A 66,451-nucleotide genomic window follows, 5' to 3' on the forward strand; every position below is an offset into this window, starting at 1 on the left:
TGGGAAGCTGAAAAGTCCTTGACTAGTGTAAGCACTACTTAGCAGCAACTAAAACATCAGTGTGTTATCAACATTATTCTCATCCTAAATCCAAAACACAGCACTATGCCAGCTACTAGGAAGGAAATTAGCTCTATCCCAGCTGAAACCAGGACGCTTGTGTTCATAGTGCTGGTGTACAGATGGACTGCTCTGCTTATGGAGTGCTGTGGCTAAGAACTTTCACCTCCCACTTCCTAGGGAGATGTGACTTGAACTTATTTATTTTCCTCCTCCTAGGTGCTTCTATTGTTGGAGTCAACTGCCATTTTGACCCAGATACCTCCCTGGAAACTGTGAGACTGATGAAAGAGGGCTTGCACGCTGCTAAACTGAAAGCTCACCTGATGTCCCAACCACTTGCTTTCCATACACCTGATTGTGGGAAGCAAGGATTTATTGACCTTCCAGAATTTCCCTTTGGTAAGACAAGGGTATCTTTTTTTTTTTTTTTTAATTTATTTACTGTCTGTTCCTTTTTTTCCCCTAGCTTTTAGCAAAGCTGAAACTGCAAGGCATCCTCCTGTACAATAGGATCAGTCTCAATTATCCTGTCTGGCATTCTGCATAGATGGATTGGGTTAAAGATCATCCAGATAATGAGAGTATTTCAGCAGTATCACAGCATGTGACTGAAAGTGAAATTATGATGAAAACAGTTAAAGTGCCACAACCTAAATCAATTAAAAAAAAATGTTGTTTTTTTTTTTCTTGTGCTATAGAACCTTGTTCAGGACAGCTGTAAAATAGTCCAAAGAAATTAACAAGAGCAAATACACTAAAAACAACCCAGACTTTAAATGCCTTTGGACTGGAGCTCCCCAGCATTCTCGGTTGTGACGTCTAGCCCATGAGCCCTATAATGTTTACCTGCATAGGGATTTAATGTATAATGCATATGCGGAGCTGGATCATTAGTATAGGTGCATGATTCTTGCACTCATAATGGTTCAGTCTTGCAAGTGTAACTGTCTAAGATAAGTGAGATTAGAGAGAAAGCAGAAGAGGGAATATGTTCTTTGATGTTGCTTACAAATGGATTAGCAGTTTGGAGATGGATTCATCACTCTTATGCTCAGCAGAAATTCTACCCAAAAGACCGAAAGATTCAGCCACTTTATGTGTATATAAGGCTTGTGTATTTAGGGCTTATTCCCACCTGGGATGTAGAAGGTCACATCCTCTTAAGATAAGAGGAAAAAAGCAGCCTAAACATTTTAAAATTGATTAGAAAAATGCCTTCATTTTCAGATATCATACATTCTTCTTTTTTTCAAGATCAGCCTATAAAATAAGGTATTAAAACAACTGAAACTTGAATTTTTAGGAAAAAAAAAAAAAGATATGGATGTGATTTTCAGGAAGATATTTTATTTTAAAAGTCCTCTCTACGTAAATGAAGGAAAAAGAATAAAGCATGAGCCTGAGGCATTCATTAGATAATAACAACATGTCTGGGTTCTGAAAATACTCTGGGATGTTTAAAAGTGTCAGGAACTCATTTATCCTATTCATTCCTTCGTATAACTCCTCTGATTGCAAGCAAAAATGATAGAACAGATGCAGTAAGTAATCAAGTTAATTGAAGGATTCACTCTTTGGTTTGTTATGGTTCTTGGTTTGTATGTTATAAGCAAACTGTATGAGATGTCAGTTTTCAGAAATTTCATGAGTCAATTGGAGAAGCCTGGTTCTGTGAATGTTTGCACTACCCAGAAGGAGCAACTGATCACTTGATGGCAGAGAAGTAGTTTGGTAAATCATTGTTAAACTGACCCAGTTGACTCTGCTTTTTGTGGAAGGCAATATGCACAAAGAGGCATTTAGGTATTTGAAGTGTACATAACCTCTGTACAGGCCAACAAGATCTCAGTTTCTAGAAAAGCATTGGCTATGTTGTATTGGCAAACTCCAGCATCTAGATACCAGCAGTATTTATTTATCTTTAGAACTTTTTCCAGTTTTCTGTGTTTTCCCTTCTGTGTTACTGCAATTGCTCTCAAATGTCACCAGTTAAGCAAGGACAATGTTTTAGACAGAAAAGTCCTGGTCAGTCAAAGCATACCCAGTTATCTCAAGAGTAGACGTACAGAGGGGCTAAATCTAGGCGCACATTACAATCTTCTCATCAGAAGTTGATGAAAATTTCAATATCTTTTTACTGTAAATGATAACATAAACTGTTAAGCTAGAGATATTTAATTCTGAATAAAGCCAAGAAAAATACTGTACATTGACAGGCACGGAAAATAGAATGTTAGTCATTTTTGGGAGGGGGGAAGAAAACCCCACAAAACGTGATCTATGTGGCAACTTCTTTTCGTAGCATACTGCTTGTTTTCAATCACCATGTTTCACCATGTGTGGCCAGTTCTTATGGCGGAGTCTATCCATGTTTCTTCAGAGCTGTTAGGTTGGTGCTGTCCTTATGCTCCTGAAACACAAGGACTGATTGTGACAGGGTGGGTGACGGAGAAGACAGGGAAACACCCTATACTGTTCTCCTGGAGTTTAGTTGCTTATACGGGTATAAATTGAGTGCAAGATGCTGCATTCTTACTGTTGATCGTTTTGTATCAATTTTGCATTAGCTTTTTAATGATATATGAGAGACAAGGAAATCATGAATTGATGCTTCTGATGCTTTCTCTCACATCTGCAGGACTGTACACAAACTTTTATTTAAACAGCTTTCTAAGATAGCTTAATCTGGTTTTCCTTCTGATATTAGACCATCTATTTTTCCGTTGTCCAGTCTTTCCCTCTGAGACCAATAATTTTCTGTTTAAGACCATTTCATTTTTTTCCCTTCTGTTTTTTATTTTCTGACTCTGTCTCTTTAACTACTCACTGGACTTTGAGCAGATCTGCTTTGCATCACCTTCTTGCATATTAGGCATTTCTGGGACAGGATGTAGGAAGAAGAATCCTACTTCTGCTGTGGTGCTGGAACCTTACTACCTCACCACGGCTTCTTTGCCTAGAGGAATGTTCAGTGCCCAGACATCATGCTGCACTCTCCTCATAACCAAGCTGATTCATCTCCTGCAGATGTGCATAAAGAAGTGGGAGGATTTTTATTCCTTTATTCCTGTATTTTTATTCCTTCAAGTTTCTTCTCCAGTCCCTGGTCTTTTCTTTCCAGTTCTGCAACTCCTGTGCCTCCTTCCCTTTCAGGTGTGCTTTTCCTTGTTCTTCTCACTTTCTGTTCCTTTCCTTCCACACGTCTTTCCTCTCAGCTCTGGCGTCCCTCCGCTCTGCTTACCACAACCTGCAACACGAAGAGGGGTTCAAAAGAAAGGTTGCATCTTAGCCATCCTAAGTCATCTACACACAGAACTTTCCACAAGGAAGTGGCTTGAGGCAGCAAACTGCTTATGGATGGGCTTATAACTAAGTAAGGGATGGGCTAAGAAATAGCTACAGATCCCAGCTGTCAGCGAAACAACTGCCTGCCATTAGCTGGTCATGGAAAAAAGTGTAGTAAGCATTCCTGAGGAATAACAAGCAGGCTTATTCCTGTTGCAGGTAGGCTGATGATACCTTCTCCTTTCACAGATTAGAGTACTGTAATCAGATTTCCCAGATATTGATTGTTCATTAAGAACTCTTTGGACTTGTGGGCATAACATTGAAAGTGCTCCAGTACTTCAGCTAAGAACTCTGGCAGAATGGCAAGCATGTGACTTAGGGCTTGATCAGTCTCAGAAGATATTAGGTGCTGTTTTTCAAAGCCAAAGCAGCTTACAACAAGCATAGCTCAGCAAAGCATAACAGAATCTAAAAGCTAGACTCCTGAAAGTTTGCATTATTAATTCTAGCTCAGACAGCTCAAACATCTACATCTACAACCAGTTTTGCAAATAGTGTGCAAGTGTCTCAATAATGTGATTTCTTACAAAAAAATGCGGTGAACTGGAGCATGGTGAAAATTTAAGATATGAATGTCTTTGCAGGTCTGGAGCCAAGAATTGTAACTAGATGGGATGTTCAAAAATATGCAAGAAAGGCCTATGATTTAGGAATTCATTTCATTGGAGGCTGCTGTGGATTTGAGCCATATCACATCCGAGCAATAGCTGAGGAGCTGGCTCCTGAAAGAGGATTTTTGCGAGAAGCTTCTGAGAAACATGGCAGCTGGGGCAATAACCTGAGCATGCATACCAAACCCTGGGTCAGAGCAAGGTATGTATATCTGAACTGGAAAGCACACCAGCACCCTCCTTATAAAGGCTTACATTGGTCCATGCAGCAGACTAGCTTAACCAATATGGAGGTCTAAATATAACCGTAAACATTCTGTGTTAATAATTTTGAAGAATTAAATTTGATCTGGGAGCAGTAAAAGGGGCAAAGGGGCAGTAGGAGAGCTACAAAAATTCTCATCCCTCTTCAAAATGAACATTTGGTCTGAATTAATGTGAAAGTAATGAAAGTTTTGTAATATTTCCTTTTCTTTCTTTAGGGCAAGAAGAGAATACTGGGAGAATCTGAGGCCTGCTTCAGGCAGGCCATATTGTCCTTCAGTCTCAAAGCCAGATGGCTGGGGGGGGGGGGGGTAACCAAAGGAACCAGAGAGCTGATGCAACAGAAAGAAGCAACAAGTGAACAACAGCTGAAAGAGCTCTTTCGGAAACAGTTGTTCCAATCCACTGCAGTTGTCTAAATGTTAGAATGATTTATCTACAGACCATCTCATGCTTCACAAGAAAAATCTGTGAAGATGAGTGCCCCGTTGATTTATCAGTTAACATCTAATGAAAGAGACAAAATGCAAAAATAATGTGATTACAGATTAATATGTCAAACTGATAATAAAATCTTTCTCTGGACGAATAGTTTAGAGAAGACACAGTCAGAAGGAGTTTTGGATTCTCATAACAACTGAGCTTCTTGTTAGCTAGGTGCCATCAACTGGGTAGACACAGAAATACGTGGAAAGTAATAATTGACTCAACTCACCTGTGAAAAGAGAAAAAGCCATCTATAAATACAGTATCCATGGACTTCCACTCCTGAGTCTGTTTTCAGTTTGGGATTATGTAGGAATTTCCTCAGGATTTGTTGAAGGCTACTTCAGGGACACACAAGCTGCCAATGCTTCAGACACACAGTTATCTGTAGCCACTTTCTTGACTTCAAGAGAATAAAAGTAAACTAGAAAAATGCATCTTATAAATGGAATCAAAAGATAAGGAAAATGAGAATGAGCTCTTGCAGGAATTTCTTACATGCAGGAACTTTTAGGAAAGAAAAATGACAGGTAAATAACTCACTGTTTTTGTCTCAGGGTACCATGTACACAAGATTTACTTCTCTGGAGACTAAAACGGTTAAGAGATTATTCTGAAATTTTGAAAAGTCAAATAAATTAAAAGTAATATGATGGAATAGTATTGTATTATCTTCACACCTTAAATCATGAGAGCTCAAACAGAATAACGTATCTCCAGTAAACCACTGTAATTTTCAAATGATCCAGCTGATTTCTGGATATCTCACTTGAAACACTTGGTTATCTCAAAATAGCATTTAAAACTGAAGCTTCCTAAAATATAACTCCTGTATATAAGCGTAGTAAAACATTCCATGATTCTGTTTAAGCTGATTGATTCAGTCTAGAGAAAATTAGCTATAAGAAGAGATGAAAAACCCTGTTAGGAAATAGATTAATCCACCTAAGTTAAGAAAACCCAAGGACATCTGTACGCTGAATTTGTTGAGAAGCGTTTTCTTACAAAGGATATCACTACACTTGGAAACCATAAAGGACACGTTTCCATAGTTAATTTTTGTGAATTACCACACAACTTTCAGATTTCTCTCTAGAATCCCATTCCCACCCATTCTACATTAAAGCCACTACTTTTATGAAAAATATGATTCTTGAAGTTAGAGTGTTGAAAGCTTTTGTTGGGCTACTTTTTATGTATAAGCTTATTTCATTATTTCTATCCGTGTTGATATGCTGCAGTTCAGGAAACTTATAAACATGCAACACTTTAGTGGGAAACTTCAAATATCCTTTTCAGACTGTTATTGGCAGACAGATTTTTAGAGAAAGCCATCTGCCTTCATCATGCTTATAACAAATTGAAATAGTTACTAGCTGGAATTTTTGCCTGAAAGCCAAAAGTAGACAAATCAAGAAAGTGGATATTTTAAAATGTAGATTATTTGGAAAGCATCCATGTAAGTATATATGCACTACATTAAACTTCTTCCTAAACCCTTCCGGAAGTTCTCCCTGCGTAAAGCAGAATAACGCAAAATCTGCAAAACAAAAGGGGCAGATCTTTGATCGCCACCAAAATGCATGCATGCAAAAGACATATGCATGATAAAGAGGCTTAAAATACAAGCTACAATTGCTACATAAGTGTTTTGAACGATCATTACCAGTTTAGAGACTTCCTGTGGCAAAGGATGCAGCTTGACCATCATACTATATGTAAGCAGCTGGACTGATTTTTTTTTTTTAAAACAGTCCAAGCATATAAAAATTCCTATTGAAGTGAATGAGTTCACAACAGACTATTTAAGAACTATGGTATTTAAGAAGATGATAAAATATGATTTTAAGCACTTAATTTTAGATACTCAGTTTAAAAAGGGCCAAATTTTAACAGACACTAATCATGATGAGAAACACTGAAAAGGAGTTTTGAAGTCATTCAAACTAAGAGCTGACACAAGGGGGGAGCTATACAAGCCCTATTTGATTCATATCACAGGCTGGGCTTAGAAAGAAATTGACAATGGGATGAAAATAAGTTGACAGGGTGCTTTATTGATCACTACAGAAGCCCCAAACTCTCTGGGGGAAAAAAAAAAAAACAAAAAACCACAAAGCAACCAAAAAAAGGCAAAGCACGCAAGACTGAGAAGCAAAGTCAACAAAGCTTTATTTCCCATTTCTTTCTGTGTAACATTTTGGAGAAGGGTAAAGGAACTGTTAGATTTGTTAAAGCTTTCTAATGGCTTATTACATGACTTGTGAAGGAAATAAGACACAGGCTGGCAGCGCAATCCTAGGAAATTTGTTTCCTTAACAAAGCTTGCCTGAAAACTTAGATAAGTGGAAGTGAAAGAAGTTCACCTCCTATATTTAGTACCCTAAGGCAGGATCAGCTACTCATAGGAGATATTTGTTTAACCTGTTTAACCTGTGTGGCTATGCACCTAATGATGGAGCTTCTGTGCCAACCTCAGGCACTGTGGTAACGTCACTCTTCTTAACAAATTTTTCCTAATTTGACTATTCCTTGATGGGATTTAAATCCATTATTTCTTTTCAGCTCATTACAGACACGAAGAATTTATTCCCTTTGTCTTTGCTGAAGTCTTTTATGTATTTGAAGATTTGCATACATTCCTTGTTTCTCTCTCTCAATTGAACAGACCCTGTTCATTCGTTCTTTCCCTGTGGCCTCCGAGTCTGTGAATCATCATAAACCCAGAGATCACCTCCATCAGATCTTTTCTCGGCGCTTCCTAGCTCTATGTTTGTGGGGTTTTTTTTTGTTGGTGGTGTTGGTTTTTTGGGTTTTTTTTGGTTGTTTTTTTTTTTTAACCTGGAAGCAAAAGTGAAGCGATCTGAACCTTGGAAGTTCAGATCCGGAAGAGAAAATCCGAAGTCTTTGATATCTAAAGAATAAACCTTTACTCACAAGGCTGAATGTAAGGACAAGAGAGTGAGGAGGAAGGAGCGGCAGAGACAATGTGTAATGAACTGACCACAACCTCCATTCCCAGTCCACCTGTGCTGCTTGGGGGTAGGAGGTAGAGAAATCGGGAGTAAAGTTAAGCCCGGGAAGAAGGGAGGGGTTGGGGGAAGGTGGTTTAAGATTTGGTTTTATTTCTCATTATCCTACTCTGAGTTGATTGGCAATAAATTAAATTAATTTCCCCAAGTCGAGTCTGGTTTGCCTGTGATGGTAATTAGTGAGTGTCCTTATCTCGACCCATGAGCCTTTCATCATATTTTTTTTTTTTTCTCCCCCATCCAGTTGAGGAGGGGGAGTGATAGAGCAGCTTGGTGGGCACCTGGTGTCCAGCCAAGGTCAACCCGTCACACTGTTCTTTTGAGAAGAGAGTTTTCTAGGAGTCCTGCCGAATCTGAAATCTCCATGTACCACAAATTTCTTCCTAAAGCAGTTGGTAGCGCAAGGCTTCTTTTTCAACTCTATACACGAATGCAGTGGTAGGTTCAGCGACAATTTTTAACATTACAAGAAGTGGATTCATATAGCTGTCTTGTTCTACGCCACTGACTTTATAAAATATCTAACAAACTAATCTCATTTCATCCTGCAATGTGTTAAATTATTTTAAGTATAGATACCATTGAAATAGGATGGGCAGAATATTATCATAAAGTATATTATTTCAGCATCTTGCTTTACTACAAAAATTCTTCTGTATTACTTTTTCTTTATGTTCCACTTTATTGACAGAGATGTTATCTGACAAGTTTTATATGAGCTATCAACCTCCACTACATACAATTACATGGAATTATGATACTAAATTTGGTCAACAGTGTATACATCTGTATACACACAGCTCCTGAGACACACAGTAATCAATTAAATCCCAAATTTAGGAATCTGAAGATGGAATTTCCATATATTTTAGTCAACTTCACCTCAGAGCTTCTGTGTCCGGTAAAGGTGTAAATCTGAAAAGAAAAGCAAATTTGGGTAACAGGACTTGATGCAATCAGAGTGAAGGACAGTTGCAAAGAAATGGATTTCAAAGCAGATTCAAGAAATGTATGTTTGGAATAGGGAGACGAAGCACGATTCTATCATCTCATGACTAACAAAGCAACAGCAAACACATCGATCAAAGGATGCTTTACAAGCATTACCAGTTATCGATGGGTGGTTCAAGAGCATGGGCGTTTTGTAGCATTCATTTGCAAACATTTGCATGTCATTATTTCAGTGCCGTTGAAGAAAGAGACCAACTGGCAACTAAAACACGGGAGGGAAATGGTCAAAAGCAAATAAGCCCTGCTTTGCGATTTACCTGCTTGCAAATCAAGAGAGTGCTATAAAGAGACCGAACCTGTTCAGCCCAGTAGGCTGGTCTTTGCCTTTTGGCAGAGAGAGTAGCAAGCTTTGTAGCAGGTGCTATGCAAAATCCCTTGATTTTTATTTCTAATCAAACAAAAAAGTAGGGCAGTTCCACCCAAGAAAAAAAAAGAATAAAAAGACCGTACTATTCTTTGGGTCAAGCAGCAGTGTTCTTCTGCCACATTGGGAAGGAAGGGAAGTCTTTTCCTGTAAAGGGAAAGGCTTGTATGCAAGTAAGCTTGCACGTTCTTTTCAATTATGTCAGTTGGCCTGCTGGAAGATCCTCCTGGCTCTTCCTACAAACCTTTCTGTAAAAAGGCATTTCTTAGTAGTATCACAGTACTACAGCGTCAAGAAAAAGCAAAGATGTGTCCTCTTAAGGCAAAAGCTCTACAAAATCTTTAATTTTTTAAAAAAAATCTTGTTTCTCACCATATAATTTCTGCTCAGACTTTCTATAGGAAGAAATGTCATCAAATTGTACTTTAAATACAGAGGCTTGTAGCAATCTGTGCAAATACTGCCTCCTGGCGACTCTTTGTATGGCTACACGATGGAGGAAGGTGGACTCTCAAATGGCTTCTCAAATTTGTATACACAGACAGAAATCAGAAGAGCAATTAATTTCTATTTAATTTCAGAACAGACTTAATTACACCTGTATTTGTTACTTAACAAGGAAGTTTTTTCTTTATAAGCACTGTCAAAGCTAATTACGTCTCCAGTTGTGCAACATTTCATTCTTATTTTACTGCCGGAATAAAAGGGCTGGACTGAAGTTTTTCTTTGAATATGGCTAGATCAGCTCTTTATTTTAAAAATACCTCTCTCCATGGTGGTCCACTTGCCTGGGTGACATAGAACATCTGCCTTGAAGGGATACCTTTCCTTCACTCCTGACAGGAGTCGCCTCCAGAGGCTGAGGGCTTGTGCCCCTTTTCCAATCGCTTTGTCAATGCCCCCTTCCCTAGAAAGGGATCCCAGCTGCTTGGCTTCCCTAGCCTCTAATTCCAGGCTACGGGATGGGGGAGAGAATTGAAAAAAAAAGGGGAAAAAAAAAAAAGGAAAATTCGTGGGTTGAGATAAAGACAGTTTAATAGGACATAATGGAAGGGAAAATAATAACATTAATGATAAAAGAATATACAAAACAAGTGATGCACAATGCAATTGCTCACCATCTGCTGACTGATGCCCAGCCAGTCCCCGAGCAGTGATTGCTGCCCCCCCAGCCAAATCCCCCCAGCTTATATACTGAGCATCACGTCATATGGTATGGAATAGCCCTTTGGCCAGTCTGGGTCAGCTGTCCTGGCTGTGCCCCTTCCCAGCTTCTTGTGCACCTGGCAGAGCATGGGAAGCTGAAAAGTCCTTGACTAGTATAAACACTACTTAGCAGCAACTAAAACATCAGTGTGTTATCATCAACATTATTCTCATCCTAAATCCAAAACACAGCACTATGCCAGCTCATAGGAAAAAAAAAATTAACTCTATCCTAGCCGAAACCAGGACACAGAGAAAAAGGTAAACCCAGCTGTGAGGATTGTTCTGTGCCAGGGAAGGAAAACGTCCTATATACATGTCAAATGTGTGTCACAAATAAAGGCTGGCAGACGTGGGATCCAGCAGAAAAGAACCTACAAGATGTCCCTTCTAAATTTAAAACTGCAGCAGAGAACAAAATAGAAAAAAAATTAACAAAGGTATTTTGGACTCTTGAAACTTTAAGCAAAGGGAAGAGTCTGCCAAAGCAGGACTCCCTGTAGCAAACCTCAAGATAATGCACTTCAGTCTCAACACACCATAACCATCCATATATGTCTGGAAACTAATAACACACTGGCAGTCTGGCCCCTAAATTCTATCTTTAGGCACTATCTGCCTGCCCTTCAACAAAAAACTTGAGACTAAAATAATGAAAATATTGATCAAATTCACTAGACACTCAATGGGAAAAGAAAAACTAGAAAAGTCGAGCTGAAATTTTGAAATTAATGACATTTTTTAGGAAAAATTTCAGCTCGACTTTTCTAGTGCATTAAAATATGTGGCGTTCAGACAATCCAGTGCTCACTGAAGAGCAATACCAGAAGTAGAACTAAAGCCTTGTGGTTTACTCAGTTTCCTACAATAAAGCCATAAAAATATCATGTAGTTCTCCATCAACTAAGTTCCCAGTGAATGAGTCTATGATCTGTGGGTAATTGCGGCACTTCGCTGAAGTTGCTGGCATGCTAATTATCTTCCACTCAGCCTATTTGAGGAACCAATTTAGAGGGACCCCTTTGTTTAGCGATGGCGAAAATTGCAGCAAATCAGTCCCACAGAGACTAAGCCACGCTGAGGGTGGGGCAACAGCTGAGCTGTAGGGTCCCATGGGAAGTAGCACAGATGTATGGGATTGATTTGAATGCAGAACATTATGTGTGTGTATAGGCATGCATAAGCATACATGTTTTTAACAAACAGTGCAGTGAAGAGAAACTGTGCAGATGCAGACAAACAAGTCAGCAAAAAAAAAGCAAGACGTGACCAGAGAAACAGCAGCAGGACCACTACCATGAACAAAACTAAAGCAGCTTTTGAGCTGTCTGTGCTGAAAAAGGCTTGGAACTGAGAACAGAGAAACTTGCTCCTGTTACTTGAGTTCAAATATACTAAAAGAAATACACAGCCTCTCTAAAAGCACTGGATTGCATTAAAAAATACCTAGCTACATCTTCCGTTTCTTCTTTTACTGGAAATAGCCCCTGAGATTCCTCCCAAACGGATTCATTATTCATGCTGAAACGGAGAAACAATATTAAGGTAGAAAATTTGGGAAGCCGTACAGGAATTGGAACTAAAATCTGAAATCAGAAGACTATCTGGAACGTCTCTGCAACCAGTTTAATTTCTGTGTTTTGGGTGTATGCTTTTGAAACTGAAATAAGGAACGCCTTCAACTACTTGATTTATGAAAGTTGCACAATGTCATGTCTGTACTTTATGTCTATATAAAACTGTTGACTAAAAAAAAAAAAAACCTGGGTTGGAATTTAGTTTTGATGGCAACAGACCTCCTTAGTGCTCTCTCTAGCAACCTAACTGCTACCTCCAGAATGCAGACTGACGTCTTAGTCTCACCTGCTCCTTCCTCGTCTTGCCTGTCTATCAGGAAGCAAACAGAATGCACATACCGACAGCGTTAGTGAGAACAGTACGAGTTGTTACTGAACGAAATCACTGTATTGGAAAAGAAAATATACCACATAACCACATATATATTACAAATTAATTACACAATTTGCTCTGTTTCCTTTAACAACAACAACAAAAAGTTAAAAAGAAGAAACAATGCAGTGATTCAACCAGACCCATATATTATATTGTATTTCAGGGTATCATCTGTGCTGCTCCAGACACTGCTTTGGTTGAGGTACAAAGCTATGTACTTGCTGAACACTGGAATATACTCAGAATATTATTTTTCTCCCTATTGTTATTGCAAGAGTTTACAAGAGGTTGTAAATGATGCCCCTTTCAGAGATGCCTCCACATCGGAATCAAAAGGTCTCACAGGAACTGGGAGTTGTAGCTAGAAATCACAAATAACCTTGCAATTGGAAGTGCCAACTGCAAAATGAAAGAGAATGGAAGTAAAAAGTATGCAGAGAAGAGCTGGTCAACGATAAATGCACAAAGATTATTGCTTTGACTTAAATTTTAATGATTTTTGAGGGAAGAAGATAAGAAAATAAAATATCTTTATAATGTATATACTCATGAGCAAGGGAGAAAACAATTTGGATATTTTAGAAAATATTTTAGGGTCAAAATTTCAGTTCATTTTTGTCACAAGCCAAAGACATTTTAAGTCAAATTACATTTTCTAAGGAAAATGTAGTAGAGAAAAATCCCTTTTTTTAATCCAAAAGTGTAGCTAGATTTTTAACTGGTGCACCCAAAGGTGGCCAAGCAACAAGAATACAAGTGATGGAATTAGCGAGGAAAGAGGAAAACAATAACCAAATTAGGAAGAAAACAAAAGCAGGGAAAGTCGAACAGGAGGAAAGAGTGAAACAAACTGCTTACCTCTTGCTGCAGTGCTCTGAAAGGTTTTCTGTTTCACTTGTCTTTCACGCTCACCGTGTCCTCCCCAAGGATCTCAGTGTTTCACAAGTGTAGAGATGCATCATCATAAAAATGCATTTGCATCACAGCACATCCTACATTTTTTTTAACCTTCCTTTTTCTTGACTTGCTTCACACCTCCATCATTGACTACAGTCCATTAAAATTATTTAGAATGTATTTCTGATCCATCAGTCTGTCTGCAACACACTCATCACTGCAGATTCCCACCCAGCAGTTTCCTGCCCCTCTACAGCTGCACCTTCCATTTCCTTCCAGGCTACAGCGCCTCTCATTGATAGAGTTCGTAGGTGGTAAAATGTATTCGTGTGGCTAAACTGGAGAAACTGCTTCTTTAAAGGCAGTGGGAGATCTAATTACAAAACAGTCCTTAGCCTTTACTCGGGCACCAATTAATTCTTCCTGGGCCCCAAAACCTTTTTGTCTCATAGGTCGAAGGCACAATAGCTCCCATTGCTTCTTTGCCCTTTACAAGCCACAGTATTCCAGCAAAATAAATTTGAAACTGGTCAGTATTTCACAAGGACAATGTTTATATTATTTTAAAGAGTCACAAAATTTCATTTTCGTAATGAAATAAAAATGCTTTCCTCTGACCTTTGAGAAGGAAATGCAAAACATAAAATAATTTTGTTTACATTTCCATCTAACGCCACTGAAACAGTTTTTATTTCCAGTCAAAGTGAAGAAGAAATTTGAATAAAACAAAAAAAAGTCTTTGGTTTTCTTCAAATATTTTCATACAAAATCGGCTGGTTTTTGCCTACAAGCCCAACGGAGTGAAGGGGCTTGGCCTCCCACCGAGGCCCTGGGCTGCGGGGCAGAAACTTATGTCCCGAGTTGTCCAAAGTACAAAAGTCCAGCTCAGTCGGTATGAACAAGTTATGCGGTTAATCCAAAATTGTACGGTAAAGATGGGAACTAAGTAGACTGTAGGATGGGATATGTAATTAAATGTAGGTTAAGAGAACATTTGCTGCTGGATGAAAAGAAACATGGGGGCTTGAGTTCCTGTGTAGAAGCCCAGCCAGACCAACTGCTTTGAACACCAGGGAACAAAGAAAGGTAGAGAGGTCATTTGGTCCTAACAGAGACACAGCAAAATAAACATGAAATAAACTTTCATTAAATGCTTTACTATGAAGGTGGTGAGGCACTGGAACAGGTTGCCCAGAGAAGCTGTGGATGCCCCATCCCTGGAAGTGTTCAAGGCCAGGTTGGATGGGGCTTTGAGCAAGCTGGTCTAGTGAAAGATGCCGCTGCCCATGGCAGGGGGTTGGAACTAGATGACCTTTAAAGGTCCCTTCCAACTCAAACCATTCCGTGATTCTCTGATTCTGTGATTTTCTTATGAAATGAGGTTTTCTTCCCAAGGCAAGGAAGAAAATGCTTAATGAGGGCTAGTTGATGTTTATCCTGTATCCATTCCAGCTCAAATAAAAGTGTAAAAGTTCTTTAAAGAAAACACAGTCAGTAGCACAGTCAATCATGGTAGTTGAAGTTATGCATGGCTCTCAAACTGTAATAGGAACAGCAGCTCAGATTGTCTGATTATCTGATATTCAAAGGCACGTGCCCTGAGAGAAGCTCAGACAGGGAAAAGACAGCCAGGAACTATCAGTGTTTGAGCAGAGGTAGCAGGCTGTAAAACAGTATTGTCTATAAAAGTCAGAAAAGATTAAAGCTAGAAAGGTCTCCAGGTACCCGTCCAAGGACCATGAAATGATTGTGTGGCAAATATAGATCCACTGTGACCCCTCTGGGTCTCCTTTCCTCAGTCCTAAGAAACACCCTGACAAGAGCAGTGCCGAGAGCTTCAGCAAAGGCAGCTGCTGGAAGACAACTTGCATTCCTGCTGTCACACCTTTTCACTTGTGCCCCTTTTCTTCCCCAATGTGTATCTTCTTCTATCTGCTCCTCTTCCTATGCATTTAGCTTATGTCTTAGCTGGCCAGCTCACTCTTTTTGGCAGCATCGATGCAAGTCTAAAACAGGGAGGCAGAGGAAAGCAATGCCTTAAAACAGCTCAATGCTCGCAAAAGCCAAACCTTGGCGTCACCATGCGCTATGCTCAGTCTCCTCTAGCAACAATGTTGTAAATTAAAGTCAGGAGCAAAAAACAGAAGGTGCATTTTCTAACTTGTGGGGTTTTTTCCTTTCCCGTTTTGTGTGCGCTTGTCTTAATTTATCATTGAGGAGGCAAATTCAGGCTTTTCCCACATCAGTAATAACAGCAGTTCTGGCTCATCATCTTAACTTGTTCTTCATCCAAAAAGAGCAGTTATTACCATCTTTAATAGCACCTAAAAGGCTGCAAAATACAACAGTTTCCCTTATGATAAGAAACAAAACAGACAACCGCTACTGCAGCTATGGGAAAGGAAATAAGAGAAGTGGTTAAAATCTCACTTAACCGCTTTCCCTGCTTTTTTCTTTTCTTTGTGGCTAATAAAGGTTTAAACTTCTGCTAATTTTTTTTAAGAGGTGGGTGTTTGTTGAAGTACGTTTGGCTGTCTCTGAATGGTCAGACTTTAACTATTCAGTATTGAACAGTGGGTCATATAAATAAATACCTTTGACCCTCCTGACTCATTTGTTCCAGTAAAACAGGCTTAAAGCTTCTAATACAGGATGTCACTATCCCCCACAGATGACTCTATAAACACTGTGCCATTTTTTCTTCATTATTTTCTTCTTCCCAGTGCTTTTCCTCTCACTGCTTAGCTGCCCCATCCCTACTAACTTAGGAGCCCCAGCCACCCCTGCTCTCCTCAGCAATGAGCTGTTCTTACCCTGATATCTTTTACTGAACTGAAAGGCAGTCCTTTATGCTGAAACCCAGAGTCTTTACTTACTCTTGGATACATAAAACCTGAGAAAACACAATATTTCTGATGATGACGAGGTGAGGCCTGAGTGCCTTTTTATAGTTAAGATCATTCATATAGTTGCCTTCAAGATTCTGGCCTACAATTGCAGTATAATTTGTTCCCCCATTGCAGCTCACCCCTCCCTTCTGGCCTCAGCAGCCACTGCAGCATCTCCGTTTCTTCCCATAGCATCACTCTGCACTGTCTTCTGTATAGCCACTTTCCTTGGAAAGACTCTAAGCATGCCAGGCTTCCAGGCATCCATCCTCTCCCAATTTATTATTCCCTGCTAATATCACGGATTCTAGCCAATATAAAGCCAAAGGACTTCACCCAGAATCGAAACTCCGGAAGGTAAAGAAGTTAGACACAAGGAAACACCTTCCCATCACAAACTAGGCGGTGTAATAGTGCACCTAACAAGACTGAGGCATCTCTGTTGTTGGCCATTTCAGAAAAGAGATGGCAGGGACATCTGGCAGGAACAGGTTACCTGCAGTGGATTACGTTCTGGGAGAATGGGATGTCCTGCCTGATCTGTTGAGGTCCTTCCCAGACATAGGTCCTGATTGTGTAATAAAAGTATGGGAAAAGGCAGGTATAAAAAGGGCAACCTGCAATGGGACAATAGGTGGTGGCAACATATTTCTTTTGTTAAACAATTACCAAGAGACTGGCTTCAGTGTAATTTGACCACAGTGTTTAAGGGGCCACTTGAACAGAACTCAGGGTAGGCTTATCTGGCTTAGGTGTAGTCAGATATTACTACTTTTTTTACACAATCAGGACCTATGTCTGGGAAGGACCTCAACAGATCAGGCATTCTCCCAGAATGATGAAGAACAAGTTAAGATGATGAGCCAGAACTGCTGTTATTACTGATGTGGGAAAAGCCTGAATTTGCCTCCTCAATGATAAATTAAGACAAGCGCACACAAAACGGGAAAGGAAAAAACCCCACAAGTTAGAAAATGCACCTTCTGTTTTTTGCTCCTGACTTTAATTTACAACATTGTTGCTAGAGGAGACTGAGCATAGCGCATGGTGACGCCAAGGTTTGGCTTTTGCGAGCATTGAGCTGTTTTAAGGCATTGCTTTCCTCTGCCTCCCTGTTTTAGACTTGCATCGATGCTGCCAAAAAGAGTGAGCTGGCCAGCTAAGACATAAGCTAAATGCATAGGAAGAGGAGCAGATAGAAGAAGATACACATTGGGGAAGAAAAGGGGCACAAGTGAAAAGGTGTGACAGCAGGAATGCAAGTTGTCTTCCAGCAGCTGCCTTTGCTGAAGCTCTCGGCACTGCTCTTGTCAGGGTGTTTCTTAGGACTGAGGAAAGGAGACCCAGAGGGGTCACAGTGGATCTATATTTGCCACACAATCATTTCATGGTCCTTGGACGGGTACCTGGAGACCTTTCTAGCTTTAATCTTTTCTGACTTTTATAGACAATACTGTTTTACAGCCTGCTACCTCTGCTCAAACACTGATAGTTCCTGGCTGTCTTTTCCCTGTCTGAGCTTCTCTCAGGGCACGTGCCTTTGAATATCAGATAATCAGACAATCTGAGCTGCTGTTCCTATTACAGTTTGAGAGCCAAGCATAACTTCAACTACCATGATTGACTGTGCTACTGACTGTGTTTTCTTTAAAGAACTTTTACACTTTTATTTGAGCTGGAATGGATACAGGATAAACATCAACTAGCCCTCATTAAGCATTTTCTTCCTTGCCTTGGGAAGAAAACCTCATTTCATAAGAAAATCACAGAATCAGAGAATCACGGAATGGTTTGAGTTGGAAGGGACCTTTAAAGGTCATCTAGTTCCAACCCCCTGCCATGGGCAGCGGCATCTTTCACTAGACCAGCTTGCTCAAAGCCCCATCCAACCTGGCCTTGAACACTTCCAGGGATGGGGCATCCACAGCTTCTCTGGGCAACCTGTTCCAGTGCCTCACCACCTTCATAGTAAAGCATTTAATGAAAGTTTATTTCATGTTTATTTTGCTGTGTCTCTGTTAGGACCAAATGACCTCTCTACCTTTCTTTGTTCCCTGGTGTTCAAAGCAGTTGGTCTGGCTGGGCTTCTACACAGGAACTCAAGCCCCCATGTTTCTTTTCATCCAGCAGCAAATGTTCTCTTAACCTACATTTAATTACATATCCCATCCTACAGTCTACTTAGTTCCCATCTTTACCGTACAATTTTGGATTAACCGCATAACTTGTTCATACCGACTGAGCTGGACTTTTGTACTTTGGACAACTCGGGACATAAGTTTCTGCCCCGCAGCCCAGGGCCTCGGTGGGAGGCCAAGCCCCTTCACTCCGTTGGGCTTGTAGGCAAAAACCAGCCGATTTTGTATGAAAATATTTGAAGAAAACCAAAGACTTTTTTTTGTTTTATTCAAATTTCTTCTTCACTTTGACTGGAAATAAAAACTGTTTCAGTGGCGTTAGATGGAAATGTAAACAAAATTATTTTATGTTTTGCATTTCCTTCTCAAAGGTCAGAGGAAAGCATTTTTATTTCATTACGAAAATGAAATTTTGTGACTCTTTAAAATAATATAAACATTGTCCTTGTGAAATACTGACCAGTTTCAAATTTATTTTGCTGGAATACTGTGGCTTGTAAAGGGCAAAGAAGCAATGGGAGCTATTGTGCCTTCGACCTATGAGACAAAAAGGTTTTGGGGCCCAGGAAGAATTAATTGGTGCCCGAGTAAAGGCTAAGGACTGTTTTGTAATTAGATCTCCCACTGCCTTTAAAGAAGCAGTTTCTCCAGTTTAGCCACACGAATACATTTTACCACCTACGAACTCTATCAATGAGAGGCGCTGTAGCCTGGAAGGAAATGGAAGGTGCAGCTGTAGAGGGGCAGGAAACTGCTGGGTGGGAATCTGCAGTGATGAGTGTGTTGCAGACAGACTGATGGATCAGAAATACATTCTAAATAATTTTAATGGACTGTAGTCAATGATGGAGGTGTGAAGCAAGTCAAGAAAAAGGAAGGTTAAAAAAAAATGTAGGATGTGCTGTGATGCAAATGCATTTTTATGATGATGCATCTCTACACTTGTGAAACACTGAGATCCTTGGGGAGGACACGGTGAGCGTGAAAGACAAGTGAAACAGAAAACCTTTCAGAGCACTGCAGCAAGAGGTAAGCAGTTTGTTTCACTCTTTCCTCCTGTTCGACTTTCCCTGCTTTTGTTTTCTTCCTAATTTGGTTATTGTTTTCCTCTTTCCTCGCTAATTCCATCACTTGTATTCTTGTTGCTTGGCCACCTTTGGGTGCACCAGTTAAAAATCTAGCTACACTTTTGGATTAAAAAAAGGGATTTTTCTCTACTACATTTTCCTTAGAAAATGTAATTTGACTTAAAATGTCTTTGGCTTGTGACAAAAATGAACTGAAATTTTGACCCTAAAATATTTTCTAAAATATCCAAATTGTTTTCTCCCTTGCTCATGAGTATATACATTATAAAGATATTTTATTTTCTTATCTTCTTCCCTCAAAAATCATTAAAATTTAAGTCAAAGCAATAATCTTTGTGCATTTATCGTTGACCAGCTCTTCTCTGCATACTTTTTACTTCCATTCTCTTTCATTTTGCAGTCCGCACTTCCAATTGCAAGGTTATTTGTGATTTCTAGCTACAACTCCCAGTTCCTGTGAGACCTTTTGATTCCGATGTGGAGGCATCTCTGAAAGGGGCATCATTTACAACCTCTTGTAAACTCTTGCAATAACAATAGGGAGAAAAATAATATTCTGAGTATATTCCAGTGTTCAGCAAGTACATAGCTTTGTACCTCAACCAAAGCAGTGTCTGGAGCAGCACAGATGATACCCTGAAATACAATATAATATATGGGTCTGGTTGAATCACTGCATTGTTTCTTCTTTTTAACTTTTTGTTGTTGTTGTTAAAGGAAACAGAGCAAATTGTGTAATTAATTTGTAATATATATGTGGTTATGTGGTATATTTTCTTTTCCAATACAGTGATTTCGTTCAGTAACAACTCGTACTGTTCTCACTAACGCTGTCGGTATGTGCATTCTGTTTGCTTCCTGATAGACAGGCAAGACGAGGAAGGCGCAGGTGAGACTAAGACGTCAGTCTGCATTCTGGAGGTAGCAGTTAGGTTGCTAGAGCGAGCACTAAAAAAAAAATATGATGAAAGGCTCATGGGTCGAGATAAGGACACTCACTAATTACCATCACAGGCAAACCAGACTCGACTTGGGGAAATTAATTTAATTTATTGCCAATCAACTCAGAGTAGGATAATGAGAAATAAAACCAAATCTTAAACCACCTTCCCCCAACCCCTCCCTTCTTCCCGGGCTTAACTTTACTCCCGATTTCTCTACCTCCTACCCCCAAGCAGCACAGGTGGACTGGGAATGGAGGTTGTGGTCAGTTCATTACACATTGTCTCTGCCGCTCCTTCTTCCTCACTCTCTTGTCCTTACATTCAGCCTTGTGAGTAAAGGTTTATTCTTTAGATATCAAAGACTTCGGATTTTCTCTTCCGGATCTGAACTTCCAAGGTTCAGATCACTTCACTTTTGCTTCCAGGTTAAAAAAAACAACCAACCAAAAAAAACCCAAAAAACCAACACCACCAACAAAAAAAACCCCACAAACATAGAGCTAGGAAGCGCCGAGAAAAGATCTGATGGAGGTGATCTCTGGGTTTATGATGATTCACAGACTCGGAGGCCACAGGGAAAGAACGAATGAACAGGGTCTGTTCAATTGAGAGAGAGAAACAAGGAATGTATGCAAATCTTCAAATACATAAAAGACTTCAGCAAAGACAAAGGGAATAAATTCTTCGTGTCTGTAATGAGCTGAAAAGAAATAATGGATTTAAATCCCATCAAGGAATAGTCAAATTAGGAAAAATTTGTTAAGAAGAGTGACGTTACCACAGTGCCTGAGGTTGGCACAGAAGCTCCATCATTAGGTGCATAGCCACACAGGTTAAACAACTATCTCCTATGAGTAGCTGATCCTGCCTTAGGGTACTAAATATAGGAGGTGAACTTCTAAAAACCCTTTCACTTCCACTTATCTAAGTTTTCAGGCAAGCTTTGTTAAGGAAACAAATTTCCTAGGATTGCGCTGCCAGCCTGTGTCTTATTTCCTTCACAAGTCATGTAATAAGCCATTAGAAAGCTTTAACAAATCTAACAGTTCCTTTACCCTTCTCCAAAATGTTACACAGAAAGAAATGGGAAATAAAGCTTTGTTGACTTTGCTTCTCAGTCTTGCGTGCTTTGCCTTTTTTTGGTTGCTTTGTGGTTTTTTGGTTTTTTTTTTCCCCCAGAGAGTTTGGGGCTTCTGTAGTGATCAATAAAGCACCCTGTCAACTTATTTTCATCCCATTGTCAATTTCTTTCTAAGCCCAGCCTGTGATATGAATCAAATAGGGCTTGTATAGCTCCCCCCTTGTGTCAGCTCTTAGTTTGAATGACTTCAAAACTCCTTTTCAGTGTTTCTCATCATGATTAGTGTCTGTTAAAATTTGGCCCTTTTTAAACTGAGTATCTAAAATTAAGTGCTTAAAATCATATTTTATCATCTTCTTAAATACCATAGTTCTTAAATAGTCTGTTGTGAACTCATTCACTTCAATAGGAATTTTTATATGCTTGGACTGTTTTAAAAAAAAAAAATCAGTCCAGCTGCTTACATATAGTATGATGGTCAAGCTGCATCCTTTGCCACAGGAAGTCTCTAAACTGGTAATGATCGTTCAAAACACTTATGTAGCAATTGTAGCTTGTATTTTAAGCCTCTTTATCATGCATATGTCTTTTGCATGCATGCATTTTGGTGGCGATCAAAGATCTGCCCCTTTTGTTTTGCAGATTTTGCGTTATTCTGCTTTACGCAGGGAGAACTTCCGGAAGGGTTTAGGAAGAAGTTTAATGTAGTGCATATATACTTACATGGATGCTTTCCAAATAATCTACATTTTAAAATATCCACTTTCTTGATTTGTCTACTTTTGGCTTTCAGGCAAAAATTCCAGCTAGTAACTATTTCAATTTGTTATAAGCATGATGAAGGCAGATGGCTTTCTCTAAAAATCTGTCTGCCAATAACAGTCTGAAAAGGATATTTGAAGTTTCCCACTAAAGTGTTGCATGTTTATAAGTTTCCTGAACTGCAGCATATCAACACGGATAGAAATAATGAAATAAGCTTATACATAAAAAGTAGCCCAACAAAAGCTTTCAACACTCTAACTTCAAGAATCATATTTTTCATAAAAGTAGTGGCTTTAATGTAGAATGGGTGGGAATGGGATTCTAGAGAGAAATCTGAAAGTTGTGTGGTAATTCACAAAAATTAACTATGGAAACGTGTCCTTTATGGTTTCCAAGTGTAGTGATATCCTTTGTAAGAAAACGCTTCTCAACAAATTCAGCGTACAGATGTCCTTGGGTTTTCTTAACTTAGGTGGATTAATCTATTTCCTAACAGGGTTTTTCATCTCTTCTTATAGCTAATTTTCTCTAGACTGAATCAATCAGCTTAAACAGAATCATGGAATGTTTTACTACGCTTATATACAGGAGTTATATTTTAGGAAGCTTCAGTTTTAAATGCTATTTTGAGATAACCAAGTGTTTCAAGTGAGATATCCAGAAATCAGCTGGATCATTTGAAAATTACAGTGGTTTACTGGAGATACGTTATTCTGTTTGAGCTCTCATGATTTAAGGTGTGAAGATAATACAATACTATTCCATCATATTACTTTTAATTTATTTGACTTTTCAAAATTTCAGAATAATCTCTTAACCGTTTTAGTCTCCAGAGAAGTAAATCTTGTGTACATGGTACCCTGAGACAAAAACAGTGAGTTATTTACCTGTCATTTTTCTTTCCTAAAAGTTCTCTGAACCTTTCTCCTGCATGTAAGAAATTCCTGCAAGAGCTCATTCTCATTTTCCTTATCTTTTGATTCCATTTATAAGATGCATTTTTCTAGTTTACTTTTATTCTCTTGAAGTCAAGAAAGTGGCTACAGATAACTGTGTGTCTGAAGCATTGGCAGCTTGTGTGTCCCTGAAGTAGCCTTCAACAAATCCTGAGGAAATTCCTACATAATCCCAAACTGAAAACAGACTCAGGAGTGGAAGTCCATGGATACTGTATTTATAGATGGCTTTTTCTCTTTTCACAGGTGAGTTGAGTCAATTATTACTTTCCACGTATTTCTGTGTCTACCCAGTTGATGGCACCTAGCTAACAAGAAGCTCAGTTGTTATGAGAATCCAAAACTCCTTCTGACTGTGTCTTCTCTAAACTATTCGTCCAGAGAAAGATTTTATTATCAGTTTGACATATTAATCTGTAATCACATTATTTTTGCATTTTGTCTCTTTCATTAGATGTTAACTGATAAATCAACGGGGCACTCATCTTCACAGATTTTTCTTGTGAAGCATGAGATGGTCTGTAGATAAATCATTCTAACATTTAGACAACTGCAGTGGATTGGAACAACTGTTTCCGAAAGAGCTCTTTCAGCTGTTGTTCACTTGTTGCTTCTTTCTGTTGCATCAGCTCTCTGGTTCCTTTGGTTACCCCCCCCCCCCCCAGCCATCTGGCTTTGAGACTGAAGGACAATATGGCCTGCCTGAAGCAGGCCTCAGATTCTCCCAGTATTCTCTTCTTGCCCTAAAGAAAGAAAAGGAAATATTACAAAACTTTCATTACTTTCACATTAATTCAGACCAAATGTTCATTTTGAAGAGGGATGAGAATTTTTGTAGCTCTCCTACTGCCCCTTTGCCCCTTTTACTGCTCCCAGATCAAATTTAATTCTTCAAAATTATTAACACAGAATGTTTACGGTTATATTTAGACCTCCATATTGGTTAAGCTAGTCTGCTGCATGGACCAATGTAAGCCTTTATAAGGAGGGTGCTGGTGTGCTTTCCAGTTCAGATATACATACCTTGCTCTGACCCAGGGTTTGGTATGCATGCTCAGGTTATTGCCCCAGCTGCCATGTTTCTCAGAAGCTTCTCGCAAAAATCCTCTTTCAGGAGCCAGCTCCTCAGCTATTGCTCGGATGTGATATGGCTCAAATCCACAGCAGCCTCCAATGAAATGAATTCCTAAATCATAGGCCTTTCTTGCATATTTTTGAACATCCCATCTAGTTACAATTCTTGGCTCCAGACCTGCAAAGACATTCATATCTTAAATTTTCACCATGCTCCAGTTCACCGCATTTTTTTGTAAGAAATCACATTATTGAGACACTTGCACACTATTTGCAAAACTGGTTGTAGATGTAGATGTTTGAGCTGTCTGAGCTAGAATTAATAATGCAAACTTTCAGGAGTCTAGCTTTTAGATTCTGTTATGCTTTGCTGAGCTATGCTTGTTGTAAGCTGCTTTGGCTTTGAAAAACAGCACCTAATATCTTCTGAGACTGATCAAGCCCTAAGTCACATGCTTGCCATTCTGCCAGAGTTCTTAGCTGAAGTACTGGAGCACTTTCAATGTTATGCCCACAAGTCCAAAGAGTTCTTAATGAACAATCAATATCTGGGAAATCTGATTACAGTACTCTAATCTGTGAAAGGAGAAGGTATCATCAGCCTACCTGCAACAGGAATAAGCCTGCTTGTTATTCCTCAGGAATGCTTACTACACTTTTTTCCATGACCAGCTAATGGCAGGCAGTTGTTTCGCTGACAGCTGGGATCTGTAGCTATTTCTTAGCCCATCCCTTACTTAGTTATAAGCCCATCCATAAGCAGTTTGCTGCCTCAAGCCACTTCCTTGTGGAAAGTTCTGTGTGTAGATGACTTAGGATGGCTAAGATGCAACCTTTCTTTTGAACCCCTCTTCGTGTTGCAGGTTGTGGTAAGCAGAGCGGAGGGACGCCAGAGCTGAGAGGAAAGACGTGTGGAAGGAAAGGAACAGAAAGTGAGAAGAACAAGGAAAAGCACACCTGAAAGGGAAGGAGGCACAGGAGTTGCAGAACTGGAAAGAAAAGACCAGGGACTGGAGAAGAAACTTGAAGGAATAAAAATACAGGAATAAAGGAATAAAAATCCTCCCACTTCTTTATGCACATCTGCAGGAGATGAATCAGCTTGGTTATGAGGAGAGTGCAGCATGATGTCTGGGCACTGAACATTCCTCTAGGCAAAGAAGCCGTGGTGAGGTAGTAAGGTTCCAGCACCACAGCAGAAGTAGGATTCTTCTTCCTACATCCTGTCCCAGAAATGCCTAATATGCAAGAAGGTGATGCAAAGCAGATCTGCTCAAAGTCCAGTGAGTAGTTAAAGAGACAGAGTCAGAAAATAAAAAACAGAAGGGAAAAAAATGAAATGGTCTTAAACAGAAAATTATTGGTCTCAGAGGGAAAGACTGGACAACGGAAAAATAGATGGTCTAATATCAGAAGGAAAACCAGATTAAGCTATCTTAGAAAGCTGTTTAAATAAAAGTTTGTGTACAGTCCTGCAGATGTGAGAGAAAGCATCAGAAGCATCAATTCATGATTTCCTTGTCTCTCATATATCATTAAAAAGCTAATGCAAAATTGATACAAAACGATCAACAGTAAGAATGCAGCATCTTGCACTCAATTTATACCCGTATAAGCAACTAAACTCCAGGAGAACAGTATAGGGTGTTTCCCTGTCTTCTCCGTCACCCACCCTGTCACAATCAGTCCTTGTGTTTCAGGAGCATAAGGACAGCACCAACCTAACAGCTCTGAAGAAACATGGATAGACTCCGCCATAAGAACTGGCCACACATGGTGAAACATGGTGATTGAAAACAAGCAGTATGCTACGAAAAGAAGTTGCCACATAGATCACGTTTTGTGGGGTTTTCTTCCCCCCTCCCAAAAATGACTAACATTCTATTTTCCGTGCCTGTCAATGTACAGTATTTTTCTTGGCTTTATTCAGAATTAAATATCTCTAGCTTAACAGTTTATGTTATCATTTACAGTAAAAAGATATTGAAATTTTCATCAACTTCTGATGAGAAGATTGTAATGTGCGCCTAGATTTAGCCCCTCTGTACGTCTACTCTTGAGATAACTGGGTATGCTTTGACTGACCAGGACTTTTCTGTCTAAAACATTGTCCTTGCTTAACTGGTGACATTTGAGAGCAATTGCAGTAACACAGAAGGGAAAACACAGAAAACTGGAAAAAGTTCTAAAGATAAATAAATACTGCTGGTATCTAGATGCTGGAGTTTGCCAATACAACATAGCCAATGCTTTTCTAGAAACTGAGATCTTGTTGGCCTGTACAGAGGTTATGTACACTTCAAATACCTAAATGCCTCTTTGTGCATATTGCCTTCCACAAAAAGCAGAGTCAACTGGGTCAGTTTAACAATGATTTACCAAACTACTTCTCTGCCATCAAGTGATCAGTTGCTCCTTCTGGGTAGTGCAAACATTCACAGAACCAGGCTTCTCCAATTGACTCATGAAATTTCTGAAAACTGACATCTCATACAGTTTGCTTATAACATACAAACCAAGAACCATAACAAACCAAAGAGTGAATCCTTCAATTAACTTGATTACTTACTGCATCTGTTCTATCATTTTTGCTTGCAATCAGAGGAGTTATACGAAGGAATGAATAGGATAAATGAGTTCCTGACACTTTTAAACATCCCAGAGTATTTTCAGAACCCAGACATGTTGTTATTATCTAATGAATGCCTCAGGCTCATGCTTTATTCTTTTTCCTTCATTTACGTAGAGAGGACTTTTAAAATAAAATATCTTCCTGAAAATCACATCCATATCTTTTTTTTTTTTTCCTAAAAATTCAAGTTTCAGTTGTTTTAATACCTTATTTTATAGGCTGATCTTGAAAAGAAGAATGTATGATATCTGAAAATGAAGGCATTTTTCTAATCAATTTTAAAATGTTTAGGCTGCTTTTTTCCTCTTATCTTAAGAGGATGTGACCTTCTACATCCCAGGTGGGAATAAGCCCTAAATACACAAGCCTTATATACACATAAAGTGGCTGAATCTTTCGGTCTTTTGGGTAGAATTTCTGCTGAGCATAAGAGTGATGAATCCATCTCCAAACTGCTAATCCATTTGTAAGCAACATCAAAGAACATATTCCCTCTTCTGCTTTCTCTCTAATCTCACTTATCTTAGACAGTTACACTTGCAAGACTGAACCATTATGAGTGCAAGAATCATGCACCTATACTAATGATCCAGCTCCGCATATGCATTATACATTAAATCCCTATGCAGGTAAACATTATAGGGCTCATGGGCTAGACGTCACAACCGAGAATGCTGGGGAGCTCCAGTCCAAAGGCATTTAAAGTCTGGGTTGTTTTTAGTGTATTTGCTCTTGTTAATTTCTTTGGACTATTTTACAGCTGTCCTGAACAAGGTTCTATAGCACAAGAAAAAAAAAAACAACATTTTTTTTTAATTGATTTAGGTTGTGGCACTTTAACTGTTTTCATCATAATTTCACTTTCAGTCACATGCTGTGATACTGCTGAAATACTCTCATTATCTGGATGATCTTTAACCCAATCCATCTATGCAGAATGCCAGACAGGATAATTGAGACTGATCCTATTGTACAGGAGGATGCCTTGCAGTTTCAGCTTTGCTAAAAGCTAGGGGAAAAAAAGGAACAGACAGTAAATAAATTAAAAAAAAAAAAAAAAGATACCCTTGTCTTACCAAAGGGAAATTCTGGAAGGTCAATAAATCCTTGCTTCCCACAATCAGGTGTATGGAAAGCAAGTGGTTGGGACATCAGGTGAGCTTTCAGTTTAGCAGCGTGCAAGCCCTCTTTCATCAGTCTCACAGTTTCCAGGGAGGTATCTGGGTCAAAATGGCAGTTGACTCCAACAATAGAAGCACCTAGGAGGAGGAAAATAAATAAGTTCAAGTCACATCTCCCTAGGAAGTGGGAGGTGAAAGTTCTTAGCCACAGCACTCCATAAGCAGAGCAGTCCATCTGTACACCAGCACTATGAACACAAGCGTCCTGGTTTCAGCTGGGATAGAGCTAATTTCCTTCCTAGTAGCTGGCATAGTGCTGTGTTTTGGATTTAGGATGAGAATAATGTTGATAACACACTGATGTTTTAGTTGCTGCTAAGTAGTGCTTACACTAGTCAAGGACTTTTCAGCTTCCCATGCTCTGCCAGGTGCACAAGAAGCTGGGAAGGGGCACAGCCAGGACAGCTGACCCACACTGGCCAAAGGGCTATTCCGTACCATATGACGTCATGCTCAGTATATAAGCTGGGGGAGTTGGCCGGGGGGCAGGGATCGCTGCTCGGGGACAGGCTGGGCATTGGTCAGCAGGTGGTGAGCAATTGCATTGTGCATCACTTGTTTTGTATATTCTTTTATGATGATGATGATGATGATGATGATGATGATGATGATGATTTTCTCTTCCTGCTGTCCTATTAAACTGTCTTTATCTCAACCCACAGGTTTTACTTTTTTTTTCAATTCTCTCCCCCATCCCACCAGGAAGGGGAGGAGGGTGAGCGAGTGACTGTGTGGTGCTTAGTTGCCGACTGAGGTTAAACCACGACAACAAGGTAGTTGGATTAGAGCCAGCCTCAACTCTCCTGAGGCTGATCATTCCATTTACATCTCAGTTGCACTCTTTACCTTCCTGATGAGGAATCACATCTCCCACCCTCATGCAGTTGCTTTTCTCATCAGTGCTCAATCAGTGAAGACTGATTATGTACAGCCACATATACAAATAGCTAACAGGTTCCTAACACAGGTTCTGCCTTTGGATTTCAACTCTTAACTCCAAAGGAAAAGAGTAGTTCAGAACAGATATAATAAAACCCCTGTATGGTCGGTCCATCATGCCCCTGATTAATTCCTTCTGCCCTTCCCTTTGTCCTGCAGAAAACACAGCATTTGATAGGCAATAAGATTAATTTTTTCATTCTCTTATTCTCTCATCCTGGATTTGAACTGTGCTCCACACATTTCTAAAAACATGAGCAGAGAATCAAAGGCGGCTTTGGATTCTGCTTATGTTTCATAATCCTGAGCCCAGAATTTGGGGCTGGGTCTGTAATCAACTTTGAATAGTTTTAGGATTTTGTTCTACTCAGTATCAGCTGCCTGTGGCTATTGCTCCCAATACCATCCTGGTTAATAAGGATTTTATAGCTGCATTTTCATACTTTTTTTTACAGGACTGCTCTAGTAAAGTACACATAGAAACTCTTCCACAGGCTCAAAACTTTCATCAAGTATAATTGGGAAGCTATCTACTTGAGATACACATCCATTTATCTCAATGATTAAGGACTTAACTTTGTTCCATACTTTTAAAGTGCAGATTAAAACAGATTCTTACCAGCCTTTACCAGTCGGACAGCACATTGTCCGGGGGGCACGCCATGCATGTCTCCTTCTGGACAATGCACATTGTAGCTGCAACTGGCTTCCTAGATTCTTTTAGGACTTCAACAGCCCAGACAGCTTCTTCAACATGTTCAAAATACTGAAAGAAATTAAAAGTGGACTACTTTCGTTTCTTGGAGATGAAACATAAACACATTAATCCAGACCCCAAATTCACCAGCAATACAATGACTTGATTCTTTTCTGATTTACACTAACAGAATTCAGTTGAGTTCACTGACCACACAGTTAAAAAAGGATTTTAAAAAGTCAGAAGGAAAACTAAATCCAAAATAAAAAGATACTCATGTTTCAGAATAAGAATGCCCATACAGGGGGTTAATCAGGGATTTATCCCTGAAGAACTATTTTCATCTAGAAAAGTCACCATGGGTTGGTTACTTACGGAGTACAGGAGGAAACAGGAACTAATCAAGATCACATTAATCTATCCTCTTTGTACTGGTACAGAATTTGACTTGACTGAGATGATAGAAATTTAGGGTTCAAGGTCCTATTCTAGGACGCTTGCAGATACTGCTGTGCATTTAGAAAACATCTGATTCTACTGGAATAAAAGTATAACAGAAAATTTTAAAGAAGGAAGCAATATATACTTGTATTCCCTAAAGTAGACTAGACATCTTAAAGTTAACACACTGTGCCAGCTGAAGGCATGTACTTTTTTACAGATTTACCTCTGCAATTAGGAAGTCAACATTCTTCTTCATAAAGCCATCTAGTTGCTTTCGAAAGGCTGCTTTAACCTCTGCTTTATCCTTGCAGCTTAAGTATGATGGTGTTTGACTGAGTCCTCCAGCCACTAAAGCATCACCTTCATTAGCCACTTCTCTTGCAATGTCACAAGCAGCTTCATTCACTTTCTGGCACTATATGAATATAGATTACATCATTTTTACCTGGTCAGAGATATGCATGTAATTTCAGAGCACAAAAAGGACAAAAGACTTCTTCATATTCATTTATAATTTAAATGTATTTTTCTATAATATTGATTAGGAAGATCAGCATTTTTCAAAAAAATAACAAACATTAAGAAACAGATTTCTTGCAACTTATAAGTTATCATATTATCAAACACTAATACAAAAACATATTACCTTTAATACATCTTACACAAATAGTCTATAAAAAAGCAAATATTTGGTGTGAAGCAGAATTTTTTTTTCCTCTTAGAAAATAAGTTAGTTAGTTACACTTAAGTGTCTGCTTCTATTCTGAGATTTTGTGGATGGAAAAAAAGAGTAGTAATTTCAATTGATTTTTCATTCTGTTTCTTAATGTATTATTTTAGTATTTTGATAATTTTCAAAATTTAAGCTATGATATGATATAGAGTCATTTAAGGCACTTTTAAAAGGATGTCATTAATTACCTGATGTTAAAGTTACCAATTTAAGAATAGCAAAGGGAAACTTATCACTATATATGATTAATTAATCACCTAGACTGAAAGACACATTCCCTGTATACCCAAACCAGGATGACTAGAACAGCTTGTGAAAGAGGTTAAGCTGGGAAAAAAAGATTTTTGGAAAAGAATCATTATTTGGGATAGATAACAAGGACTGATTAGAGCAGGTTTCTTTGTGGCCCATGGGCTACTTAGAATCTACATAGGTTTCTCTCAGCTGAAGTTTTCCATGGCTGCCTCAAAACATCCAGATGATTTTTAAGGCTATTGCTGACAGAGTGTCTTCCATTTGCACTTCTGCTCAGGTACGTGTTTGGGAACACCAGGAGCTGGAGCCATAAACCAGTTAGAGCCTGGAGGAAACTGCTTCTAGAACTGGCAGCAAATCAAGCTTGAAAGTTTTGCTGCAATGCATTCCAGTTTCCAGTTGCTTTCCCAACCCCTCTTATCATTTTTCGTTGCAGCATGGCTAGTTCCAGAGGCACTATGTTTCTGGGATATCACTTCAGACATTTCGATGTTGCATCTATTGAATGTAAAGGTACAGCATTTCAGATAAATTTGGTCATATGACATTTTAATGTCTTAACCTCTTAATTAAGCCTCAAGTGTTTCCCTAGTGTCCAGATTGCTCTAGTTTCTGACTTGGGATATCTTCACATAAATATATTCCTTCCTCTCTGCGCCCTGGAGAATCTTCTCTATTTTCCAGAGGCTGAAATAATAGACAATAGGACCAAAGGGGAAAAGATCAGAGAAAACACCCAACGACAAATCTTCTAGTCTCAAAGGAACTATCTAGAAATGTTTGTGCCAGAAGTCCCAGTGGAGATGGGGCCTGCATCTAGTGAAGGCACCCAACATCCTACAACTCCTCTGTGTAGGGGGTAAGAAAACACCAACACAGTACTTCTGTTACTGTACCAGATTACCCTTACACATGAGAAGGGGAATACTGACCACAGTGTATACCTTGGATTTTTTAGTTGATATTTTATTGAAGACATGGTCCTAAAAAAACATTCAGTTCTTATTAGCAAGTCATTATTCTCCAGGATTCTTCACCATTTTTGCAGTTGATTTGTTTCTCTGGATGCTAAAGCATTTCTTTTTTTACAATTGATTTTGCTCTCTGTGCATTTAGTCCTCCCTATACTTTGTATGAAAACTCCAGTAAACTATCTCCTCAGATGGGAAAAATAAGATGTGGGCATCCTTTTTCCTCTCTTCATCTTTGCCCCATTTTGTTATTTTTTTTTTTTTCTTTCCCCTTTAACCTTGTCTTTCTTACTATTCCAAATTCTGAAATTGCACCATCTCATTCTTTGGTCCTCAAATATAACCAAAACTGTTATGACAAACTGTGAAAATACTTGATAATTCTTTCTATTAAACCTTTTGAAATGAATACACTTATTTCATATCTCCATCAAAATAGTATTTTACTCACACTTATTTCCTCAGCTACATAATTGCCCCTGTTCTCTAGTTTGTCCTCACTGGCATAAAATGTGAATGCCTGCAGAACATTGGATCCAGCTCTGAGGAATTCCCGGTGAAGCTGACAAACTGCAAAGAATTAAAAGAGACAAAGAAGAGATGTTTGGTACAGTTATTACTATTATTATCCCAAAACTAAATGTTTATTGAATTAATGTTACTGTAAAAGAAGTGATACTGTGTTTACTAGAAGAGCCATTATGAGGGAGTAGAAGCAGTACCCCAGTCTGTGTAGAATTCCTTTCTTCCCACTCTTAGAACATTAGGTAGAAAACTTCCTTCTTAGTTATTCTCTGCTAAGAATGACTGAAGATTTCTATATTTAGTTCATCAGTAGATTCAGATGCTCACGTACCCAAGAGTCGGGCCACTGAAGAACATCAAAACAACCAGCAGGTGGATCGGGCTGCTAAGATTGAAGTGGCTCAGGTGGATCTGGACTGGCAACATGAGGGTGGATTGTTTATAGCTCGGTGGGCCCATGACACCTCAGGCCATCAAGGAAGAGATGCAACAGACAAATGGGCTCGCGATCGAGGGCTGGACCTGACCATGGACGCTATTGCACAGGTTATCCATGAATGCGAAACATGCACTGCAATGTGTACCTCAAGGGGATTTGATTTTGGGTGAAAATAGCCAATGAACTGAATGGTATGATGTTAATTGCTATATAATACTGTATGTCATCACTTCTATGGTGGCTATATGCTATATCAACAGAATCACAGTAAGAATCACCCAGATTAATGAAGAATGAACTTTGATGGAACCGAGCAAAGTGCAGCGGTGATAGAACCATAACTGGCTTCAGCATGCAACAACCCAACACCACACACCATCTCTCCTGCCCTATAGGACTGTTATGAGAGATGAAGCCCAAAGTCATGGACCGAATGAACTCAACGGACATTTTAGAGGGATGGCCCATGGACTAAGGGAATGATATCTGTGTGTACATATCAAAAGACTGGAAAAGTGGTGGTGATTAATTGGAATGTATTGGAAAGGATAGGACCTGGGCATGACATAGATGGTATAGAATAAGGGGTGGATACTGTCCTGGTTTCAGCTGGGATAGAGCTAATTTTCTTCCTAGTAGCTGGCATAGTGCTGTGTTTTGGATTTAGGATGAGAATAATGTTGATAACACACTGATGTTTTAGTTGCTGCTAAGTAGGGCTTACACTAGTCAAGGACTTTTCAGCTTCCCATGCTCTGCCAGGTGCACAAGAAGCTGGGAGGGGGCACAGCCAGGACAGCTGACCCACACTGGCCAAAGGGCTATTCCGTACCATATGATGTCATGCTCAGTATATAAACTGGGGAGAGTTGGCCGGGGGGCAGGGATCGCTGCTCGGGGACTGGCTGGGCATGGGTCAGTGGGTGGTGAGCAGTTGCATCATGCATTACTTGCTTTAATAATAATATTATTATTACTACTATTTTATTTCAGTTATTAAACTGTTCTTATCTCAACCCATGAGTTTTCTCACTTCCACTCTTCCGATTCTCTCCCCCACCCCATCAGGGAGAAGGGAGGGAGCGAGCAGCTGTGTGGTTCTTAGTTGGTGGCTGGGGCTAAACCACAACAACCCACAAAACAATAATTATAATAATTTCTAGAACACTACTTATCATGTAAAACAGAGTTAAAACGCTCAACAGCTTATAGCAAATACAGGAATAATTTATTCCCTAGATATTGTATAGAGACATGAGAACACTGCAGTTTCTATGGCAGATGTTTGGAAAAGCTTTCCTGAAGTCTTGGTTCATCATACCTCATTGTCTACAGACAATCTGTGTCATTAGGGAAACATGTTAATGTGTCACGAGAATAAAATTACTGCCTTCAGCTACAACAAACACAGCATTCTATGCCAGAGAGGCTCAAACGGTAGTCTGAGTTGCTAGAGTCAATCTGCACACACAGCAGCACATCTGCTTTCAGTGAAGGAACAGTGTGGTGTCCCTTGCTTTTCTCTACTAGTACCAGTATTTCATTTCTAATTACAGCCTTGGGTAACCACACTGTGATTTAACACAGCAGTCACAAAGAACTATCCAGGAACATAGATTCTAGCAGAGCTACAATTCAAAGAGTCCCTGGAATTTGCCTGAACTATCGGGATCAAATTTCAGTTTTACAGCCTTTACACAGTCAAAACATTCCTAGTGCAGAGAGTATTCTTTTTCCTACATCATTAAAACAGGCTACTGAGCCCAACTAAAAGGACTGTCTCTGTATGTTTCTAGTGTTCTGTAGTTTGTTTTTCTATTCGCCCCCATGAAAAATCATTGATGAACACTAGTCAGGAAATGTGAAAAGGAAAAAATAATCTACAAATATTTTCACAAATGCTTTATGACATTTCCATAATAAACTAGATTTATTTACCCCCATGGTTAGTGCTCTTTAAATATGGTTCCTGCATTCCTAGAAGAATGTTTGGGATTTGTGTGAATAAGGATGGAGACATTGGTAGGCAAATGAAACATAATCTAACACGTATGAATAAGGAACTTTATATCCCAAACTATCAGGTATGTGAACAGCAGACTCTTGAATGGGTCTGCATTTGGAGGGAAAGAATAGCATTATAAGTAAAGTATCAGCCTGAATCTCATTCAATCCCAGGCAAATCATTTTTACCACTAGAATACACTTAGTATTATCAAGCCCACAGTAGTCTGCATGATGCTATCAAAAACCCAAACCACTCTAATTTACTTCTTGTGTGACTTCTAGCATGTTACTGAAGCTATGTTTTCTTCCACTATTTGAGAAATGAGGTAACAGCCACATATGAGGCTAAACAATTATTAAATTTGATGCATTTTAGGAGTCAGACATACAACACTGAGTTTTCATTTCAATCTACCATGAGTTGGACATTTCACAAAAGACACAGACTTAAGCTAACAGCAGATGGGGGCAGTAAGTGCATATGCATATTGCTCAGTACAGAGCAGTAGCTCAGATACCTGATCTGGCTCAGAAGAAATATTTAGATCTCATTTCTAAACTTGTCAGTCTGGCAAAACTTCTCCTCCCTTGTAACGGAGATAATGGCCTTCAACTCACTTTTTTTTTTTTTTTCTTTCTTTTTTTTTTTTTTCCCCTCCATCATTCCTTGCTGCAATCTCAGAACCTCCCTCATTCCTTACAAAGACAAGAAGGGCCGGTAGTTGTATGGTTTTTTACACCAGCTGGCTCAGACAGTTGGTCCTTCTGTTCTTTACACCTGCTTTCAAAATAACATGACCCTTGAGCATGCAGGAGCAAAGAGCAATAACAGAGGGGAGGCAGCACACTGCACTGAAAGAAATGAACACATTTCCAGTTAAGGGTGTATTTATAAATAGCCTACAAAGGGCTTATAAAAGTGTTATGTTACAGACATGAGCAATATGTTCTAGCAAATCAGTAGGGGGCTAACCTATGACTACTGATCACTTGTTTAAAACAAATCTGTGTGCCAATTTAGCCTATTTAAGCCATCTGCAACTGCCTCTATGTAAGGTAATGTCTTGCATTCCCCATGGACCGAGACCTACACTTCCTGAGAAGGCATGTGGAGAGGGTCAAAGACTTTTGTGGTACAAAAGAAATAAGCAAAGGGGAAACAAAGAGCATGGTATAAGCGCTACGATTTGTAAGATGGAATGCGCAGGGGCAGAAAAAGGTACAGGTGGAGAGAAAGAGAGAGGTGATAGGATGTATTTTTGGGAGATGAGGTTCAACAAATTAGGTCATCACCCTTTAAACCTTTGCTGGAGCACTGCATTATCTAAGGCTGTCCATGACCCTAAGTTAGGCATGCTACACAAAGTAACACTTGAAGGCTGAGAAGGATTAGGGGAAAAAATAGGTAAGGTGTACAAAGCAATGTAATAGAGAGGGCTAAGATCTCTATTTCTCCTTCTCCTCTTCTTCCTTCTTCCCCCTTTATAGAGGAAAAAGACTAATTTGGAAGGACATACACTTAAGACAGAACAAAGAAAATTTTTTTCCCAGGACATTCTGAATTAGCTTGTGGGATTAACTGCACATGATATTACTAGGGCAAATGCTTTATTGTAATGAAGCATACATAAATAGATAATAGCACCTGCTTTTGCACTATTTATGCTAAACACTATAATCTTTATGCTGTAAGGCATAGAATGATTGCTCATTTTGCCCCCCTCCACTGTAGACAGTCACTCCATTAAATGGGATAGGCAGAAGTTGAGTTAACACCCTTGGCACAGCAACTGATGCAATTTTATTGCAATTCTTAGGTTCTTATGAGGTTTATCAATCCTCATTTCACAGTGGAGCCAGATACATTAAATACTCCTCTTCCATTCCATTGTTTATTAAAAGCTGCCGTTTTCCTGAAGGAATTAATAAACAAACTGTATTCATTTATAATGGTCAGAACACAACAAAACAGATAGTTAACTGCAGAATTTTTTGTCACAAGATGTTGTGAAGGATAAACTTGATATCAGCTCAAGGACAGACTGGACATGTCCATGAGAGAGAAATCACTGAATGTTATTAAATACAAAGATACCATATCTGTGTCAAAAAGTCCCTGGGTTACAAATTACTGAAGACTGGGAAAGCATTCTGGAGAGGTATCACTGTATGTTTGCACTACTCATATTCTTTCCCAACCAACTGCTTTTGACCAGTGTTAGAGCAAGAATAAGGGGTACGATGATTAGGGGGTCTATAGATTCTTAGACTATTCTTAACAGTGTGTAATTCTACATTGTCAAGCAACCCACTACAAGTTCCTATATATTTATTATTTATCCAACCATGTTTACCTTCACTATAGAATCACCATTTCCCAGTAAAACTGACCTGCTTCTGGGTGTTCTACCGTTGCTTCGGGAGTCCAAGGCCTAGCTTTTACATACCCCCTCTTTTCAAGAGCAAAGACGAATCCTCCATCTCCAATCACAAATTCTCCAGCATCTAAACGCTCTAGAATACCCTGCAGAAAGCAGGAAGAAAGGTTAATAATTACAGTTCTTCAGTTTTGTGGGCTTCCTTTGTTGACATTTCCTGTATTTGCAAAGCAGATATAATTATTTGTGGGCTACCAGAAACATCTTTGCCATAATAATAAGAAGTAATCCATTTCCTTCTTGAAATTCTCTTTAAAGAATAGTAGGTGATCTGTTTTACAACATAAGGCGTTAATATATGCATATATATTACATAAGACTTTTAATTATTCAGTTTATTGTATTCCAGAGATATAGTCCCCAGAACTAGAAGTCAATGGTCTAATTCCATTCCTATGAAAGTAAAACACAGTCTCAAATTCTCCTGTAAAATATATGTGAAACTTTTTAAAATGAAACACTAGTATCACTGACCTCTTCATTAGCTCATTTGCTCTTTAGCTACAAATGCCATCATGACAGAGCCTCAGCACAAGTAGCTTGTGACACAAGATGGCACAACAAGCATCAAAAAAAGTAAGCATGTAACATTTTCCTAGCAAATAAGACACATCTCAGAATGCTGGCCTCCATTTTCTGACAGACTTTTCACTGGCCTGGGTTTCCTTACCTTGACTTACAAAATGAAAGAAAATCCTGCTTCTTTTGCACAGCCCAGAAATGTTTTAAGATGCCAAATTACAAACCTTACAGCACCCTGTGATTAACCTTGCTTCTGCCTTGAACTCTACACTAACACAAGGAAAGTGGTAATTATTTTTTTTTGTAAAATGAAAAACATGAATACAAAATATATTGATTGCACCTAATACATATTATTTTTTGTATTCCTTTCATTGCTTCATTGGATTGTTCAAATTTTCAAAAAAGTACCTTGCTGTTATACTAAATAGTACTAAATTCTGCCAGTAGATTACAAACATAATTCTATTTGACTTTAAAAAGTGGATTAATGCAGACCCATTACATTAACAAAGGTAGTGGGTACAGAAAAAGATTTTAAAAAATCAAAGGTAAGACTGAAATTGCTGTCCATAGTTATCTTTTCCTGATGGCCTACTAGCGTTTCAGTAGATGAAATTTGAGGGAGTAGGGGAAAAAAAAGCACCTTGCGGACATAGAGTTGAGTGTGTTTTTTTGTGTTGAGAGGAAGGGTTTTTTAACAATTAGCCTCCAACCTTTAGTAGATTATCTTTCTTGATAATTTCTCCTTCATTCATTCAATTATCTCACACCATACATCCAGGAAAGAAAAACACTTATAACATCTCAGCACTGCCCTTTAGGCAGCATGAGAGTATGCCTTTCCAACAAGAAGGTGCACTGTGCCAACTATGCCAGTTCCAGTACCAAGCATAGCAGTGTAAGGCTACTTGGAGGCCACAAAGCCTGGCTGAGAGGGTCGGCGTTTTTGGCCCAGGCACTGACATAGCAGCAAGGTGATGGGGCTTCTCTGCACAGTGTTGCTGTGCAGATATATGAGCTAGGCCAAGTGTTGGCTTGCAGATGTCTGCATCACATTCCATTGCACATTCTGGACTTTCCAAAATATTGACGTAATTAACTTTACAACGTTAAGAAAAAGTGCAAGCTTTTATCTTTATTTCAGCAGGACCAGGGCAAAACTCAATCTACAATACTCAGTCTCCAAAACTCAGTAATTTTCAATAAGTCTACAAGTCGTGCCTGTCTATTAGGGCAATTCTGTTGTAAGTGTAAATGTCAGGAGGCTTTGTAAAGATTGTGTTTGCAATTAACTAATTTGCAGTTGTAACAGAATGCCTCAAATGGGGCCAGAGAAAGGCACCCAAGGGATCACTGGTTGAGTCCCTGCTTCCTCTGCCTGCCAAGGAATCTTTTACAGACAGAGCCTGCTTCAGAAGTTTAATATGCAGAGAACAGGAGTGCAGAGGGGAAAACAAAAAAAAAAAATCTTAAATGTATAAGCAACCTCAGTTGTTGCTTGTTAACTGAAGATTACATTACAATAGATACATGTTGACACAATATATAGATATATTTAAATGCACTACAATCAACAGGTTTTTTTTTTCAAGTCCCTTCTAGGATTTAACAGCAGTTTCCCTTCACAGTTCTAGCTTTTTTAAACTGCACTTTAAAATAATCTTCACTTTTGACACACAGAAGCAACATAAGCCATGACTGAATAGATTGTGGTATCTTAATATATAATATATTGTGATATATTAAACCTAGCATCAGGGCATCTAATAGCAGGTGACATAACTATAAAGCACAAAGTGCTTAAACTTACTTTGTCAGTTCAGATTGGCTCAAAATGGAAATAACTTTTTTGCAGACTTTATTATAGGTCTGATATCATCTCTTCACACCATTTTTACTTTATCTATACTGGATAAAATACCATTGGTTCAAACAGCATATAGCTAGCATGAGTTCAGCATCAACATTGTTTTGTTCTGCCCCAGAGAACTACAACTGTGTGCTCATGCCCAATCCAGATCAAAATTGTACTGTCAAGTGATCCAGTAGTACACAGATCTGGTATTAAATAACAAGAAATAGTATCTGTAAAAAGCTAACCAGGGCTTTTTTGAGCCATCTTTTCACTGCTTCACTTTTGCTACCATGAACAAAGTTGCACCACAGTCCATACATCTATCCACGGAAGGAGTGCAAATGACTGTATGAAGATATTCCCCCAACCAACTTTAAGAATGTAACCGAACCATATAAGTGAAAAGCCTGCTTGGTCTACCTATATCCTATCTTTCCATCGGTGGAGAGAAAAAAAGCATCTCAAAATAACTATTCAGATCTTAAGTGAGCCCTCAAGAAAGGCTTATCTCTGTCCATTGCCTGTAGGAGAACCTAGGGCAATTGCCTTCTGCTAGGTGTCTGAAGTTAGGTGGCATGTGCCAAAAAATAAGCAGCAGAACAAATACCTCCTCACCTCCTTCCTTTATAACTGAGCTACCTGAAAGGCATAGAGTTCATAGACTTCTTCCCATATCCTTCTGTTCTCTTACTCTAGACTTATATGCTACATATAAAACCAAATAAAAACAGTTCTGAGTAAGAAGTGTCCAGTGTCCTACTAATAATACTGTCCTTCCAAACAGAAGGTAGAATACATGATTCCACTGACCCTCCCAAGCAGCACTGCAGGGTAGCAGTACTGGTATATGTCAGAGAGTCTGATTTAGATATTGCTCAAATGTTTATCTTGATGGCCAGAATGGCTGATGCCTGAATAACCTTTTATACTGGCTTATTTCTTTAGCTAAATGAGAGTGCGAAGGGCATGCATATATTGGAGACTGCGCTCCTATTACAAACACTGTTGGTATTCAGTCATATAAATAAAGGGAAGAGCAATTTGGGGCTTTTAGAGTTGTCAGGACGCTGGAGACAGGAATCCCATCCAATGAAGGTTTATGCTTACAATATTTACAATTTTAATGTGTTGTGAGCACTGCTTAGTTTGCATATCAAATAATATTAAGCAAAATGGTTTTGAACTTTGGTGGCTTCAATCTATGTGTTGAGAGAAATCAAGATTCTGTGAGCTGTTACAGCATTAAGTTGAATCTAATCTATCTATCTCATAACAGTGTCCAAATGTCTTTAATGGTTTGATGCTGAATAGGTATAGTTATTATTACGTCTTTACTTTAGCTTTTCACAATATGCCCTTACCCGCAGAAATACCGAGTACCTTACTTGGAGGTTAAGTGCGGTTTGCGGGTTGTGCCAGTTTTGCAGCAGCTCCCCAGGAAAGCCTCCGGGCAGGACCCCGAGGGGGCGGGAGAGGCGGCCGGGTACAGCGGAGCCCCAGCCCGACCCAGAGTCGAGCTCTGCCCTGTGCCGCTGGGAAGCTCCCGCCGCTCCCCGCCTGCGCGCCTCGCAGCACCGGCGCGAGGCTGCCTCTGCCCTACCGCGTGGTCCCGCTAGGGCAGCGCCCGCACCGCGGCAGGGGCACCCCTCCCAGCGCCCGCCGCTGCCCCCACGCCGGACAGGGGAACGGGCCCGCCGAGAGCAGGGGACCGGGGCCGAGCAGGGGAGGGAGGTGGGGGAATTATCCTTTTGCCCTGTTTCGTGGTCTTCCTGATCGGCAGCATTTTCCTCGCCAAAGGACGCTGGCTACCTGAGACTACCCAGACGACTCGGCACGAAGCAGAAGATAACCCGAGCGCTCAGCCCGCACTTTTATAACGCGGGGAGGAGGCGGGCCGCGGTGAGCAGCGCTGCGAGCGACACCCCCGGCCGGCCCGGCCCCTGCCTCCGCGGGGCGCCCTGGCACGGCCCGGGACTGACCCGCCCCCTCCCGCCACCGCCCCCGCCTGGCTCGGGGACGAGCACTGGGGGTGGGGATCGGGAGGCGCCCGGTAGCTCCTCCGGGCTGCCCCCTCGGCCAAGGGGCTGGCCAGCGCTCTCCATCCCTGCTGCGGGCGGGCTGCGCGCGGGATGAGCGCGGTGCTGCGGAGAGCCCTGCGACGGCTGCGACCTCCCGCCGCGGCGGCCGGCCCGACCCCCCCCCCGCCGCCGCCGCGGCTGCCCTGCGGCCCCTCGGCGGCGGCGCGGGCACGCGCGGGCCGGGCCGGGCTGGGCGCGGGGGCGGTGAGGAGCTCCGGGCGGGATGCGGTGGGGAGGCGCTGGCAGAGGAGCTGTTAACGGTCACGGCTCTCAGCGCGTGGCCTCCGCGCGGGCGGTGCTGCCCCAGGGCGCGGCCCCAGAAGTGTAAAGCTATCTGGCGGGGGGCGGGGGGGGGAAGGTAAGGGGAATACAGCTCCTTCTGCCGGCCTGCAGTGCTCCACCAGGTGCCGGTCAGGGTCACCGGGCCGCGAAGGCCTCTCCTTGTGGGCAGGAGGTGCATTTCCCACCCCCCCCTCCCCCCGTGCCTCGCATTTCTCTGTCAAAGACCAGACTCAGCGCGGGGTAAGTAGCTGACCTGGTATAGAGAGATCCCTCCTGTTGTGTTCTGGGCCATAGCGATGAGCACAAAATGACCTATTTTACCTGGCACGAGCAAACATCTGGGTGAACCGCGTAGTTCACAGGAAAGGTGCTCCCCGGATTCTTACCAGGCTCCTGCGTTTGAAAGAAAACGTTTGAAAAGAGCTGAAAGTCATGTGATCTGATCTGATCTGAATTCTCTCAGTGCCAGGAGGCACACAAGGCGCGAACATCGTTCTTCCACTTCGATCGGTCTGCGGCTGCGTGCTCTGGAGTCCCAAGGGCCACAGCGCAGTCTTCTGTTGGTTTTTTCCTCAAGACACGACCGATCCAGTTCCATCTCCTCCTCCTCACTTCATTACTGATTTTCTCCATCTCCGAGTTGATGCTCGTCGTTTCTGCAGCTTTTTTTTTTTTTTTTTTTTTTTTCTTCTTCTTCCGGGAGGAGGTAGTTGGCCTCCTGCCCAACCCCCATGACTTGGAGGGCCAGTGGTTTTTCTGTCAGGGTGGCCTTCCCTTAGGCTGCGCTGGTTCGCGGCACCTTCTTCAATTTTATCCGGTGCACCCTCCAGAGAGGGATCCCCTATCCACCACCCAGGGGACGCGCCTTCTAGCCGTGCAGCCCCAGCCGAAGGGAAAGTCATGTGAGGAAGTCTCAAATTCAAAGCATAAAAGAAGCATGAGAAAACCACGCTTGACCTTGATTAACTATCCTCATAAAATTTGATAGAGGAGCTGGGGTAAGTGTCTCGCATCTGGCTAGTAAACAGGTTACTGTTAACTTGCAAAAATGAATATGTAATCTCAAAAAAGAACACGTAGAAGTGTGTATGGGTCAAATACAGAAAACCTGTGGTGTCCAGTGCTCCCATTTATTTTCCTTTTCATTCGTTGCCGCATGGTGCATATTCCTCCTGCATTTGCATTTAACATGTCATATTATTTTAAAAGATCTTCATTCATAATACATGCAACTAATAGCTTTGATTTCTGAATGGAGGATGGGTGGAAGACTAGTTACACGTTAGACAGCCTTTTGCCAGAGGCGTTGCAAAAGCAAATGTACAAGGAGGGGGAGATAAAAATTGAGTATCGATTAAGTGTCCTGAAGGGAAAGATGATACTGTGGTTTCACAGTAGTTTGTACTGCTGCTGTACTAAGAGGTCCTACCTTGTCTTACATCCAAAAACATGGCTTTTTAAAATTTGGATAAATTTCCTGATCTGGCTTGCTGTCTGTGGGAGGGGCAGTAGAGAGGAGGATCAGACAAGACAGTGAGAATGGGGCTGCCTATGGCAGCAGTCCTGGTTTATGCTGGCTTAAAGGGGTTGTGAAACTGTAGCGTAGTGTAGTAGCAGGTGTGAGCCATTGACAAAACCCTGTTTCTATAGTGTTTTGACTCGAGCAAAGTAGAACATGTCAAAATAGACGGGATGTGAAAATATATATTCAGTTTTATTGTTCGTGAACACGTAGACTGATGTAGTCTGCTGACATTTGGCTTTAGAAATATTTTAAGGAGCTTTACTAAGCAGACATTTTTTTAAAGACTTTCTCTTTGTGTCGCATATACTATAGCACTTTTGAAATGCCAGGTTTTGACACTGTCATTTCAGGGGTACAGTTTCTCATTGAGAACTAGGTTCTACGCATAAGGGTATATTGGACAAATAACAAAGATTTAAAGTTGTGAGTGGAAGCAACCTTGCGTTGCTTTTTGTATTACTACTGTTTATGTATATGACCCTTTAAGAACATTTACTTTAAAAGAAGATAAGAATGACCAGGTTAGGTCTTAAGTGAGGTGTGTCACTTAGACTGCCAAGCAGGGACCAAGTTATATTATGATTGGAGCTATAAACAAAAGTGCAACTGTCTTTTTGTAACTGTCTGTAATTTTTTTTCCCGGGAGCGAAACCCCATCTCCTTTCTTGGGGAAAGACAGAGCAGACAGTGATCACTGGAAATGGTTGTGTTGGTGTGAGTCTAGCCTATCACTTGGCTAAGGCTGGCTTGAAGGATGTCATTCTGCTGGAAAAATTGGAGCTCACTGCAGGATCTATTTGGCATGCAGTAAGAAATGTTTTGTTAATCTCTCAGATTAACAGCAGTTTGTATATCTAACCGTGGTAGAAGTTTCATTACCCTTTATATTCCCTGGCTTTCCGGAGATTAACTATCATCTTGGTTATTTTATAGATCCAAACTTTAGCACCGAGTTCTGTATAGCTTTGCTGTATGAGTTTTGAAAAGTTGGTTCAGCTATCCATACTACACTTTTCTCATTTGTAAAAACTGGGACAAATACTGTATTTTGAAATTACTGTAAGGTAACTGTTAATATTATACATTTTTGGCAGTTAACTGGATTTAGACTTTAAACTTTAGTTTAACTTGAACTTTTTAAACTTAAGGTTTCATTTCTAAAGTAATATCTAGTTTATACGGTAGACTTTATCATTGGAAGTGGTTGCACTGGCATGCATAAACCAGAAATGTGAATTTTTGCATTATTGTATATGCAATTGTTTCTTTATATATGTGCCATCTTGAAAGAGAGGTGATCAAGAAGCAACGGTGGATGAATTGGCTGGCCAACTCCGACAATACGAAGAAAGTCTCTCTTCCTCCCTACGGGCCTGCATCTCGGCTGTGGAGAAACTGCCCGACGTGCTAGCTGAGCAATTGTCCCGGGAGTTCCAGCGATTCAAAGAGGACATGTCCTACTCCTCACCTGTACAGACCAGTATCTCAGCCAGTAGGAGTAAGCGTCCCTCTCTTCAAGGGAGACGATATAGTGGATATACACCACGGGCCACCCTGTGGTTTTAGCTGCGTGACCACGGCGAGGACATGAGGAAGTGGGATGGAAAAATCTACCTCGACCCGAGAGGCACGAGTATGTGAGTTGCAAGGAAAAACAATAACACAAGAGGGTTCTTCCAGGAAAATTGCTGCTCCAGTTTCCAGTGAGCAGCTCCCCAGACAGAGCAGAAGGGCTGATTTTGCTTCCGATCTTAATAAAGGGACTTTTGATTCGCATTGACAAGAAGTGAGTAACGAGTGCTGTGACCAGGACTAGAGGGGCCCTGCCTCCAGCCAGGTGGAGGAAAGGGACAACCGGGTGTACTGGACCGTGTGGATTCGATGGCCTGGCACATCAGACCCACAGGAGTAGAAGGCTCTAGTGGACACGGGTGCACAGTGTACCCTCATGCCATCAAGCTATGAAGGGGCAGAACCCATCTGTATTTCTGGAGTGACAGGGGGATCCTAACAGCTGACTGTATTGGAGGCTGAAGCGAGCCTAGGCGGGAACGAGTGGCAGAAGCACCCCATTGTGACTGCCCCAGAGGCTCCGTGCATCCTTGGCATAGACTACCTCAGCAGAGGGTATTTCAAAGACCCAAAAGGGTACCGGTGGGCTTTTGGCATAGCTGCCTTGGAGACGGAGGAAATTAAACAGCTGTCTACCCTGCCCGGTCTCTCGAAGGACCCTTCTATTGTGGGGTTGCTGAGGGTCAAAGAACAACAGGTGCCAATCGCTACCACAACAGTGCACCGGCAGCAATATCGCACCAACAGAGACTCCCTGATTCCCATCCATAAGCTGATTCGTCAACCGGAGAGCCAAGGAGTGAGCAGCAAGACTCGCTCACCTTTTCACAGTCCCATATGGCCAGTGCGAAAGTCTAATGGAGAGTGGAGACTAGCAGTAGACTATCGGGGCCTGAAGGAAGTCTCGCTGCCGCTGAGCGCTGCCGTGCCGGACATGCTAGAACTTCAATACGAACTGCAGTCAAAGGCAGCCAAGTGGTATGCCACCATTGACATCGCGAATGCGTTTTTCTCAATCCCTTCGGTGGCAGAGTGCAGGCCACAGTTTGCTTTCACTTGGAGGGGCGTCCAGTACACCTGGAATCGACTGCCCCAGGGGTGGAAACACAGCCCCACCATTTGCCATGGACTGATCCAGACTGCTTTGGAACAGGGTGGGGCTCCGGAACACCTGCAGTACATTGATGACATCATTGTGTGGGGCAACACAGCAGCAGAAGAGGTTTTTGAGAAAGGGAAGCAAATAGTCCAAATCCTTCTGGAGGCCGGCTTTGCCATAAAACCAAGTAAGGTCAAGGGACCTGCACAGGAGATCCAGTTTTTAGGCATAAAATGGCAAGATGGGTGTCATCAGAGCCCAATGGATGCGATCAACAAAATAACAGCCATGTCCCCACCAACCAGCAAAAAGGAAACGCAAGCTTCCTTGGGCGTCGTGGGTTTTTGGAGAATGCGTATTCCAAATTACAGTTTGATCGTAAGCCCTCTCTATCAAGTGACCCGGAAGAAGAACGATTTCAAATGGGGCCCTGAGCAACGAGAAGCCTTTGAACAAATTAAACGGGAGATAGTCCACGCAGTAGCCCTTGGGCCAGTCCGGGCAGGACAAGATGTAAAAAAAATGTGCTCTACACCGCAGCCGGGGAGAACGGCCCTACCTGGAGCCTCTGGCAGAAAGCACCGGGGGAGACTCGAGGTCGACCCCTAGGAGTCGGGGATACAGAGGATTCGAGGCTGGCTATACTCCAACTGAAAAAACGATATGAGCAGCATATGAAGGGGTTCGAGCCGCTTCGGAAGTGGTCGGCACTGAAGCACAGCTCCTCCTGGTCCCCTCTACACGTCATGCAACTGATGCTACGTGGAGTAAGTGGGTCGCACTGATCACACAACGGGCCCGAATAGGAATCCCCAGTCGCCCAGGAATCTTGGAAGTGATCATGGACTGGCCAGAAGGCAAGGATTTCGGAATATCGCCAGAGGTGACGCGTGCTGAGGAGGCCCCACCGTATAATAAACTGCCAGAAAATGAGAAGCACTATGCCCTGTTCACTGATGGGTCCTGTCGTCTTGCGGAGAAGCATCGGAGGTGGAAAGCTGCTGTATGGAGTCCTGTACGACAAGTTGCAGAAACTGCTGAAGGAGAAGGTGAATCGAGTCACTTTGCTGGTCAATGTCCGACTTAAGCCAAATTTGGAAGAAACTAACATATGCAATCGGTATGTAAATTTGACTATGAGTCAATCATCTTATCCCCATAAATAGTGAGCAGCCCAAGAGCCCTTTAAGCTCTCCTGCACGGCAGCGAGCTGCACGCCAGGATCTCCCCTTGAGTAGGGACACCTCTCAAGGTTCCTCCTTGAGGTTGAGAGATTCCTTGCCACGACAGATCCTCGGTAAGTGACTAATAGCATGCTAAACTTAGCGGGCTGCACCAGACTCTCCCTCTGAGTGGGACGTCTCTCAGAGCTGCGAACTCTTAAGTTTGCATGAGCTGATCTCCGGCACTCCTTGCTCCTCGAGGTTCAACTTTCGCCCATTGAGACAGTCATTTAAAGTGAGTATTTCACTAAACCCAGCGGGGAATTTTTATTGGTGCCTTTAACTGCGCATATTTCAATAGGCACCTTTAACTGCGCATATAATGAGTATTTAGGCCTATTGTGTGTGTGTGTGAATCGATTCAAATTATTATAGTAAACCTCATTTAATCACTTTGTAGATGCTAGTTTAATTAATGATTAGTTATTGCTAAATTTTTGTGATTCTCTCCTTGCTGCAAACAAACCTTAAACTGCTGCTAAACATATAATCCCTAGACATAAACCGTTGACCAAGTCTGAGACTAGGATTGGATCCAGCCGCACCTAGGCTCCTCTCTGAGAAGGACTTTAGAAAGCAAGGGGGCCCATTCTGAACCTCGTGACTCAATGGGAGGGCTCCCCTTTTCCTCCTCCGTGTATTTTCTTCGGGCTCGATTTCCTCTTTCTTTCAATTTTTATATATATATTCCATTCATTTAATAAGTAATAGAGCGAACCTTGCCATCGAACGCTGTTAAATCACACTTTTATAAATTTCTATTAAAATCACTATTTGCAAATATCTTTGATGGTGATTTTTAAGCGGCCTAACCACTCATCCGTGACAATAGTATAGCTGAAATAGCAGGGAAATTACATACAGGCTGGATATACACTAGTTTCTGTGGCGAGGCTAGCAAGTGACTCAAAATGCACTGGGTATCCTTGAGACTGAGCAAATAATAAAGATAATCAATAAGTATCCATGGGCTTCCGTGATCTGTATGAAAGAAGGGCAGAATGACAAACATCAGAATATTTTGGTGAAAAAAAAAAAAAATTTATGACAGTGTTCTTGTGCTTTTTAAAATCACTGTCGTGGATGGAGTGAGAGTGCACTTGTAAGAGCAATATGTTTATTGATAACAAAGTTTGATAGTAAATGCGACAGTGGTTTAACAAGATTTGATGGCAAGATATACTTGATTATTTACTGCATGGGGACAGGGTCAGACAAGACTGTCAGGGAGACCCTCCCATTGAGTCATGAGGTTCAGAGAGGACTCCCTTGCTTTCTAAACTCCTTCTCAGAGAGAAGTCTAGGTGCGGCTGGATCCAATCCTAGTCCCAGACTTGGTCAACGGTTTATGTCTAAAGGATTATATATGCGCAATAAATCCTTTATATCACTTAGCTAAGACTTCAAAAGTTTAGCATGCTATTAGTCACTTACCGAGGATCTGTCGTGGCAAGGAATCTCTCAACCTCAAGGAGGAACCTTGAGAGGTGTCCCTACTCAAGGGGAGATCCTGGCGTGCAGCTCGCTGCCGTGCAGGAGAGCTTAAAGGGCTCTTGGGCTGCTCACTATTTATGGGGATAAGATGATTGACTCATAGTCATATTTACATACCGATTGCATATGTTAGTTTCTTCCAAATTTGGCTTAAGTCGGACATTGACCAGCACTGTGGTTAGGTGGACACATTGCCATAAATTAGCCCTTGGCTATTGCATTGTTATCTGTCTCCCCCGAATCCACTTTGAGCTGGATGCATCCATCATGACTGCCACTGGTGATTATCGCTTGAGCAGGGTTACGGGAAAAGGTCAAGTGGTGGTGGGGGGGGGTGTCAGGGGAAGCACACCGCCACAATCACAGATACTTAATTTGATAATTGATCATGCTTAGAATCTTCAGCAATACAGGAAAAGCAATGAGGATTAATTGGACAGCAAAAGACAAATTTCCTGACACTCTCCTAAGGTGTTGTCTTGATTGGAAATCAAATTCCTTGCCTGGTAAGACAGCTTTGGAAGTCACAAACAAATCCTGACGTTTTCTTGGCTCAGTGCAGATTTTTGTCACCTTAATATTTATCAGACTCAAGCTAAGACCTCTTGAGCATTGGCTAGACATGGTATGTTTACCCCTTAATCACATAACTGAGTAATTTAGGTCCGTTACTCAATCTATTCTTAGCCTTTCAGAGAATGTATTTAGAAATTTTACCATCCAAATTGTGACCCGAGGACAGCGTTGGCTCTGCTTACAATAGTCTGTTATGCTCATCTCAGCCAGCATATAATACAATGACACAAGCCCTGCAGAATCTTGCAGGTGTCAGATGGCCTGGAAACATACTGGAAATATGAGTGATTCATCCAGCGTTCAAAGTTTTTCTCCCTCAGGCCAAAGGAACAACAGCTTACATGTTTATGGGAAATGCCAGGATTGCACACTAAAAAGCTAAGTGGTCTTCAATCCATTCTTTTCACCCAAAATATATTTCACCCAGATATCCTCAGATAAATCTTTTTCCATACATTCAAATTATTTTAGTATAGGCCTGGTGTGATCTTGCAGACAGACCAGGACTGTCAGCCTATCGATCTCTCCATTGGTATATCAGGGATAGAGAGGATGGAACCTCTAAGGCTACTTAAAAACATCTGAATTGTTTTCTTGTCATACGTTCCACTGATTAATCAGAAGGCAGACTGTATTCACTACCACAGGAACTATAATTTCCATTTTTTAGATTCATGTAGGTATTTTGTCTGTTATAACTGAATGTGTTTGTGGCTTCCCCTGTCTAGTTACAAATGTTCTTGATTGACTGAGCTGAAGTGTGGATGTGGCTAAACATATTGCTTCCTCTTTCCTTGAATAACATCTTCCAATGCTCCACTATAGTCTTGATATTGCTGCACAGCTCAGTACACTGTATTCAGAGCCAAGTAGGCATTTCCTTTATAAATCTATTTTGAGGAATCTCAAAATATTATGACTTGACGTTTTCACTCTTGTCCTCAAAGAAAATATGATTTTTGGGGAACTGCTTAATAAAATTATCTTTGTTTAATTATGAGATATTAAGCATGACAAAAAAAAATATTAAAGTTAGAAATATTGCTTGCATTTTTGCACTTAACGCAAAAATCAAATACTTTTAAAAACCTCTTAATTTCTCACAGCTACAAATTGTTCTTTCTGTCACCAGGATAATTTTCCCTATCCCCATGTACTTGGGTGGAGCACCTTAGAATATGGTTTCTGTAACCAAACAAATTGAAGAATTGCTTTGTAAACAACTAGAGAGCTGCAAGCACCATCATTCCTAACTCATCCAGCCTGCAAGACAGGACTGCTCCAATTGTCTCTCATGTTGCAAACTGTTTTTTATCTCCCACAGAGACTACTGATTACTTTCATAAAATTTTGTAAAATTATTATTACTTAAACTTAGAATTTTCTCACTACAATGTCACGTTTAAATTGGAAACTTAGGTTTTGTATCATCTGAGCTTTCAAAGAGGGATTCTTGAGTATTACCAACATAATTTTTCTCCATTAAGTTCATTCTGCCTTTCACGTAATCAGACAAACTAACTTTGTCGGTGTATTTGTTTGCCCAAAAGGGAGAAGATTAACTTTTATGAATGATTCCTTTCAAAGAAAGATTGATTTATATTTAAAATACTGGGTCCCCTCAGCAGTAAGTGAGAGATTACATTACATGTACAGTTTATCACACATTTGTAAAGCTTACCACATAGTAATAACTCCTGGTTTCAGCTGGGATGGAGCTAATTTTCTTCCTAGTAGCTGGCATAGTGCTCTGTTTTGGATTTAGGATGAGAATAATGTTGATAACACACTGATGTTTTAGTTGTTGCTAAGTAGGGCTTACACTAGTCAAGGACTTTTCAGCTTCCCATGCTCTGCCAGGTGCACAAGAAGCTGGGAGGGGGCCCAGCCAGGACAGCTGACCCACACTGGCCAAAGGGCTATTCCGTACCGTATGACGTCATGCTCAGTATATAAACTGGAGGGAGTTGGCTGGGGGACAGTGATCGCTGCTCAGGGATGGGCTGGGCATCAGCCAGCAGGTGGTGAGCAATTGCATTGCACTTGTAAGAGCAATATGTTTATTGATAACAAAGTTTGATAGTAAATGCGACAGTGGTTTAACAAGATTTGATGGCAAGATATACTTGATTATTTACTGCATGGGGACAGGGTCAGACAAGACTGTCAGGGAGACCCTCCCATTGAGTCATGAGGTTCAGAGAGGACTCCCTTGCTTTCTAAACTCCTTCTCAGAGAGAAGTCTAGGTGCGGCTGGATCCAATCCTAGTCCCAGACTTGGTCAACGGTTTATGTCTAAAGGATTATATATGCGCAATAAATCCTTTATATCACTTAGCTAAGACTTCAAAAGTTTAGCATGCTATTAGTCACTTACCGAGGATCTGTCGTGGCAAGGAATCTCTCAACCTCAAGGAGGAACCTTGAGAGGTGTCCCTACTCAAGGGGAGATCCTGGCGTGCAGCTCGCTGCCGTGCAGGAGAGCTTAAAGGGCTCTTGGGCTGCTCACTATTTATGGGGATAAGATGATTGACTCATAGTCAAATTTACATACCGATTGCATATGTTAGTTTCTTCCAAATTTGGCTTAAGTCGGACATTGACCAGCAAAGTGACTCGATTCACCTTCTCCTTCAGCAGTTTCTGCAACTTGTCGTACAGGACTCCATACAGCAGCTTTCCACCTCCGATGCTTCTCCGCAAGACGACAGGACCCATCAGTGAACAGGGCATAGTGCTTCTCATTTTCTGGCAGTTTATTATACGGTGGGGCCTCCTCAGCACGCGTCACCTCTGGCGATATTCCGAAATCCTTGCCTTCTGGCCAGTCCATGATCACTTCCAAGATTCCTGGGCGACTGGGGATTCCTATTCGGGCCCGTTGTGTGATCAGTGCGACCCACTTACTCCACGTAGCATCAGTTGCATGACGTGTAGAGGGGACCAGGAGGAGCTGTGCTTCAGTGCCGACCACTTCCGAAGCGGCTCGAACCCCTTCATATGCTGCTCATATCGTTTTTTCAGTTGGAGTATAGCCAGCCTCGAATCCTCTGTATCCCCGACTCCTAGGGGTCGACCTCGAGTCTCCCCCGGTGCTTTCTGCCAGAGGCTCCAGGTAGGGCCGTTCTCCCCGGCTGCGGTGTAGAGCACATTTTTTTTACATCTTGTCCTGCCCGGACTGGCCCAAGGGCTACTGCGTGGACTATCTCCCGTTTAATTTGTTCAAAGGCTTCTCGTTGCTCAGGGCCCCATTTGAAATCGTTCTTCTTCCGGGTCACTTGATAGAGAGGGCTTACGATCAAACTGTAATTTGGAATACGCATTCTCCAAAAACCCACGACGCCCAAGGAAGCTTGCGTTTCCTTTTTGCTGGTTGGTGGGGACATGGCTGTTATTTTGTTGATCGCATCCATTGGGCTCTGATGACACCCATCTTGCCATTTTATGCCTAAAAACTGGATCTCCTGTGCAGGTCCCTTGACCTTACTTGGTTTTATGGCAAAGCCGGCCTCCAGAAGGATTTGGACTATTTGCTTCCCTTTCTCAAAAACCTCTTCTGCTGCTGTGTTGCCCCACACAATGATGTCATCAATGTACTGCAGGTGTTCCGGAGCCCCACCCTGTTCCAAAGCAGTCTGGATCAGTCCATGGCAAATGGTGGGGCTGTGTTTCCACCCCTGGGGCAGTCGATTCCAGGTGTACTGGACGCCCCTCCAAGTGAAAGCAAACTGTGGCCTGCACTCTGCCACCGAAGGGATTGAGAAAAACGCATTCGCGATGTCAATGGTGGCATACCACTTGGCTGCCTTTGACTGCAGTTCGTATTGAAGTTCTAGCATGTCCGGCACGGCAGCGCTCAGCGGCAGCGAGACTTCCTTCAGGCCCCGATAGTCTACTGCTAGTCTCCACTCTCCATTAGACTTTCGCACTGGCCATATGGGACTGTGAAAAGGTGAGCGAGTCTTGCTGCTCACTCCTTGGCTCTCCGGTTGACGAATCAGCTTATGGATGGGAATCAGGGAGTCTCTGTTGGTGCGATATTGCTGCCGGTGCACTGTTGTGGTAGCGATTGGCACCTGTTGTTCTTTGACCCTCAGCAACCCCACAATAGAAGGGTCCTTCGAGAGACCGGGCAGGGTAGACAGCTGTTTAATTTCCTCCGTCTCCAAGGCAGCTATGCCAAAAGCCCACCGGTACCCTTTTGGGTCTTTGAAATACCCTCTGCTGAGGTAGTCTATGCCAAGGATGCACGGAGCCTCTGGGGCAGTCACAATGGGGTGCTTCTGCCACTCGTTCCCGCCTAGGCTCGCTTCAGCCTCCAATACAGTCAGCTGTTAGGATCCCCCTGTCACTCCAGAAATACAGATGGGTTCTGCCCCTTCATAGCTTGATGGCATGAGGGTACACTGTGCACCCGTGTCCACTAGAGCCTTCTACTCCTGTGGGTCTGATGTGCCAGGCCATCGAATCCACACGGTCCAGTACACCCGGTTGTCCCTTTCCTCCACCTGGCTGGAGGCAGGGCCCCTCTAGTCCTGGTCACAGCACTCGTTACTCACTTCTTGTCAATGCGAATCAAAAGTCCCTTTATTAAGATCGGAAGCAAAATCAGCCCTTCTGCTCTGTCTGGGGAGCTGCTCACTGGAAACTGGAGCAGCAATTTTCCTGGAAGAACCCTCTTGTGTTATTGTTTTTCCTTGCAACTCACATACTCGTGCCTCTCGGGTCGAGGTAGATTTTTCCATCCCACTTCCTCATGTCCTCGCCGTGGTCACGCAGCTAAAACCACAGGGTGGCCCGTGGTGTATATCCACTATATCGTCTCCCTTGAAGAGAGGGACGCTTACTCCTACTGGCTGAGATACTGGTCTGTACAGGTGAGGAGTAGGACATGTCCTCTTTGAATCGCTGGAACTCCCGGGACAATTGCTCAGCTAGCACGTCGGGCAGTTTCTCCACAGCCGAGATGCAGGCCCGTAGGGAGGAAGAGAGACTTTCTTCGTATTGTCGGAGTTGGCCAGCCAATTCATCCACCGTTGCTTCTTGATCACCTCTCTTTCAAGATGGCACATATATAAAGAAACAATTGCATATACAATAATGCAAAAATTCACATTTCTGGTTTATGCATGCCAGTGCAACCACTTCCAATGATAAAGTCTACCGTATAAACTAGATATTACTTTAGAAATGAAACCTTAAGTTTAAAAAGTTCAAGTTAAACTAAAGTTTAAAGTCTAAATCCAGTTAACTGCCAAAAATGTATAATATTAACAGTTACCTTACAGTAATTTCAAAATACAGTATTTGTCCCAGTTTTTACAAATGAGAAAAGTGTAGTATGGATAGCTGAACCAACTTTTCAAAACTCATACAGCAAAGCTATACAGAACTCGGTGCTAAAGTTTGGATCTATAAAATAACCAAGATGATAGTTAATCTCCGGAAAGCCAGGGAATATAAAGGGTAATGAAACTTCTACCACGGTTAGATATACAAACTGCTGTTAATCTGAGAGATTAACAAAACATTTCTTACTGCATGCCAAATAGATCCTGCAGTGAGCTCCAATTTTTCCAGCAGAATGACATCCTTCAAGCCAGCCTTAGCCAAGTGATAGGCTAGACTCACACCAACACAACCATTTCCAGTGATCACTGTCTGCTCTGTCTTTCCCCAAGAAAGGAGATGGGGTTTCGCTCCCGGGAAAAAAAATTACAGACAGTTACAAAAAGACAGTTGCACTTTTGTTTATAGCTCCAATCATAATATAACTTGGTCCCTGCTTGGCAGTCTAAGTGACACACCTCACTTAAGACCTAACCTGGTCATTCTTATCTTCTTTTAAAGTAAATGTTCTTAAAGGGTCATATACATAAACAGTAGTAATACAAAAAGCAACGCAAGGTTGCTTCCACTCACAACTTTAAATCTTTGTTATTTGTCCAATATACCCTTATGCGTAGAACCTAGTTCTCAATGAGAAACTGTACCCCTGAAATGACAGTGTCAAAACCTGGCATTTCAAAAGTGCTATAGTATATGCGACACAAAGAGAAAGTCTTTAAAAAAATGTCTGCTTAGTAAAGCTCCTTAAAATATTTCTAAAGCCAAATGTCAGCAGACTACATCAGTCTACGTGTTCACGAACAATAAAACTGAATATATATTTTCACATCCCGTCTATTTTGACATGTTCTACTTTGCTCGAGTCAAAACACTATAGAAACAGGGTTTTGTCAATGGCTCACACCTGCTACTACACTACGCTACAGTTTCACAACCCCTTTAAGCCAGCATAAACCAGGACTGCTGCCATAGGCAGCCCCATTCTCACTGTCTTGTCTGATCCTCCTCTCTACTGCCCCTCCCACAGACAGCAAGCCAGATCAGGAAATTTATCCAAATTTTAAAAAGCCATGTTTTTGGATGTAAGACAAGGTAGGACCTCTTAGTACAGCAGCAGTACAAACTACTGTGAAACCACAGTATCATCTTTCCCTTCAGGACACTTAATCGATACTCAATTTTTATCTCCCCCTCCTTGTACATTTGCTTTTGCAACGCCTCTGGCAAAAGGCTGTCTAACGTGTAACTAGTCTTCCACCCATCCTCCATTCAGAAATCAAAGCTATTAGTTGCATGTATTATGAATGAAGATCTTTTAAAATAATATGACATGTTAAATGCAAATGCAGGAGGAATATGCACCATGCGGCAACGAATGAAAAGGAAAATAAATGGGAGCACTGGACACCACAGGTTTTCTGTATTTGACCCATACACACTTCTACGTGTTCTTTTTTGAGATTACATATTCATTTTTGCAAGTTAACAGTAACCTGTTTACTAGCCAGATGCGAGACACTTACCCCAGCTCCTCTATCAAATTTTATGAGGATAGTTAATCAAGGTCAAGCGTGGTTTTCTCATGCTTCTTTTATGCTTTGAATTTGAGACTTCCTCACATGACTTTCCCTTCGGCTGGGGCTGCACGGCTAGAAGGCGCGTCCCCTGGGTGGTGGATAGGGGATCCCTCTCTGGAGGGTGCACCGGATAAAATTGAAGAAGGTGCCGCGAACCAGCGCAGCCTAAGGGAAGGCCACCCTGACAGAAAAACCACTGGCCCTCCAAGTCATGGGGGTTGGGCAGGAGGCCAACTACCTCCTCCCGGAAGAAGAAGAAAAAAAAAAAAAAAAAAAAAAAAGCTGCAGAAACGACGAGCATCAACTCGGAGATGGAGAAAATCAGTAATGAAGTGAGGAGGAGGAGATGGAACTGGATCGGTCGTGTCTTGAGGAAAAAACCAACAGAAGACTGCGCTGTGGCCCTTGGGACTCCAGAGCACGCAGCCGCAGACCGATCGAAGTGGAAGAACGATGTTCGCGCCTTGTGTGCCTCCTGGCACTGAGAGAATTCAGATCAGATCAGATCACATGACTTTCAGCTCTTTTCAAACGTTTTCTTTCAAACGCAGGAGCCTGGTAAGAATCCGGGGAGCACCTTTCCTGTGAACTACGCGGTTCACCCAGATGTTTGCTCGTGCCAGGTAAAATAGGTCATTTTGTGCTCATCGCTATGGCCCAGAACACAACAGGAGGGATCTCTCTATACCAGGTCAGCTACTTACCCCGGGCTGAGTCTGGTCTTTGACAGAGAAATGCGAGGCACGGGGGGAGGGGGGGGTGGGAAATGCACCTCCTGCCCACAAGGAGAGGCCTTCGCGGCCCGGTGACCCTGACCGGCACCTGGTGGAGCACTGCAGGCCGGCAGAAGGAGCTGTATTCCCCTTACCTTCCCCCCCCCGCCCCCCGCCAGATAGCTTTACACTTCTGGGGCCGCGCCCTGGGGCAGCACCGCCCGCGCGGAGGCCACGCGCTGAGAGCCGTGACCGTTAACAGCTCCTCTGCCAGCGCCTCCCCACCGCATCCCGCCCGGAGCTCCTCACCGCCCCCGCGCCCAGCCCGGCCCGGCCCGCGCGTGCCCGCGCCGCCGCCGAGGGGCCGCAGGGCAGCCGCGGCGGCGGCGGGGGGGGGTCGGGCCGGCCGCCGCGGCGGGAGGTCGCAGCCGTCGCAGGGCTCTCCGCAGCACCGCGCTCATCCCGCGCGCAGCCCGCCCGCAGCAGGGATGGAGAGCGCTGGCCAGCCCCTTGGCCGAGGGGGCAGCCCGGAGGAGCTACCGGGCGCCTCCCGATCCCCACCCCCAGTGCTCGTCCCCGAGCCAGGCGGGGGCGGTGGCGGGAGGGGGCGGGTCAGTCCCGGGCCGTGCCAGGGCGCCCCGCGGAGGCAGGGGCCGGGCCGGCCGGGGGTGTCGCTCGCAGCGCTGCTCACCGCGGCCCGCCTCCTCCCCGCGTTATAAAAGTGCGGGCTGAGCGCTCGGGTTATCTTCTGCTTCGTGCCGAGTCGTCTGGGTAGTCTCAGGTAGCCAGCGTCCTTTGGCGAGGAAAATGCTGCCGATCAGGAAGACCACGAAACAGGGCAAAAGGATAATTCCCCCACCTCCCTCCCCTGCTCGGCCCCGGTCCCCTGCTCTCGGCGGGCCCGTTCCCCTGTCCGGCGTGGGGGCAGCGGCGGGCGCTGGGAGGGGTGCCCCTGCCGCGGTGCGGGCGCTGCCCTAGCGGGACCACGCGGTAGGGCAGAGGCAGCCTCGCGCCGGTGCTGCGAGGCGCGCAGGCGGGGAGCGGCGGGAGCTTCCCAGCGGCACAGGGCAGAGCTCGACTCTGGGTCGGGCTGGGGCTCCGCTGTACCCGGCCGCCTCTCCCGCCCCCTCGGGGTCCTGCCCGGAGGCTTTCCTGGGGAGCTGCTGCAAAACTGGCACAACCCGCAAACCGCACTTAACCTCCAAGTAAGGTACTCGGTATTTCTGCGGGTAAGGGCATATTGTGAAAAGCTAAAGTAAAGACGTAATAATAACTATACCTATTCAGCATCAAACCATTAAAGACATTTGGACACTGTTATGAGATAGATAGATTAGATTCAACTTAATGCTGTAACAGCTCACAGAATCTTGATTTCTCTCAACACATAGATTGAAGCCACCAAAGTTCAAAACCATTTTGCTTAATATTATTTGATATGCAAACTAAGCAGTGCTCACAACACATTAAAATTGTAAATATTGTAAGCATAAACCTTCATTGGATGGGATTCCTGTCTCCAGCGTCCTGACAACTCTAAAAGCCCCAAATTGCTCTTCCCTTTATTTATATGACTGAATACCAACAGTGTTTGTAATAGGAGCGCAGTCTCCAATATATGCATGCCCTTCGCACTCTCATTTAGCTAAAGAAATAAGCCAGTATAAAAGGTTATTCAGGCATCAGCCATTCTGGCCATCAAGATAAACATTTGAGCAATATCTAAATCAGACTCTCTGACATATACCAGTACTGCTACCCTGCAGTGCTGCTTGGGAGGGTCAGTGGAATCATGTATTCTACCTTCTGTTTGGAAGGACAGTATTATTAGTAGGACACTGGACACTTCTTACTCAGAACTGTTTTTATTTGGTTTTATATGTAGCATATAAGTCTAGAGTAAGAGAACAGAAGGATATGGGAAGAAGTCTATGAACTCTATGCCTTTCAGGTAGCTCAGTTATAAAGGAAGGAGGTGAGGAGGTATTTGTTCTGCTGCTTATTTTTTGGCACATGCCACCTAACTTCAGACACCTAGCAGAAGGCAATTGCCCTAGGTTCTCCTACAGGCAATGGACAGAGATAAGCCTTTCTTGAGGGCTCACTTAAGATCTGAATAGTTATTTTGAGATGCTTTTTTTCTCTCCACCGATGGAAAGATAGGATATAGGTAGACCAAGCAGGCTTTTCACTTATATGGTTCGGTTACATTCTTAAAGTTGGTTGGGGGAATATCTTCATACAGTCATTTGCACTCCTTCCGTGGATAGATGTATGGACTGTGGTGCAACTTTGTTCATGGTAGCAAAAGTGAAGCAGTGAAAAGATGGCTCAAAAAAGCCCTGGTTAGCTTTTTACAGATACTATTTCTTGTTATTTAATACCAGATCTGTGTACTACTGGATCACTTGACAGTACAATTTTGATCTGGATTGGGCATGAGCACACAGTTGTAGTTCTCTGGGGCAGAACAAAACAATGTTGATGCTGAACTCATGCTAGCTATATGCTGTTTGAACCAATGGTATTTTATCCAGTATAGATAAAGTAAAAATGGTGTGAAGAGATGATATCAGACCTATAATAAAGTCCGCAAAAAAGTTATTTCCATTTTGAGCCAATCTGAACTGACAAAGTAAGTTTAAGCACTTTGTGCTTTATAGTTATGTCACCTGCTATTAGATGCCCTGATGCTAGGTTTAATATATCACAATATATTATATATTAAGATACCACAATCTATTCAGTCATGGCTTATGTTGCTTCTGTGTGTCAAAAGTGAAGATTATTTTAAAGTGCAGTTTAAAAAAGCTAGAACTGTGAAGGGAAACTGCTGTTAAATCCTAGAAGGGACTTAAAAAAAAAAACCTGTTGATTGTAGTGCATTTAAATATATCTATATATTGTGTCAACATGTATCTATTGTAATGTAATCTTCAGTTAACAAGCAACAACTGAGGTTGCTTATACATTTAAGATTTTTTTTTTTTGTTTTCCCCTCTGCACTCCTGTTCTCTGCATATTAAACTTCTGAAGCAGGCTCTGTCTGTAAAAGATTCCTTGGCAGGCAGAGGAAGCAGGGACTCAACCAGTGATCCCTTGGGTGCCTTTCTCTGGCCCCATTTGAGGCATTCTGTTACAACTGCAAATTAGTTAATTGCAAACACAATCTTTACAAAGCCTCCTGACATTTACACTTACAACAGAATTGCCCTAATAGACAGGCACGACTTGTAGACTTATTGAAAATTACTGAGTTTTGGAGACTGAGTATTGTAGATTGAGTTTTGCCCTGGTCCTGCTGAAATAAAGATAAAAGCTTGCACTTTTTCTTAACGTTGTAAAGTTAATTACGTCAATATTTTGGAAAGTCCAGAATGTGCAATGGAATGTGATGCAGACATCTGCAAGCCAACACTTGGCCTAGCTCATATATCTGCACAGCAACACTGTGCAGAGAAGCCCCATCACCTTGCTGCTATGTCAGTGCCTGGGCCAAAAACGCCGACCCTCTCAGCCAGGCTTTGTGGCCTCCAAGTAGCCTTACACTGCTATGCTTGGTACTGGAACTGGCATAGTTGGCACAGTGCACCTTCTTGTTGGAAAGGCATACTCTCATGCTGCCTAAAGGGCAGTGCTGAGATGTTATAAGTGTTTTTCTTTCCTGGATGTATGGTGTGAGATAATTGAATGAATGAAGGAGAAATTATCAAGAAAGATAATCTACTAAAGGTTGGAGGCTAATTGTTAAAAAACCCTTCCTCTCAACACAAAAAAACACACTCAACTCTATGTCCGCAAGGTGCTTTTTTTTCCCCTACTCCCTCAAATTTCATCTACTGAAACGCTAGTAGGCCATCAGGAAAAGATAACTATGGACAGCAATTTCAGTCTTACCTTTGATTTTTTAAAATCTTTTTCTGTACCCACTACCTTTGTTAATGTAATGGGTCTGCATTAATCCACTTTTTAAAGTCAAATAGAATTATGTTTGTAATCTACTGGCAGAATTTAGTACTATTTAGTATAACAGCAAGGTACTTTTTTGAAAATTTGAACAATCCAATGAAGCAATGAAAGGAATACAAAAAATAATATGTATTAGGTGCAATCAATATATTTTGTATTCATGTTTTTCATTTTACAAAAAAAAATAATTACCACTTTCCTTGTGTTAGTGTAGAGTTCAAGGCAGAAGCAAGGTTAATCACAGGGTGCTGTAAGGTTTGTAATTTGGCATCTTAAAACATTTCTGGGCTGTGCAAAAGAAGCAGGATTTTCTTTCATTTTGTAAGTCTAGGTAAGGAAACCCAGGCCAGTGAAAAGTCTGTCAGAAAATGGAGGCCAGCATTCTGAGATGTGTCTTATTTGCTAGGAAAATGTTACATGCTTACTTTTTTTGATGCTTGTTGTGCCATCTTGTGTCACAAGCTACTTGTGCTGAGGCTCTGTCATGATGGCATTTGTAGCTAAAGAGCAAATGAGCTAATGAAGAGGTCAGTGATACTAGTGTTTCATTTTAAAAAGTTTCACATATATTTTACAGGAGAATTTGAGACTGTGTTTTACTTTCATAGGAATGGAATTAGACCATTGACTTCTAGTTCTGGGGACTATATCTCTGGAATACAATAAACTGAATAATTAAAAGTCTTATGTAATATATATGCATATATTAACGCCTTATGTTGTAAAACAGATCACCTACTATTCTTTAAAGAGAATTTCAAGAAGGAAATGGATTACTTCTTATTATTATGGCAAAGATGTTTCTGGTAGCCCACAAATAATTATATCTGCTTTGCAAATACAGGAAATGTCAACAAAGGAAGCCCACAAAACTGAAGAACTGTAATTATTAACCTTTCTTCCTGCTTTCTGCAGGGTATTCTAGAGCGTTTAGATGCTGGAGAATTTGTGATTGGAGATGGAGGATTCGTCTTTGCTCTTGAAAAGAGGGGGTATGTAAAAGCTAGGCCTTGGACTCCCGAAGCAACGGTAGAACACCCAGAAGCAGGTCAGTTTTACTGGGAAATGGTGATTCTATAGTGAAGGTAAACATGGTTGGATAAATAATAAATATATAGGAACTTGTAGTGGGTTGCTTGACAATGTAGAATTACACACTGTTAAGAATAGTCTAAGAATCTATAGACCCCCTAATCATCGTACCCCTTATTCTTGCTCTAACACTGGTCAAAAGCAGTTGGTTGGGAAAGAATATGAGTAGTGCAAACATACAGTGATACCTCTCCAGAATGCTTTCCCAGTCTTCAGTAATTTGTAACCCAGGGACTTTTTGACACAGATATGGTATCTTTGTATTTAATAACATTCAGTGATTTCTCTCTCATGGACATGTCCAGTCTGTCCTTGAGCTGATATCAAGTTTATCCTTCACAACATCTTGTGACAAAAAATTCTGCAGTTAACTATCTGTTTTGTTGTGTTCTGACCATTATAAATGAATACAGTTTGTTTATTAATTCCTTCAGGAAAACGGCAGCTTTTAATAAACAATGGAATGGAAGAGGAGTATTTAATGTATCTGGCTCCACTGTGAAATGAGGATTGATAAACCTCATAAGAACCTAAGAATTGCAATAAAATTGCATCAGTTGCTGTGCCAAGGGTGTTAACTCAACTTCTGCCTATCCCATTTAATGGAGTGACTGTCTACAGTGGAGGGGGGCAAAATGAGCAATCATTCTATGCCTTACAGCATAAAGATTATAGTGTTTAGCATAAATAGTGCAAAAGCAGGTGCTATTATCTATTTATGTATGCTTCATTACAATAAAGCATTTGCCCTAGTAATATCATGTGCAGTTAATCCCACAAGCTAATTCAGAATGTCCTGGGAAAAAAATTTTCTTTGTTCTGTCTTAAGTGTATGTCCTTCCAAATTAGTCTTTTTCCTCTATAAAGGGGGAAGAAGGAAGAAGAGGAGAAGGAGAAATAGAGATCTTAGCCCTCTCTATTACATTGCTTTGTACACCTTACCTATTTTTTCCCCTAATCCTTCTCAGCCTTCAAGTGTTACTTTGTGTAGCATGCCTAACTTAGGGTCATGGACAGCCTTAGATAATGCAGTGCTCCAGCAAAGGTTTAAAGGGTGATGACCTAATTTGTTGAACCTCATCTCCCAAAAATACATCCTATCACCTCTCTCTTTCTCTCCACCTGTACCTTTTTCTGCCCCTGCGCATTCCATCTTACAAATCGTAGCGCTTATACCATGCTCTTTGTTTCCCCTTTGCTTATTTCTTTTGTACCACAAAAGTCTTTGACCCTCTCCACATGCCTTCTCAGGAAGTGTAGGTCTCGGTCCATGGGGAATGCAAGACATTACCTTACATAGAGGCAGTTGCAGATGGCTTAAATAGGCTAAATTGGCACACAGATTTGTTTTAAACAAGTGATCAGTAGTCATAGGTTAGCCCCCTACTGATTTGCTAGAACATATTGCTCATGTCTGTAACATAACACTTTTATAAGCCCTTTGTAGGCTATTTATAAATACACCCTTAACTGGAAATGTGTTCATTTCTTTCAGTGCAGTGTGCTGCCTCCCCTCTGTTATTGCTCTTTGCTCCTGCATGCTCAAGGGTCATGTTATTTTGAAAGCAGGTGTAAAGAACAGAAGGACCAACTGTCTGAGCCAGCTGGTGTAAAAAACCATACAACTACCGGCCCTTCTTGTCTTTGTAAGGAATGAGGGAGGTTCTGAGATTGCAGCAAGGAATGATGGAGGGGAAAAAAAAAAAAAAGAAAGAAGAAAAAAAAAAAAGTGAGTTGAAGGCCATTATCTCCGTTACAAGGGAGGAGAAGTTTTGCCAGACTGACAAGTTTAGAAATGAGATCTAAATATTTCTTCTGAGCCAGATCAGGTATCTGAGCTACTGCTCTGTACTGAGCAATATGCATATGCACTTACTGCCCCCATCTGCTGTTAGCTTAAGTCTGTGTCTTTTGTGAAATGTCCAACTCATGGTAGATTGAAATGAAAACTCAGTGTTGTATGTCTGACTCCTAAAATGCATCAAATTTAATAATTGTTTAGCCTCATATGTGGCTGTTACCTCATTTCTCAAATAGTGGAAGAAAACATAGCTTCAGTAACATGCTAGAAGTCACACAAGAAGTAAATTAGAGTGGTTTGGGTTTTTGATAGCATCATGCAGACTACTGTGGGCTTGATAATACTAAGTGTATTCTAGTGGTAAAAATGATTTGCCTGGGATTGAATGAGATTCAGGCTGATACTTTACTTATAATGCTATTCTTTCCCTCCAAATGCAGACCCATTCAAGAGTCTGCTGTTCACATACCTGATAGTTTGGGATATAAAGTTCCTTATTCATACGTGTTAGATTATGTTTCATTTGCCTACCAATGTCTCCATCCTTATTCACACAAATCCCAAACATTCTTCTAGGAATGCAGGAACCATATTTAAAGAGCACTAACCATGGGGGTAAATAAATCTAGTTTATTATGGAAATGTCATAAAGCATTTGTGAAAATATTTGTAGATTATTTTTTCCTTTTCACATTTCCTGACTAGTGTTCATCAATGATTTTTCATGGGGGCGAATAGAAAAACAAACTACAGAACACTAGAAACATACAGAGACAGTCCTTTTAGTTGGGCTCAGTAGCCTGTTTTAATGATGTAGGAAAAAGAATACTCTCTGCACTAGGAATGTTTTGACTGTGTAAAGGCTGTAAAACTGAAATTTGATCCCGATAGTTCAGGCAAATTCCAGGGACTCTTTGAATTGTAGCTCTGCTAGAATCTATGTTCCTGGATAGTTCTTTGTGACTGCTGTGTTAAATCACAGTGTGGTTACCCAAGGCTGTAATTAGAAATGAAATACTGGTACTAGTAGAGAAAAGCAAGGGACACCACACTGTTCCTTCACTGAAAGCAGATGTGCTGCTGTGTGTGCAGATTGACTCTAGCAACTCAGACTACCGTTTGAGCCTCTCTGGCATAGAATGCTGTGTTTGTTGTAGCTGAAGGCAGTAATTTTATTCTCGTGACACATTAACATGTTTCCCTAATGACACAGATTGTCTGTAGACAATGAGGTATGATGAACCAAGACTTCAGGAAAGCTTTTCCAAACATCTGCCATAGAAACTGCAGTGTTCTCATGTCTCTATACAATATCTAGGGAATAAATTATTCCTGTATTTGCTATAAGCTGTTGAGCGTTTTAACTCTGTTTTACATGATAAGTAGTGTTCTAGAAATTATTATAATTATTGTTTTGTGGGTTGTTGTGGTTTAGCCCCAGCCACCAACTAAGAACCACACAGCTGCTCGCTCCCTCCCTTCTCCCTGATGGGGTGGGGGAGAGAATCGGAAGAGTGGAAGTGAGAAAACTCATGGGTTGAGATAAGAACAGTTTAATAACTGAAATAAAATAGTAGTAATAATAATATTATTATTAAAGCAAGTAATGCATGATGCAACTGCTCACCACCCACTGACCCATGCCCAGCCAGTCCCCGAGCAGCGATCCCTGCCCCCCGGCCAACTCTCCCCAGTTTATATACTGAGCATGACATCATATGGTACGGAATAGCCCTTTGGCCAGTGTGGGTCAGCTGTCCTGGCTGTGCCCCCTCCCAGCTTCTTGTGCACCTGGCAGAGCATGGGAAGCTGAAAAGTCCTTGACTAGTGTAAGCCCTACTTAGCAGCAACTAAAACATCAGTGTGTTATCAACATTATTCTCATCCTAAATCCAAAACACAGCACTGTGCCAGCTACTAGGAAGAAAATTAGCTCTATCCCAGCTGAAACCAGGACAGTATCCACCCCTTATTCTATACCATCTATGTCATGCCCAGGTCCTATCCTTTCCAATACATTCCAATTAATCACCACCACTTTTCCAGTCTTTTGATATGTACACACAGATATCATTCCCTTAGTCCATGGGCCATCCCTCTAAAATGTCCGTTGAGTTCATTCGGTCCATGACTTTGGGCTTCATCTCTCATAACAGTCCTATAGGGCAGGAGAGATGGTGTGTGGTGTTGGGTTGTTGCATGCTGAAGCCAGTTATGGTTCTATCACCGCTGCACTTTGCTCGGTTCCATCAAAGTTCATTCTTCATTAATCTGGGTGATTCTTACTGTGA

General features: G+C 41.6%; 2 pseudogenes across 2 annotated transcripts in view; one reads left to right on the forward strand and one right to left on the reverse strand.

Moving 5' to 3' along the window:
* Positions 1-4,705, forward strand: part of LOC309601765 (betaine--homocysteine S-methyltransferase 1-like) — a 17,970-nt pseudogene extending 13,265 nt beyond the window's left edge. Inside the window, exons 6-8 of the transcript in view lie at positions 280-462; positions 3,996-4,224; positions 4,505-4,705. The product of the transcript in view is annotated as a betaine--homocysteine S-methyltransferase 1-like (transcript). The remainder of the gene's footprint in view (positions 1-279; positions 463-3,995; positions 4,225-4,504) is intronic.
* An 18,932-nt stretch (positions 4,706-23,637) lies between these two features.
* Positions 23,638-41,593, reverse strand: LOC309601766 (betaine--homocysteine S-methyltransferase 1-like; annotated as a pseudogene). The gene is made up of 8 exons: positions 41,555-41,593; positions 37,384-37,516; positions 32,473-32,591; positions 30,286-30,477; positions 29,541-29,687; positions 27,878-28,060; positions 24,119-24,347; positions 23,638-23,838 (listed from the first exon to the last, which is right to left on the reverse strand). The product of its transcript is annotated as a betaine--homocysteine S-methyltransferase 1-like (transcript).
* Between the last annotated feature and the right edge of the window lie 24,858 nt (positions 41,594-66,451).

This window comes from Platalea leucorodia (genome assembly GCF_965183815.1).
Source record: "Platalea leucorodia genome assembly, chromosome: W".
NCBI lineage: Eukaryota > Metazoa > Chordata > Aves > Pelecaniformes > Threskiornithidae > Platalea > Platalea leucorodia.